The 53,609-nt window shown below is 43.8% G+C and overlaps 5 protein-coding genes across 13 annotated transcripts; 1 reads left to right on the forward strand and 4 right to left on the reverse strand.

Annotated features, from left to right (window-relative positions):
* The first annotated feature begins 11,332 nt into the window (after nt 1–11,332).
* LOC121542814 (serine protease 23-like) lies at nt 11,333–16,785 on the forward strand. Of its 2 annotated transcripts, XM_045207739.1 has the most exons (3): nt 11,333–11,834; nt 12,014–12,312; nt 14,819–16,785. In XM_045207739.1, the coding sequence occupies exon 3, from the start codon at nt 14,830–14,832 to the stop codon at nt 15,973–15,975; it is 1,146 nt and encodes a 381-aa protein (XP_045063674.1). In that variant the 5' UTR covers nt 11,333–11,834; nt 12,014–12,312; nt 14,819–14,829; the 3' UTR covers nt 15,976–16,785. The 2 variants fall into 2 exon arrangements, with proteins under 2 accessions (XP_045063674.1, XP_045063673.1); XM_045207738.1 differs by lacking the exon at nt 12,014–12,312 and having other exon boundaries at nt 11,336–11,834.
* A 664-nt stretch (nt 16,786–17,449) lies between these two features.
* Nucleotides 17,450–23,064, reverse strand: LOC121542824 (cofilin-2). Of its 2 annotated transcripts, XM_041852382.1 has the most exons (5): nt 22,958–23,047; nt 22,521–22,664; nt 18,806–19,116; nt 18,593–18,669; nt 17,450–18,400 (listed from the first exon to the last, which is right to left on the reverse strand). In XM_041852382.1, exons 2-5 carry the CDS (start codon nt 22,608–22,610, stop codon nt 18,288–18,290), a joined length of 591 nt encoding a protein of 196 aa, XP_041708316.1. In that variant the 5' UTR covers nt 22,611–22,664; nt 22,958–23,047; the 3' UTR covers nt 17,450–18,287. The 2 variants fall into 2 exon arrangements, with proteins under 2 accessions (XP_041708316.1, XP_041708324.1); XM_041852390.1 differs by lacking the exon at nt 22,521–22,664 and having other exon boundaries at nt 22,958–23,064.
* A 2,430-nt stretch (nt 23,065–25,494) lies between these two features.
* LOC121542834 (atlastin-3) lies at nt 25,495–35,135 on the reverse strand. 2 transcript variants are annotated; one of them, XM_041852406.1, is made up of 14 exons: nt 35,029–35,135; nt 33,558–33,767; nt 33,244–33,378; nt 32,993–33,097; nt 32,835–32,885; nt 32,142–32,198; nt 31,865–31,957; nt 31,600–31,738; nt 31,375–31,502; nt 31,230–31,286; nt 26,736–26,807; nt 26,427–26,618; nt 26,010–26,249; nt 25,495–25,780 (listed from the first exon to the last, which is right to left on the reverse strand). In XM_041852406.1, the coding sequence occupies exons 2-14, from the start codon at nt 33,759–33,761 to the stop codon at nt 25,721–25,723; spliced, it is 1,533 nt and encodes a 510-aa protein (XP_041708340.1). In that variant the 5' UTR covers nt 33,762–33,767; nt 35,029–35,135; the 3' UTR covers nt 25,495–25,720. The 2 variants fall into 2 exon arrangements, with proteins under 2 accessions (XP_041708340.1, XP_041708331.1); XM_041852397.1 differs by having other exon boundaries at nt 33,244–33,381.
* Nucleotides 35,136–35,660: 525 nt separating this feature from the next.
* On the reverse strand, nt 35,661–40,996 carry LOC121546503 (forkhead box protein N2-like). Its single transcript, XM_041857769.1, has 5 exons — nt 40,856–40,996; nt 39,352–40,039; nt 39,122–39,243; nt 38,837–38,892; nt 35,661–36,614 (listed from the first exon to the last, which is right to left on the reverse strand). The coding sequence occupies exons 2-5, from the start codon at nt 39,991–39,993 to the stop codon at nt 36,265–36,267; spliced, it is 1,170 nt and encodes a 389-aa protein (XP_041713703.1). The 5' UTR covers nt 39,994–40,039; nt 40,856–40,996; the 3' UTR covers nt 35,661–36,264.
* A 164-nt stretch (nt 40,997–41,160) lies between these two features.
* Nucleotides 41,161–47,417, reverse strand: LOC121542850 (protein YIF1A). 6 transcript variants are annotated; one of them, XM_041852424.2, is made up of 9 exons: nt 46,994–47,417; nt 46,616–46,655; nt 45,476–45,745; nt 43,353–43,457; nt 42,829–42,907; nt 42,653–42,710; nt 42,308–42,463; nt 42,085–42,178; nt 41,161–41,928 (listed from the first exon to the last, which is right to left on the reverse strand). In XM_041852424.2, the coding sequence occupies exons 2-9, from the start codon at nt 46,631–46,633 to the stop codon at nt 41,770–41,772; spliced, it is 939 nt and encodes a 312-aa protein (XP_041708358.1). In that variant the 5' UTR covers nt 46,634–46,655; nt 46,994–47,417; the 3' UTR covers nt 41,161–41,769. The 6 variants fall into 6 exon arrangements, with proteins under 6 accessions (XP_041708358.1, XP_041708396.1, XP_041708388.1 ...); XM_041852462.2 differs by having other exon boundaries at nt 45,476–45,720; nt 46,998–47,416; XM_041852454.2 differs by having other exon boundaries at nt 45,476–45,720; nt 46,994–47,414.
* Nucleotides 47,418–53,609: the final 6,192 nt, after the last annotated feature.

The following is a 53,609-nucleotide window of genomic DNA, read 5'->3' on the forward strand; positions in this document are numbered from 1 at the left end:
TCTACTGTACTGTACTGAACTATACTATATTATATTTTACTGTATCCTACTGTGCTCTACTGTACTGTAATGTACTCTACTGTATCGTTCTGTAATCTACTGTACTGTACCGTTCTGTACTCTACTGTACCATTCTGTACTCTACTGTACTGTACTGAACTATACTATATTATATTTTACTGTATCCTACTGTGCTCTACTGTACTGTAATGTACTCTACTGTATCGTTCTGTAATCTACTGTACTGTACCGTTCTGTACTCTACTGTACCATTCTGTACTCTACTGTACCGTTTTGTACTCTACTGTACTCTGCTGTGCTCTACTGTGCTGTACTGTGTTGTCCAAACGTGTAAAACATAGACGTCTATGATTGGTTCAGATTTGGTCTGGTCCGGACCTGAATCACGCGACGCCGACTGAGAGTCAACAACATTCACACAAACACACACATGCACACGCACACACCTGTTCCTGTTTGAAAAAGCATTTCTTCTTTTCAACAAAAATGTAGTTCACCTAAATGTTTACAGCTTTACTTTTTTCACCGTATCAAAATATTACATTTTCATCCAAATATCAGATGGTTACTGTTGTTGGTTTTTATGAACCATTGATATGATGATTTGAATGGAGTAAGAACTACAATGTCAAAGCAAATATTCAACTATGTTTAATTTATTATTTTATTTGTGTATTTATACTAGATATAAATGCTTTTTATTATGTTAGATAGCAATACTGTTCAATAAATAAAGGCTTTACTTTTTTTCAAATAAAGGATTTACTTTTTCTAAAACATTGTAAATTGTTTAAATTGTTTTTGAAAAACAAATGACAAACATCATGACAACCAGCCCCCCATACTGTGTGACAAAAACCCTGGGATGTGTTTAATAACTGTGTTTAATAGCTGTGTTTAATAGCTGTGTTTAATGGCTTATAACTCCATGTTGGAATAAGATATGAGGGCAAAAATTATCCCTATTTCAACCCAATATTTCTCCTAATATTGAAAATATTATTGTACAATATTTAATATATTAGTAAAAAGTGTGACAACCAACACGGTCTACTCTACATGTTGTGATTCAATAACGACTTGTTTTATGATTTTCCAATATGCAGCATGACACATTGGGCAGAGCAGATAGGATAGAAAGGTTAGCACAGGAAATGGAGCTGTCTACTTAGTCATGATACAGAGGTTTCAAGTGCCTGCAGACGACCAACATATCTGAAACTACATCTGCATGTCTCCTTGTGCTATTGAGCTACAGTAGCAGTTCATGTATAAAAGGCACTTCTGGATTATCTTTGGTATCACTCAGCAACTCGTTAAACTCACGTTGAAATAGCACTCCACCATGAACAATCTGGTATTTGTTCATTATCCTTGCTTCCCTGTTGTCCTCCATGGTGGGATTCTAGACATGCCAACTGTGCTTGAACCTCTGTTTGCTGAATGCTTTGGCAGGATTCCTTGAAGACATACCCCAGAATGATGTCTGTCATTATGAATTCAGATCATTCAAACAAAGGAGGAATTGTACTATTCAAAATTGGATGGCGTGGCTTCCTAGGGAGTGACAGTCGCTATACAGAACGATTCAATGACAAGTTGATGTTTTTATACATTTTCCATCTATAACTGCAGCTCATGCCTAAAGCCAGTTTTTAGGAAGAAAAACTATTATGTCACTGAGCAATGCGAGACTGTTGTAGTTTGTTCTTTATCACGGCACTACTGTGACAGGAAAAATACATGTTTATATGGGGAAAGTGCTGTGTTATGCACACAGCTGCTAGCGATGTGGAATGCAGCACCTTTTATTGCCAAGCCATGAAAGATGTCATAGTTTGGCTTAGCTTCATTTAGTTTTATTGGCGTCAAAGCTGCAGATTTTAACATAATGGAATAGAAGTTGTATAAAAAATCACCTCACTCAAAGTAATTAAGCACCATAGCCCTCCCCTCATCTTTTGAAATGTTGAATGGGAGACCCATAAACAAAATATCTTTGTACTTTCCTCCTAATACAAATTCAAGATCTCATCTAGTGACCCTTTGAGACAAATTGATAACAATCTTCCATCTGGTGTTATATGAAAAACAGTGGAAAACTAGATAGATTCTATCCATTTAGACGTCCTGCTGGTTATGGTTTGACCTGACCGGGTTGACCCATATACTTTTTTTATTTATATTTATTTATAGGGGACAATGCACATTAATCAACATAAATATTACAATAATGCAACATCCATGTAAATGTGCCTGGGTTAGCCAAAAGCTAATTTGCACCCATAGTCCCAGGGCAGGTAAGTGCATGTAACGATCCCGGCAGTCTGAGTCGGGTCCTGTCTGGTGACTAGTGTTTTTGTTCGTAGTCTCCAGTTTCCCGAGGGTTCGGGAACGCTCCGGGGAGCTCTCTGGTTTTCCGCACCTGCATCCCATCAGCAATCTGCACACCTGGTCCTCATCATCACCCTTCTTAGGCTCTGGCCAAACATCCAGTTCCTGCCGGATCGTTAGCCATGAACATCACACGTCCGGAACCTTCACCCCACCTCTGCCTGATGGTCGGCGGCTGCCGAGCCATCACTGGACCTAGAACTGCACCCCCAACAACTCATCCACGCCGCCCGCTCTGTCCCTGGATTATTCTGCACCTTTTTGTATCTAAATAAACCCTCACCTTCGTTCAACTCTCCTTGTCCTGGTCTGCTTCTGGGTTCTGGCTGAGGGAACTGTGACAGAACGATCCGGCCAATAATGAACCCAGCGGACCTGGACTCTGTTCGCCATGCCATTACCCAGCAGGAGAAGATGTTGGGCCATCATAGCATGGTACTACAGGAGATCGCGTTGTCAGTTCGGAACCTTTCTACCGGCCTGACGGAGGTCCAGAACCAACGCCAGTGTCCGGTGGAGGACCCACTACCGGTTTCACCCATCTCGCCTGTCGCTTCTGAAGTTGTGTCCCTCCGTGAGCCCAAGGTTCCGACGCCGGATAAATATGAGGGGGAGCTGGGAAGATGCCGTTCCTTCCTTATGCAGTGTGGATTAGTGTTCGATCTACAGCCCTACTCTTATGCCACAGACAAGGCTAGGATAGCCTTTGTGATTGAGTTGCTGCGGGGTCGAGCGCTGGAGTGGGCTTCAGCCGTTTGGGAACGACAGGATCCCTGCATGGCTTCATACCAGGGGTTCACGGCCGAGATGAGGAAGCTCTTCGACCATTCCGTCCGAGGGAGGGACGCAGCTAGGCGCCTGTTTTCTCTTCACCAAGGAACTCGCAGCGTGGCCGACTTCGTGATCGAGTTCAAGACGTTGGCTGTGGAGAGTGGGTGGAACGAGGAGTCTTTGCAAGCGGCCTTTTACCAGGGTCTGTCGGAGCAGCTCAAGGATGAGTTGATCTCCTATCCGGAGCCTAGTGACCTGGACAGCTTGGTAGCCTTGTCTATTCGGGTGGATAATCGAGTCCGAGAGCGAAGGAGGGAGAAGCAATGGGGTCCGTCCAATCGATCAGCTTCTCAGTTCCCAGTCGGGTCGGGTGGTGGACCAGAACACGTCGATCATTCTCCACCACAAAGGATTAGTGGAGAGGACCTCTCTCCCGATTCTGAACCCATGCAAGTGGGGCGGCACGGGTTAACCAAGGAGGAGCGTCAACATAGACGTAAGACCAACTGCTGCCTCTACTGTGGTCGCTCGGGACATTACATCTCCACTTGTTCCCGGCAGTCGTCAAACTGCCCGGCTCGCTAAAGTTGGGAGGACTTTTAGCGAGCCAGTTTCAACCTCTCAGTACCTCTGTCAGACCCCGCTTCCCGGCTACCCTTGTGAACAGGAATCAGAGCTTAGCGCTTAACGCTTTTATCGATTCAGGTGCCGATGGAAGCTTTCTTGATGCCGAAGTTGGTGGAACAGCTGGGGCTTTCCAAGGAGCAATTGCGGAAGCCATTGAAGCGACCACTCTGAACGGCAGTAGTCTGGCACGTATCACGATGAGGACTGAGCCGGTTAAGATGCGGTTGTCGGGGAATCATTCTGAGATGATTTCATTTTTCATTCTGCCGTCTTCCCATGTTCCTCTGGTCCTTGGATACCCCTGGCTGAAGGAACACAATCCCACGTTCGATTGGGTGACGGGCAAGGTAACGAGTTGGAGCCTTGATTGTCATGCTAACTGTCTCAAGACTGCCTGCCCCCATTCGGTTCCCAGTCAGGTGATTGAGGCTAAACCCCCAGATTTGTCCCTGGTTCCCGAGACATATCACGATTTGGGGGAAGTTTTCAGTAAGCAGAAGGCTCTGTCACTTCCTCCCCACCGACCTTATGATTGTGCCATCAACCTGGTCCCTGGAGCTGTCTACCCCAAGGGAAGGTTATACAGTATCTCCCGACCTGAACGTGAGGCGTTGGAGACCTACATCAAGGAGTCCCTAGCTGCGGGTCTCGTTCGTCCTCGTCATCACCCCCTGGGGGCAGGATTCTTCTTTGTGGGTAAGAAGGATGGCTCTCTTCGACCGTGTATTGATTATCGGGGGTTGAATGACATCACGGTCAAGAACAAGTATCCCCTGCCCTTGATGAGTTCTGCCTTCGACTCCTTACAGGGTGCTACGGTGTTCACCAAGCTAGACCCTACGCAATGCGTATCACCTGGTCCGGATCAGAGAGGGGGACGAGTGGTTGACGGGTTTCAATACACCGATGGGTCACTTGAGTATCAGGTGATGCCGTTTGGACTGACCAATGCTCCAGCGGTATTCCAGAGTATGGTGAACGACGTCCTGAGAGATATGATCGGTCTCTTCGTGTTTGTTTACCTGGATGACATTCTGATCTTCTCGAAGGAACCTTCCGACCACGTCCAGCATGTCCGGCAGGTTCTGCAGCGATTGTTGGAGAATCGCCTGTTCGTGAAGGCCGAGAAGTGCGAGTTTCACGCCCACACGACATCCTTTCTCGGGTACATCATCTCCAGGGGTGAGATTAGGATGGATCAGGAGAAGGTTAGAGCGGTTCTGGAATGGGCCCAGCCCGGTACGAGATTGCAGCTCCAGAGATTTTTGGGGTTTGCGAATTTCTACCGCAGATTCATCCGGGATTACAGCCGTGTGGCCGCTCCATTAACTGCCTTGACTTCCAGTATCAGGACCTTCAAGTGGAATCCGGAGGCGGATCGAGCGTTTCTGGATTTGAAGAGGCGATTCACCAACGCACCGATTCTCTCTCAACCGGACACGGCCCGTCAGTTCGTCGTTGAAGTGGACGCATCTGATGTGGGAGTTGGCGCCATCCTGTCGCAGCGATGCTCCACGGACAGTAAACTCCATCCCTGCGCCTACTACTCTCGCCGCCTTTCGCCTGCAGAGAGGAATTACGATGTGGGTAACCGGGAGCTTCTCGCGGTGAAACTTGCCTTGGAGGAGTGGCGCCACTGGTTGGAGGGGGCGGAGCAACCGTTTATTGTCTGGACTGACCACAAGAATCTTGCTTACGTGCAATCGGCTAAACGTCTCAACTCCCCGGCAGGCCAGGTGGGCGTTGTTTTTCGGACGATTCAAGTTTGCCCTGACGTTCCGACCTGGATCTAAGAACGGCAAGGCGGACGCCTTGTCCCGGATGTTCTCCAAGACGGAGGAGAGTGGGTCCAAGACCGAGACAATTCTCCCCCGGAACTGCGTCGTGGGAGCAGTCATGTGGAAGATTGAGGAGGAGGTGCTGGCGGCCCTTCGGACTCAGCCCGGTCCCGTAACGGTCCACCCGGTCGGTTGTTTGTGCCTGAGTCGGTTCGTCCTGCTGTCCTCAAATGGTCCCACGCCAGCAAGATGGCTTGTCACCCTGGCGTGGCTCGGACAATGGCGTTTCTTCGCAGACGTTTTTGGTGGCCTGCCATGGCCGAGGATACTCGGGGTTTTTGTTGCTGCCTGTCCAGTGTGTGCGCAGAATAAGAGTACCAATCGGCCCAGCTCTGGACTACTTCACCCCCTTCCTATTCCCCGGCGTCCATGGTCGCATCTGGCCCTGGACTTCGTCACGGGGTTGCCCGCTTCTGAGGGGAACACGGTCGTTCTGACTATCGTGGACAGATTCAGCAAGTTCGCCCACTTTGTGCCTATTGCCAAGCTTCCCTCTGCCTCGGAGACGTCCGAGATCCTGGTTAGGGGAGGTTTTCAGGGTCCACGGTTTGCCCAGTGATATCGTTTCCGACCGTGGCCCTCAGTTTACCTCTGCTGTCTGGAAGTCCTTCTGTTTGGCCATTGGAGCTACAGTCAGTCTCACATCTGGTTTTCACCCCCAATCCAATGGTCAGGCGGAGAGAGCCAACCAGAAGATGGAATCCACGCTACGCTGTCTGGTCTCTTCCAACCCCACCTCCTGGGTCTCTCAGTTGCCTTGGGTTGAGTATGCCCACAATACTCTCCCTACATCTGCCACTGGGATGTCTCCCTTCCAGTGCCTGTATGGCTACCAACCTCCCCTGTTCCCTTCTCAGGAGAAGGGAGCTCTCAGTGCCTTCTGTTCAGGCCCATATTACGTCGTTGCCACCGGACCTGGCATCGGGCCAGAAAGGCACTCCTTAGAGGTTCGGACCGGTATCAGCTCCAGGCGAATCGTCGCCGGATCCCCGCTCCCACCTATACCATCGGAGATAGGGTTTGGTTGGCCACACGGGATCTTCCGTTACGGACTGAGTCTAGGAAGTTGTTACCGAAGTTCATTGGTCCGTTTGTGGTGGAGAAGGTGATCAATCCGGTGGCAGTTCGACTCAAACTACCGAGGACGCTCAGAGTCCATCCCACCTTTCATGTCTCCTGCCTCAAGCCTGTCTTCCTCAGTCCTCTGTTGCCTCCTCCGCCTCCTCCTCCTCCTCCTCGGATGATCGGAGGTGGTCCTGCCTACACGGTGCGTCGCATCATGGATTCCAGACGGCGGGGCCGGGGTTTCCAGTACCTCGTGGACTGGGAGGGGTATGGTCCTGAAGAGAGGAGTTGGATTCCGCGGCGACAGGTCCCTAGATGCTGACCTCATCAGCGACTTCTACCGTCTCCATCCTGGCGCTCCGGGAGTCCGCCCGGTGGCGTTCGCCGGAGGGGGGGTACTGTAACGATCCCGGCAGTCTGAGTCGGGTCCTGTCTGGTGACTAGTGTTTTTGTTCGTAGTCTCCAGTTTCCCGAGGGTTCGGGAACGCTCCGGGGAGCTCTCTGGTTTTCCGCACCTGCATCCCATCAGCAATCTGCACACCTGGTCCTCATCATCACCCTTCTTAGGCTCTGGCCAAACATCCAGTTCCTGCCGGATCGTTAGCCATGAACATCACACGTCCGGAACCTTCACCCCACCTCTGCCTGATGGTCGGCGGCTGCCGAGCCATCACTGGACCTAGAACTGCACCCCCAACAACTCATCCACGCCGCCCGCTCTGTCCCTGGATTATTCTGCACCTTTTTGTATCTAAATAAACCCTCACCTTCGTTCAACTCTCCTTGTCCTGGTCTGCTTCTGGGTTCTGGCTGAGGGAACTGTGACAGTGCAATTACACAGCCACAATACAAATACTCACTAAAACAATACAAAATACAAATACATTACATCCAATAATATATCATTCTAACAACAACAACAACACTATTATCAACTGTCGTCTGACATATGAGGAACCACAGATAACTCATATGTACAGGTTTGGATAGATTTAAGCCAGTTTTTCAATTTCAATTTAAAAGTACAATAATCAGTGCAGTTTACTTGGGTTGACCTCACTGGATTAGACCACCAGATCACCCTCTAGTTTCCATGGTTGCAGCCCAAACACAAAGATTAGGCTTGTTAGGGCTAGAGATTGGTGTGGAGTGACAGGATACAGTGTTAGGACAGTTTCTAAGTCTAACAAACTCTCGCCTCCCACACCCTTCACCATGCCTGAGCTGGTTAAGGACTCATCTCCTATCCTTAAAATTGATTCTAGCTTGCATTCTCTATTGCTGTTTTGCTAACTGTGTTTTCCCATTACTTCCTGCTCGCTCTGCTTGTGCTGCCAAACGGAGGATGACCTCATGCAGAGGGGGAAGTGGGGCTGGAGACGTACCCTCTAGGTCCTGCAGGAGGACTGGGAACCAGCGGGAGGAGAGGTACAGGACCAGTGGAGGCTGATGAGGGGAGGACGGCTCATCATAATGGGTGGAACAGAGCAAATGGAATGGCATCAAACACATAGAAACCATGTGTTTGATACCACTCCATTTATTCCACTCCAGCCATTACCGCGAGCCCATCCTCCCCAATGAAGGTGCCACCAACCTCCTGTGAGGGAGAGACAAGGAGAAAGGCACAGAAAGAGAGTGGGGAGAAAGGGAGAGAGGGATCAAGTGATTTATTCGAGGCTGTACATTAAAGCGTCACATGAGAGGTTAATTGTATGATGTGGAAAAGACATAGGCCTACATCAAAACGAATGAGAATCCAAATAAAAGTTTAGAAAACTAATTTCATTGTGGACTTTATGATAATGGATGAAACGAAGACCGAGGGAGTGAGGTAGAATTTTACAAGGGCAGAGAAACTGAGAAACGAAGAGAGAGTACAACTATATAGACAGATGGGGAGGACTTTGACAAGAAAAGGACGGAGGGGGAGTAATACATATAACTGAATGATAAAAGACAACCATAAAATACTGGAGTGCTGGAGAGTGAGCGCAGAAAGGGGACATTGCTTGTGATCACAGCTTACCACTCTAAAAGAATTACACACTGGAGGCTCTGAATTCCAAGGAGTACATTGAGAATTGTGAATGACAGCGGGCTCAGGCAGCCATTGTTATGAAAGGTTCATTCTACTGTTGTGAGGCCCAGATCACTGGCTTGAATCTGAAGCCAATTATCGGATTAAAGAGTACAGAGAAACCCCTGTGATCTTCTTAATAATCCCTGTTTGCTTGGAGAACTGTCGTGGGGCCGGGCTGAGCGATTACACAAGCTCTGATCCCCTGGGCCTACCACGGTGGCACTACATGGGCAAAGAGAGAGAGTGTGTGTGTGTGTGTGTTTGTTTGTCCTGCTGCACACTGACCATGCCAGAGGTAGCTAATAACCTACCTATGACAGACATGATGTGTAGATTTACAATGCTCTTTGTATGAGAGCTCTACCGTTACCATAAAAGGCTCTTGTGATACTGTAATCTCTGTCAAATCTTATAGAACTCACCTCTGTTTGCCCATAAGGAAAAGCGTATAGGGTATGAGCAGGGTGTGTGTACAGTATGGATGTGCAGGCTTTGTCTTGTGCCTACCACGGCAGACCATTTCCATGGAAATGTGAGGTATGCCTACTCACACATACCCAGCGTGAACTCACTCATCTGGAATCTTTACTGTTTCCTCCTGGCTGAATCCGCTTTGCCTCAAACTCTGACTGCCATAAGTAATAAAACATATTAGCAAAACCTAAACAAACACTAAACAGTCAAGTTAGGCAAACACCAACGTAATCGCTTGTTAGCGATGACTTATAACATAATAGTAAATGCTTTCTAAAATATAATTCACATTTCTCCTCTATCCCAGTTTAGGGGAAGAGAGAGGAGCCACAAGGCCACTGACCCCCAGGACCTGTGTGTGGAGACAGGGTTCTTTAAAGGGAGATGTTTTCAACATTTTACAAGACCAAAACGTTTTTACAAAGCGCCCTCCTCTGCGTGAGTCTCTCTCTCCTGGGTGAGGCGTGAATCCCAGGTCGGGGCAGGAACAACCGCTCCACTGTACTCCTGGTGGGAGTCAGTCCGGAGACCGGATTCCTGCAGAATTCCTGACCAGGAGCCTGTTTTTACAGCATCTCATTAGGGCCTCCTAATTACACACGCTGAAAGAGAGGTGGAACCTGAGGAAAGTGGGAAAGTAGACAATGCTCAGAAAAATCCCAAATCTCATTGGAATATGATTAATGGTTCAAATTGGCCTGTTGATGCTCAATGTTGTATAAAATGTATGACTGTAGAGACAATCCCAGAGAGGCAGGCATGTGTGAGAGGGAAAACTGGCCTGAAGAACAAAAAAAAGGAGACGAGGGAAACAGAGGAATCTTAGTAGTTTTGATGCCAAACACACACAGAGGAAATCTCTCTCTCCCTTGCTCTCTCCTGCTGTGACACAGTTCATGTTTGCCCAAAGTCAGAGTGATACCATCAGTGGAGACAGCTTGGCTGCAGCCTGACACATTTACACCTACAGGACTGTTTCTACCAACAAGATATAAGACCCCTTCATCATCATTCCCAGTTTAATGTGGCTTCTATTACCAAGCAAACTCCTGTAATTGACCATAACTTTGGCCTCAATGCCCTGTTATCTCAACATATCCCTGGAGCTCTAGGAGAGAAGATGGATGCATCAGAAAAACCATATATCACCAACACAGACTGCTGGTCGCTTGTTAATGTGAAAAACTCATGAATCTATCATCTCATATTCCTACTCCTTGAGGCGTAAGCCAAGCTGTGATGAGCCATGCCAAAATAGTTCAAGGATGGGTGATAAGAGGCCAAAGTGTAAACCTTTGCTAGGTATGTGTGACATTCACAGTGAGGACGCATACAGACCCACTTGGGGACAACAGCAGACACATTGTTTTGAGAGAGCTCGAGTTGTGTCCTTGCTGGTAGATTCCACAGCTTTCCAGAAAGTGTCTGTGAGTGTCTCTGTTTCAGTGCCAGTGGAGGGGCACTGGGAGAATGATCTGGGACGTGGGTTTAAACAATCCACACGTCCACATAGGGCCTAAGGATACCCCCCAAAAACATAAAGTCAGGAGGTAAATCTGACTGGGATGTGGGCAGGGAATGGATGAACACCGCCATCACTACCACAACATGTCCAAACATCTCTGGAATTCCTCTGCCTGCCTGTGGGCTATAACCACTCCACTAATAAGGATAAATATGTCTCCGTTCAGGTGAGTTTCATCTAATCATATGATGGAAAACGGTGCAGATGGAGAAGTTGGATGGCAGCCATTGCAACCCATACCTTAATTACTGTGTTTTGTTGAGTTAGGGATAATCCATGTGGACTACTGGAAACTGCTTGCATTAGATATACAATAGCCTACATTGTAGCCTGCTTAGTAAGTCCATGGCTGTTGCTTTTTTTAGAACTGTATCAGGAACTAAGAATTTTAAGAGCCTTTTGCAATTTGTATTTTTCAGCATCTCTTTGGCTCTAAATGGCAGGTGGCATTTGATATAGCCTCAGGCTATTCACGTTTGATTCACTCCCAATCCCAGTGCCAAGGTCTACTCCTGACAGGATAAAAAAGTTAACAGTTTCACTTGGACACAAGGATCTTGACCTGAGGGCATCAGAATGTTTCTGCCAGTACCCATCTTCACTCTCACCATCCTAAACGCAGATTTGTCCAGCTGAGACATGTTACGATTTTTGTGTACGGCAGGGGCGCTAGGACCGTGAGGGAGAGCGTCTCTAAACGTATTTTCAGTAACATTTTCAGAAAGTTATTTGTAAGCGCCTTTGAGCCGAACAGCGGTTGAAGCTACTCACACGGACGGACAGTGACATTGAGTAGGAATGAATACAACCCTATAGTTGACTCTCATCAATAAACTTTGCTTGGACCGAATTGATTTCGACACGTTATCAAAGTGGCGCCTTGCTCTCTGCGGGACTGTGAAGAGAGAGAGAGATAACGTTACCTGTCACACTGAAGCGATGGGAGAAATCTGGAGAATTGAGATGCCCGGTAGTTTTGAAGGGGGCGAAAACGTGAATTGGATTTAAACACAGATTCTAACTGTTTAACAAAAAGGTACAGTATGACAATCTAAGTAGCCTAATAATTTTTTAATCATTATTTTGAATATAGTTATAACTGGTTTGTTACCAGGAGGCTACATTGTAACATCACTTTTTTTGTCCTGGGAAATCTGTAATGTTGTTTTCCACTACTGTAATTGTTAAACATTAACTTTTGCCCCCCTCCCTCAGCCCAGCCCCACTGCATTTTTCAGTATGTTCAGTATACTGCCTCCCAGCACTATTCTGCAGTATTGGTGAATCGCAATAGTGACAGGGCAAGGTAAACATCATCTGTTGTCTTTGGGGTCTAACAACAACCCAAGGAGTGGACACGGGACAATACTACATTCACTCATGAATGACAAAAGACCCAGTGAGGGGGTTTTCAGGACAAAGCTCTGGCCCTGGGAAGCAGGTTGTTCTCAGAATTCCAGAGCCTTCACTCAAGGGTCAAAGATGAGATGAAGAATGCCGATGACAGCATTCAGGTGTACAGAGATCCATTATTCAAATGTTTATGTGCCTTAGTAGCTTATATAGGTGCATTGGTGCTTGTTAGCCTCTTAGGATCCCTCAGAGGGCTATTTGTATTTATAATGGATCCCCATTAGCTGCTGCCACTCTTCCTGGGGTTCAGCAGGCAGTTATACAATTTTAAAAGCATTACAATACATTCACAACAGATTTCACAACACATTAAGTGTGTGCCCTCAGGCCACTACTCTACTACCACATATCTACAACACAAAATCCATGTGTACGTGTGTGTATAGTGCGTATGTTATCATGTGTGTGTATGCATGTGTCTGTGCCTGTGTTTGTACCTCTTCACAGTCCCCGCTGTTCCATAAGGTAAATCTAATTTTACTGCTTGCATGAGTTACTTGATGTGGAATAGAGTTCCGTTTAGTCATGGCTCTATGTAGTTCTGGTATTGTACCCTCTCAGAGGGCTATAATCATCAGCTTTGCTTGTCAGAAATGGGATCTATGTAGAAATGGGGAAGATTGTTTCATTCAAATTGCCATGCCAAAGGAAATTGACTGGAATTGAAGTGCATTTGAAATGACTCTGATGCAAGGTGTTGACAGAGTTAGTGGAGGTCCAGTGCCTTAGAGAGGATTCAAAAAGGCTTTAAGGCTGTTTGGCTCTATAATGTGTTAGAGCTGGAGGATCTTTTTAATGTGGGGATCAGTTTACTGTTGTGTACTTTGGGACTTACAGTGGAGGGTCAACCAAACCAAACTCACCCCTCCGCAGACTATTGGAAAATGGAATAAAGATTCACCATGATATTTCTTGACATATATTATTCATTATTTTGGGTCCCTCATCAAATGCTTGCTGATTATAGGTTAGTGTGGTTAGATGTGTGATTATTTTTGATACTCTATCCGTTTTCCCCAATTAAAGCTAATCTGTCTCAGACCTTGGAAACTATCAATGTTACAGTCTATACAGACTTTAATAGCCTTAGAATTGGACAATCGTGTTAAGTCCTCTCTGACATTGTGTTTGTAATAATGTCCTTGCAAATTGAAAGGAAGCCAATAAAAGATGGCTAAATGTAGATGTTTAATGTGGAGGGGATCAGAGACCAGGGTGTGGTGACTGCTGTTTTTAACAGCATAGCAGTGTAGGTCAGAGTAACCCCTAAAATGGAGTCCCTAGGCTACATCTATTCAAGACATGAGCACCTTTGAGTAACTGTATCTTCTTTGTCTATGATGATAGACTAGGATGATACAGTTGTGTGGCGGGAATCGCCTGTTTCCGCCCTCGCCCTTCCCCTGCCTCGCTTTGTGTAGAAATGCCTGTCCGTACACCAATGCCTCTTGTTCCACTTTAAACTCCATGTATACCTGGCGCTAACATGGGTCATGTGTCCTGATCTTGTCTTGATCTTGTCCGTTTTACACTTATAAGATCTGATCAAAATCAGTTCATAATGCGTCTTTTAATCGTTTACGCCTATCTGAAAATGTGTGCACAATAAGAATGTGGACATTATCTGGACACAGGATGCATGTTAGCACCAGGTATAAACAGGTCTTTAGACACCTGCTCTCTTCTACGCCACTAGAGCCTGAGTCCATAGTTTTCAGACCTATCGAGTTCGCCCTGGACCCTGAGCCTGCCTAGCACACTCATACATACGAAGGTAGTTAATGTTTGACAGCAGACACCACCTTGCCCCAGAGCCTTATCATAAATATAATTTGAGAAGCCCTTTTCTTTCTGCAGAGCAAACTGGAATACACGTCCCGTCCCCTTCAGTCTGACCTATCCTCCCACACATACACAACACAGTAGCCAAGATTCAAAACTTTATGATACAAGTTCATTTGCAGAAAAATAGGCTGTGTAACCATACGCAGTGTCATATTTTCCACAACGACTGATATCCAATGTGTGCCCCAACACCTACTTTCCTTCTGTACTCTTGTCTTGTGTACATAACCAGATGGCTTTCTCCTGGGGCTTGTATAGCAAACCTCTCTTTGAGCACTAAGACCACCAGCAGAACTGACATTTTAATGCTTGTCAGACCCTTGTAGCGTGGTTTAAAATGACAGGAACAAGAGCTGCATTGTAACCTCTTCAAAGAAATGAAAATTCAGACCTGCATTGCAACATGAGCCTGCGTTAGCTGATCCCGCGTGTATGGGCTCTGAGCTAGGGGATTTGGAATCCACGTGTCAGACTGAGAGTGGACTGATTTTATGGGGGATTATGGGTTGTGAGTGTTTGTGAATGATTTACTTCAATCGGGTAGACAAGCCAGTAAAGCCAGTGTTCTCCACAACGTTGTGTTTCATCAGTGATTATCTGTTTTTAAGCATCATTAATCAAACAAGGTTTCTGCAAAGTCCATGAAGTTCCTAGTTCATCTATACCCTTCCATTCCTCAAGGATAAGTAGATTCCTTTTTTTTTGTCTTTTGTGTATTGTTGTGGAATGTACTTTAAATGTTTTATGTGTTTTTCATTTCAGTGTTTTGCTCAATGACCATGTCTCCACATCCAAACTCTGGCCTGGCTCATCTCTCCATCTTAGCCCTGCTCCTCCCCTTCACTCTATCATCCCGAGCTCCCCCTCACCACCTCCCCTCACTGGTGCCCCATGCACCCCTGCCCCTCTCCCGCTCTCGCTTCAGTTCCCAGACTCAACTGGACTTCACCACTCACTGCAATGCCAGCTGCTACAAGGGAGAGCAAGAGAGCAGGCGAGAGCACTTGACTGAGCAGCTGGCCTTCGAGACGCTCTACGCAGACGGTTCTCGTACCCTCACCACTGTGGATGTGGAGGATGATTATGAGGGCACCATCAGTCCTGCCATTCAACCTCCACCAACGAGAGGACGTAGAGTTACAAGTAGGCACAGGCGTCAGAAACGACAGATCTACGGGGCTGATGGGCGCTTCAACATCCGCGGTGACCACTTCCTGTTGGACTACCCATTCTCCACAGCTGTGAGGATCTCCACCGGCTGCACCGGGGTCCTAGTATCTCGACGCCATGTCCTGACCGCCGCCCACTGTGTGCATGATGGGAAGGATTACGTCAAGGGAGCCCGTAAGCTGAGGGTAGGTTTCCTGACTCCTCCGTACATCAACGGCACCAAGCCCAGCCAGACCCCCACCAAGAAGCCCCTGGTGCGCTGGGTCCGGGTCAAACGCACCCGTGTCCCCAAGGGCTGGATCCAGGGCCCCCAGGAGGTCAGTATGGACTTTGACTACGCCCTCCTGGAGCTGCGCTGGCCTCACCGCCGGCCCTTCATGCGTCTGTCTGTGGCTCCCTCCTCTGACGACCTGGCAGGGAAACGCATCCACTTCTCTGGGTTTGACAGTGACAGGCCTGGGGAGCTGGTCTACCGCTTCTGTCCTGTAGAGGACGAGTCTAACGACCTGATCTACCAGCACTGTGACGCCCGGCCGGGGGCCAGCGGCTCGGGGGTGTACGGCCGCGTGTGGGACACGACTCTGGAACGCTGGGAGAGGAAAGTCATCGGCATCTTCTCTGGACACCAGTGGCTGGAGATTGATGGGGAGAACCGCGACTACAATGTGGCTGTGAGATTCACCCCGCTGAAGTTTGCCCAGATCTGTTACTGGGTGCATGGGAACCGAGTGGACTGTAGTCAGGACTGAGAGAAAGGGAGGGGAGGGGGGGCCTAAAAGGAGGCTATGAAGCCCATGACTGATAACTAATTAAAGTAAGCACAAAATCCCTTAAAGGCGATGTGGAGAGAAAATGACTCCCCAACTCATTCTATAAAGGGTAAGCGTGAAACTGGATTTAATCCTAATAAAGATAAAAAAAATCTACAATACCATCGAAGAAAACAGGACTGCTAAACCTTCACGGGCTGTAACAGGTTTTCCTCAGAGGTGTCAACCACTGTGACTAGGAGCCTTGCTGTTTTATAACTATGGTAGGAGCCATTAACTTTCTACTATGGAAGAGTATTGAACAGCTTTAGCCAATGGAGCAAGTACTGGACTTATTTTCTTTAGATATACTCACCCATTGTTCTCTATAATACTGTGGCTGCATGCTATTCAACATTTAGGATCAAATGTGTGGGTGTGGAGTTGATTTTACAAAGAGATGTGGGGAGGGGACGGTTTATTTGTTTAGGTAATGTCACTTAAGGATGTGAATGATTTGAGTACAGGAACTTCTCATTCTGGGTTAGAAAGACATACTCATTCCCAATGATCCACAGAGGCATACCTAGCCACACTGACAAGATACAGAGCCTCAATACACCAAACATGTCAAAAAGGGTCAAAGGTATCGATGGTGAAATCAATGAAAGTCCAATTCTGAAAACCTAAGGGAGTGTCTTACTCTGAAAGCTTGCAGCATAAACAACTTGCGTTCAAGCGGGTTAGGGGAGAAAATGTTGGTGATATTTTTTTATGCCTATTTTAATAAATGAAGAGATTTATCATAAATGCTTGTGTCAGTTATGGAAAGCAACAGCTATTCAAATAATGAGTTGCTACTTGCTACTGTAAAATTGAATCCACTTTTCAGAAGAGTTAGAGTTCCCTCTTGTGGTCAGTATATAAATATATTTAGGTTACATGATGCCAGTGGTCATTTTTAAAACCACTAATTAAATTTGGTTGTTTCAATTTTACAATTTCTGACAAAGAACGAAATTCAAACAAGCGGATGTTAAGATATGCATGGCACAGAATACTAAGAAGAAAAGAGTTCACCAATTACAAATATAAGAAGCATCACTAACTGCCCTGTGTAAGCAGGTTCCTGGACCAAACAATCAATCATTTTCAATAGATCAACTTAAGTGACAATTTATTCAGATATTACCCAGACACTTGTGACATTCAATGGCTGCATTTACACAGGCAGCCCATTCCGATCTTTTGACCAATTATTGGCAAAATATCTGATCTCATTGGTCAAAAGACCAATCATTGGTCAAAAGATCAGAATTGGGCTGCCTGTGTAAACGCAGCCAATAGGACGTCAACATTTTAGCCTAAAACACTCAGACATCCACATCCTCCATTTGGACAGGCTAAATTATCAACCTTATTGGCTTCTCATTCCTCAATAACACAAGCCAGACGAAAAAGGCGCAGTACAAAGTTCGTTTAGTGCCTTTTTATTAGAGATAAGGAGACGATACAAACGTCCACCATTCAATACCAGTCTAAATTCTGAACACAGGCTGTTCAAATACATCGGCCCCGTCTTACCTTCACACTTCTAAACCCACCGGATCCTGTTGTATAAGGAATGTGTTAAATTATTACATCAATGCAATGTTTATTTTAAACTCAGAACTGGAAAAAATACATAACTGGAATCACTTAAGTTTTGTAATTTGCATGTTCAACCCTCCCAAAAAAATGCTACCGTGCTCCCCCGGAGAAGGTTGATGCATCTCGTGCAATCGATAAAGAGTAAATTGCCTTGTACTACACCTAGTCTCAACTACACACACTTAGAAAACTTAACTAGAAGTTTGGCCAAAAGGTAGTTGTATAATTAAGAACAGTATCTTGCAGGAGTCAACAGTTGGAATTGTAACAGTTGTTGCCCTGTCCTTTTCTCTGCGATCATCATTCTAGTGGAATCCAGAAAGAACAAAACCCTGTCGTCAAACATTTACATTTTATGTATTTAGTCTTCATAATCATCGTCCTTCATCATCATTTTTTTATTTATTTTTTTAGCTTTTGCTTAGTGTGCGTTTTGTTCATGTTCATTATGTCGTGTGAACTGGAATGACAGGCTGCATTTGTGGAATTTGAAAACTGTCACTGTCTCACCCCCACCCCCTCCTCCTCCCCTCACACAATACCCCTCCCCCCAACAGTCCCACAAATGATCCTGGTCCTGCTTTGCCCCTCCTCCCAACCATATTGGAATGAACAGCCAACCCCCTCAGATGTCTGGCTTCAGTTGAAGCCTGGGGCTAAATTTATAGAGGGCTTCCTTCCAGGGTGACTACTGATGAGCCTCCGAGCTTGTCGGCAAGGGTGCGCCGGTCCTTGATGTCTTCCAAACCGTTCACTTGCCACTCGTGCTTGATACCTGAAATAACAGAGGGAAAATTTAGCTTCACATAGGACACAAAGCATATTAACCCCCCAAAAAAAAAAAAAATGTATAATGCATTTCAATTACACAGAGCTATACCATTGAGCAAGGAGATGCCATTTAATTTGAAGAGAACCCACAGAGCCCAAAAGGTCTCTTCCATCTGCAACTGTCAGTGCCTCTCACCTGTGAACTTCTTCTTGATGGCATCCTTTGAGCTGGCGTAGATCATCTTGCTCTTCAAGGGAGCACCATCTGGGGCCCTATGAGGGAGGGGTAATGGTTTAACCATTGTCCCGAGTATAGAAGCCAAGTGATTGAACAGTCAAGCGACACCATACCAGAAAATGTAGGATGATGCCCCCCTCAGTCTAGCCGAGCCCCCCCCTCTTTCCTCACCAGAAGATGAAGACCAGGTCCTCTTTCTTGGTCTCCTTGGTCTCGTAGGTGGCATCGTAGAGGGCGTAGCGGCAGTCGTCTGGGGGCAGCATCTTGACGAAGTGCAGGTAGGGGTCCTGGACCGTGACGCCCACATCTCCTGTCAGGATCTCTTGGCCCTCCTCCAGGATGATGTGCTTCTTGTCCTCGCTCAGGCAGAACAGCACAGCCTTCTTCCTCTTCTTCTTCTCATCCTCGTTCGCCTGTGCCTTACGCACCTTCATCTCGTTGAAGACTGTGATAACGTCATCTGTCACGGTCACCCCGGAAGCCTGCGCAGAGAGGGACAGAGAGAGGTCAGTGAGATTACAGTCATATGCATCTGAGGGATGAGTGAGAAAAAAAGATTAACCATAGTCTCCAGCAACCCAGGCTTCATGAACCATTCAACCAAATTCAAATCAATACCGACTGATCACAAAACTAAAACTCTAGCGCCATTTCTCACAGGGGGTGGTTTGTTTATGCAGCAAGAGAGGCTATCCAGTCCTAATGGCCAGCAGAGGAGAGTGACAGGACAGAAAACACTGACATGGAAGAAATTGGAGGGCCTGAGACGACCTGGGACTTATCACACTGCAGGAATGCACCCTTCAAGGACAGCTGATAAAGGCAATCGATAGGGATGTAGCTGCACAATGACTAGCAGTTATGAACAAACGCCCATTAGTCCTATGGGTGGGGGGCACCATAAGCCAGACCGCAATCCTATGGTTTCTATGACCTCTACCCACATGATCAGTGAAGCTGATGGACTATACGAGTCCCCATCCATGGCATTGACCAGAAAAATAATGATGTACAGCATGGCATGCATGACTCAGCAGGAGTGGCATTTAGAAAAAGGCAGAGGGTTTAACCCTTTTTCCAAACTTGGACACAATCTGGAGTGAGAACCCACACTAACATCCCTGATGAGTAAGGGGTAGCTGTGAGGGGGACGGATGAATTATTGACCTTCGTAAATAACATAACATGCCAAAGATGCATTGATTGATTGCTACTGCCTGATAAGGGCCAGTAACAGGTGTCTCTGAAGTGTCTGAAAAGGGCAGATAAAACCAAGTTACACAAGTAGGAGGGTTTTTCCTCCTACTATAACTGTAAACGTGTACAGTATGTGAGATCGCCAGCCATGCCATGTAAGTAACTGCTTTAAAATAGCCATGGGAGTGAAGGTGGGGACAGGAATTAAGCCTTAGAATGTGTGGGTCGGTCACAGACAATGGATCCTCTGTGGGAAATAAAAACAGGCCACATCCTTGAGTCACAACAGCCCTATAAACCTCAACCAGGTCTTCTGATTTCCATTAGGACATTTTACCCAACAGGCATCACATCAACCCATGCAGGAGCCGGCCAGAGGATGTTACCAAGTGTCAAAACACCCCTCCGTCTGGCAGGTTTTGGCCAATCCTTTCATCAACCTTCTGCTAAATCAGGTAGACTAGACACTCTTTTCACCAAGTAAAGCCACATCCATACAACAGAGGAGGCCTTCATTAAAAATGCACTCCTGGCCTGAGAGTGGCTTCATACCTTCCAGAGCCCTGCCACTGTAGTGACCCACTGAGGTAATTTGTGTGTGAAGGGTGTGGGCGTGTTTGCTCTGGGCGTGAGGATGGCCAGGGCCTGTGAGAGACCACACTGGGCTCAGGACCTAATCATCTAGTGGTGAGCCTGGAGAGTTTAGATACAAACATCTGGATTAGTGACATCCAGAACATGAGGGAGGGAAAATACTTTACCAAAGTATTAAAAGTGCTGCCGGGGAAGGGTTCCATTTCCAGGGCAATCATTTATTCTAGGAAGAGCAAGGCCCTCCTACCGAGGGTGAAGAGCCCAGAGTGATTGCAAACAGCAGCCAACTGCCATGCAGCTCCACTTAATCCTGCAGATCTTCCAAAACAATGAGCACTCCTGTTACTATTCTGAGAGCTCTTCAGACAATGCATGTTTCTTCACACTGCAGCAAGCCACACCACAGACTAAAGCGCTGACTGGGGATACCTGTGTGAAAAGAAAAATACCCAGAAGCCTGTGAAGATTATACCCTTTTAGTCCCTCCATGCAGAAAGCATATTCTTCTCGGAGCAACAGAGATCCCTTTCTTCCTGCCATAAAATACCACAGAATGTTGCCAAAAGTCAAGGTTCAAATAACAGCACATGATAAGACAGCCATGTCAGGTTCATGACTGTAAACCTAAAAAGGTTGTTCTCCAGACTAACCATCAGTTAGTGAGTTGGTGAAAAAGGACATCAATACTTTTTATTCAAATTCACCTGAAATTTAGTGTAAAAAATAAAAATTCCTTCACCAAGTAGCTGTAATCAACAAGAAATGATTTCACCCAATCATTTTGGTTAGCTATTCCCGCATCTGTCCAACTGCACCCATAATAGGGCACTAAAGACTACTGTGGGCCCCTCCGGATACATAGCTGGTCCTTTTCACAACAGAACCGGCACTTCCTTCAGCCAAGCCCTTGCACCCAGCCAGCTCACTACTCGGCAGGAACAGAGACCAATCGTGTCCAACACAGTGACTATTCATTCATCATATACAATAGAACCAAAGCATTGATGTCATGTAGTAATACATTATTCATATGATCAAGAATGGTACATAAAAGGCCTCACAAATGAACAGCAAGTGGGAAAATAGGATCTCTAATCTTCGAGTAAATTGAATGTAATCGAGATTCCCCCCCTCCCCGATCGGTCATAGATACACCAAGAACATAATGTGGAAAGCATGACAATAGAAACCAGAATTTGCTCTTTTGGACAAACATGTTGATAATTCGGCAAGTTTATTCATGGTTAAGCCTAGGTACATTGAGTGAGACCTAGGTGTGAGCCACACATGAACAACATTTATGACGAATTGTTTCTTGAGTATGCTACAGTAGATTTGGTCGTTCGCAAGCATCTCGTGAACTTCGTTCCGAGGCACCACTTGCCAAAAGTTGATACTTAGAAACCAGGAAGAACGTCGTGGGAAACGCTTGTTAACGACAAAAGGACCACTTGCAAAAAGCTAGTGATAGCACGCGGAATAACGGTTCCACCCCCGACAATTTTTCGACCTTCGCCTGACTTTGTTATACTCATCACTAAATAAAACTACTGCGGACAGACATTTAATACCTAGCTGGCTACTGTTTACAGTAGAGAAAACGTTCAAAAATGCTCTTTGCACCAAAAACCAGGGTGGGGCCATGAACGCAGTGGTCTCACATGTGCACTATATAAGGCAAAACGATGTCGACAAAATACCAGACCGCGAACGCGATTATTTTCACATGTTGCAAACATAAGTGCTATCTATAATTAAAGCTAACTTTAGTCAATTGCCATGGCACCTGCGCACGTTAGTTTGCTAGTTAATAAAAACCAAGGGGCTCGTGCGACTGGCGGAGACAAAGGAGGTGGAAATCAAATTAGCTAGTTAGCTTGCTAAATGGCTAGTTAGCTATGTGCAGGCACAGTAAGTGTATTCCGTTAGCCATGTGAAATTAGCCGTTAGTACCGGCAAATACAAAGCCAGATAGTGATAGATAGCTGGCAAATTCAAGGGGGATGAGTAGTACTGGGCAGTAGCTAGCTAATTTCACTTGATAGCGTATTAATTCGGCGATAAGAATGACTGCTACTTGCGACTCGGTACTTACAGTTCTAGACTGGGCATTAGGCCTTAGTGACGGGGAGATTGTGTGATGGAGGAAATGGCGCCAGTTGTTTTTGGGTCGTTTTCCTTCCATCCAAACACGTCCTATGCTAGGCGATTATAACGTCATGAGGAGACGAGCAAACATCTGTATAATACAAGCTTTTGTGAGTTAGGGACAGTCACCTGAATGAGTCAAAACATTTTGCTACCATCCAAGATTTAATATTCAACTAGGAAACGTTCCAGAACACAGCATAGCAGTCACAGCTGACCCGAGACAATCTGATGCTGTCGGTTTCATCTCAAAATGAACTCGCTGTTCACTAGCTAAAATACATTGCATCAACAAAGACAAAACACACTCTAATGACACGTGTATACATATATTCCCCCCCCCCAATGATATGCCACATAGCTAGTTGTTAAATGTAAACGTACCATGGCTGTCTGAATTGGTCGGCGTCTGGTTAGAAATTGAATGAGCTGTGATGCAGTGTCGATCTCGCACACATTTGATACACCACGTGGACGCGCTTAGCTGCGCGTGCTTGATGGTGGGGTGAGAAGCGCGAGCATCTCCAGGAAAGAGTGGTCATGAGCTTTAACATAGTGGTATTAGAAGTTCTAAACTTTTGACAAAAGTTTATTGTTTATTCAAATAAAACATAACATGTGAACAAATAAACAACATTGATATAAGATAGAAGGCTACTTTCATTTTTTAATAAAATTAGAATTTCACGGATGCGAGGATGAGTATCCATCCCTTCATTCTCAAAAGATGCTGCAGTGCTGTTGCTTGTATGCCTTAGGCCGGCCACTGACATTCACTTAAAAAAACTGTTGGGGAAAACACGCGCCCTACATCAAAGTGATTATGTGTGTACAATATAGGACTACGGACACTTACACTATTCAGATACGAGAATAATTATTTATCATAGTGTAGGATCCATAATATCTCAGTATTCGGTCTCACTTGCGCTTTCTCGCCTCACCACACCCCCTCTACAAGGTTTGTTGAACTCACTTCCAAATATGGAAGCGAATGGTGGCGGCGGCAGTGCACGCGCCTCGGTTCAACAAGGCAGCCCGCGACGCCGATCACCATATAAGGAAACAAGGACATGATTTTCACTATAGCAAATTTCACTACGCAGTACGCACTGGTAGAAGCAGCATTGTGGAGCATAGAAAGGAGTGACAGCAAGAGGGGGAAAGTAGGCGGGACAAAGAAGACAAACTAAAAAGAGGGAACGGCTCTGCCACTGGAGTATGAATGGATAATAACCCCTTTTCATTCATTTACAACTAAGCAGTGTACAACACAAAAACCTGTCCGTTGGCACGCCCACGGCGCGCACCCAATGAATTAATTCAATAACCCTGTTTGATGCCAACTAACAGTAATGGGTGATTGATTCATCATCATTAACATTAGAAGAGTGCAATAAGATTGCCATCTTCATAATATCAATAATGTCATTAATCTTCTGTTGGCCTATATCCATTCAATACTGACCCTTTCAGTAAAAGGAACACCAGAATCAATGAATGAAAAACGTTTTTGGCATGACATAGGTATATATATATCCAATTTATAGTCAAGAACTGAACCAAGCTTACAGGTCTTTTGCATTTTATTTGGCTTAAGCAATACTTATTCTTAAAAATGTAAATAAAAACATAGTTACCAAGGCCACAAAACAATATTGCAAAAGAATTTCATGCATCTACTGTAATGTATATTTGTATTTGTTGAATGAGTTCAAATGTAACAGTACAGAGGAGGGAGAGTGCAATAGTACATTCGGAAAACACCTCCAATAGTTTGCCTCAAGAATGGAATGGAACATATACATGGAATGTGCAAAAAGAATGTCAGAGACAATGGAACTTTTAGAACTATGTATATTTATCTGGATTCTGAGGACAAGGTCTCTTGCCTTTCATTGTAACCCTATGCTTATGGGTAATTCTTTGGCTGACAGGTGACCAAGCGCCTCACATTACCCATCACTTGTTTACACACAAACCAGTAAACCTAATCCAGATAAGAAAACAGTTCTCAAATTCAAATGATCACAATCTAATTTCAAGTGATCCTCTGTATTGCGAAATCTTACATATAACATCTTTGGAGCATACATTCATCAAGCAAGTGCCACTAAACTAACGTTTCTCAACCAACCATTCAATTTCAGAAGTAACTTAGACATTTTTGGTCAAGTTACAAGCAGTCAACAAATTACATGGGAGAACAGTGGTGTCTCTAACGTGGGCTTGTAAAAACATAAAATAAGAGACATTATAGTAAGATTCCAAGCCTGGAATCAAAAATGAAGCGAAAACAGAACAACAACAAGGAATCCCTGACATGGATAAGGTGAAGCAAATAAGGAGCATGCTGCAAAACTGGGAATGGGATGGAATGTGCACAAGGCCACAGAGCGGTATAAAGAGACCGGCATAAAGTCAAGAAGATCTGGCTACATGTATACCCCATTACAGCACAGCATAGTTAAATTGCATCAGGAGGATACACCAAGTCTTACATGACTTAAAAGCCTCCTCGCAAGCCTCCTAGTAATAAGCATTGGTCACAAAGGATACATAGATTATGATGCATTGAAATCCATGGCATGTCCAATAATAATGCATTACTTGGGTCTAAGGTTTCTAAGTAAACATCACTGGGTTGTCTTTACGGACAAGGAGGAGTGTGCAAATGGCAGTGTCAGTCAGTGTTAAAAACAGGTCCTGAGGATTAAACATCCCCATGGGTATGAGATAATGCACCTTGCCCCAGATACTCTGGAAGACTATGATCTCATCTTTATGTAGATAGAGTGATGTAGTGTAAAATTGTGCGATTGAAAAGGCCCCGTGTAGCTCAGTTGGTAGAGCACGGTGCTTGCAACGCCAGGGTTGTGGGTTCGTTTCCCACGGGGGGCAGTATGAAAATGTATGCACTCACTAACTGTAAGTCGCTCTGGATAAGAACGTCTGCTAAATGACTAAAATGTAACAAAAAATAATAATAATAAAGATGCTGGTGAATGTGCATCGTGTTGACCTCCCACTGCCGTTGTAATCATGTGTTGGTGTTGGAGTGCTATATGTTGGTTCCATGTGATAGCATTGTAAGGCTTTAGTGCTGGGATGTGTGCATGTTGTATTGCAATGAGATAAAGAGGCCATCTAGCTGGATTTCTTCATCTTAGCCACTGCTGGCCTTGACTTATTCAACACCACAGTGGCCTGAAAGAAAAGAAGGACATGATTAAATTGCATTGAATGAAAACTTTAAATAAGGGTACTTGAATGACTTCTAATGAGGGACATTTTGATTCTTACCAAAAGTTTACAAACAATAACTATGCTTAGCTATTTTTTTTTTTAACAGTCCAACTGCATACTCTGTGCGCCAAATGTAAATGGGCCTTGTCTTATGTCCCACCTACACCTACAATTCAAAAGCTGTTCTCACCTGCTGCAGTATGACGCCTGCCGTCTGGTCGATGGCTCCCCCCAGCCCCCGGTATTTTCCCGAATAGCGTATGAAGGCCCAGGTGAGCATGGCGACCATGGCCAGGCCCAAGACACAGTCACATGCAAAAGCAATGGTAGCCAGGCCGATGAAGAGCAACAGCCCTGACAGTACGTACAGGAAGCACACAAGGACAAACAGCACTGCAGGCGTCCGGAATGCAGTGAAGACATTCTTTGACTTTCAAAGAGAAATAAAAATAATATTAATCATAATGTTTATCTGTAAACTTAACTTCAATAATTCTACCTTATATGTATCCACAGTAAATTTAAAATGGAAAATAAAATGTTTTTACTGACAAAAATTGATCTGGTGCCAAGTGATACCACTAGGTTGTGAGTCAGTCTCTCTCACCTCATTGTGCTTTCTGAAAGACTGCCACAGCTCTACCAACTCAGCCTCCAGCTGGTCTTGGTAGCGGTCACAGAACTCCTGCCCTCCCATCTTTTTGGTGGAGGAGAAGACATGGAGGGACTCCCGGAGGAAGAAGTGGTGCTTCTCCTCCAGAGAGGCAGGAGCCACATAGGGAAGGTCTCCCCCGCAGACCTTCAGGACAATAGAGAGATTAATACAGAATGCAAGGCCTTAAGGGTTAAGAGAACATTTTTATTCCAGATATTTAAAAAATGCACGTAGCTCTCTTTGCCAAGAACACAACCCCACCTTCTCCATGTTCTTGTAATACTGGTCTTTGGCTGCTGCCACGGCTGCCAGGTTGTTGGCCTCTGCTGTGGCCTTGTGAGAGAAATGCAATGTACATTTAGTGGCAGTGGACTAATAACATTCAACAAAAACTCCAGACTTATGAACATGCTCAAATCTCCAAAAAGAACATTTGCCTGTTGAAGAGCAATACAGTAGAGCAGGGGTGTCAAACTCATTTTAGCTCAGGGGCCACATGGAGGAAAATCTATTCCCAAGTGGGCCGGACTGGAAAAATCATGGTATATATAACTTAAAAACAACAACTTCAGATTGTTTTCTTTGTTTTAATACGATCAACATACAACATAAAGCTGGAGCCTGAGGACAGTGTGTCCAAAATAGTACAAGCACAACATCACTATTAATCATAAAACACGTCAAGTTTATTTGAAAATTCTAAACAAAAATAACACAAACACACAATGCCTCAGTGATTAACAGAACTGTTTCACAGATCACAGAACTATATCAGGGTGTCATTTCTCAGGCAGAAATGTAGATAAAAATAATGAAATCCTGTTCCCCAAACAAGTGCAAGAACCACAGAGTCAAGAATAGGTTAAATATACAAATCAAATAAAATCAATTAAAAACAATAGCACATCAACATAAAAACATATAAACATAAAGCTGGAGCCTGAGGACAGTGTCCAAAAGCACAACATCACTATTAATCATAAAACACCTCAAGTTATTTGAAAGTTCTGAGGACAAAGAACACACAAACACACAATGCCTCAGTGATTCACAGAAGTATATCACAGAACTATATCAGGGTGTCATTTCTCAGGCAGAAATGTAGATAAAAATAATGAAATCCTGTTCCCCAAACAAGTGCAAGAACCACAGAGTCAAGAATAGGTTAAATATACAAATAAAATTAAATCAATTAAAAACAATAGCACATCAACATAAAAACATATAAACATAAATCTGAAAGCGTTGCTCAAACTCCGTAACAGTCCCGTTATTTTATCTTTGAACCGCTTCATGTCTGCCACATGTTGGGTCGCGCACATTTTTCAGACAGGGGAAGTGAGCTGCATCACCACCGGCAAGTTACGTCTCCCACAATGACAGCTTCAACTTGAAAGAACGTATGCTGTCATAATACTGCGTGACAACTTTGTTGCGCCCTTGCAGCTGTTTGTTCAAGTTATTCAGGTGCTCTGTAACATCCACCATAAATGCAAGGTCCTGCATCCATTCTGCGGAATGAAATTCTAACACTGGTTTGCCCTTTTCTTCCATGAACTGTTCAATTTCTTCTCGTAAATCAAAGAAACGCCTCAGCACAGCACCTCGGCTTAACCATCTTACCTCAGTGTGGTATGGCAGGCCATAGATGTGGTCTTTCTCTCTGAGAAGGCTGTCAAACTGACGGTGATTCAGGCTTCTGGATCGGATGAAATTAACAGTTTGGATGACCACCTTCATGACGTTATCCATCTTTAATGACTTGCAACACAAAGCCTCCTGGTGCAAAATACAGTGAAAAGTCAAAAAATCACATCCTCCATTTGCAGATTGCACTTTCTCTCTGAACTTTGTCACAACGCCTGCTTTTTTCCCGATCATTGAGGGCGCATCTGTAGCCAGGCTGACAGCGCGGGACCAGTCCACTCCAACCCTGTCCAGCGCGCCGACGAGTGCGGTAAAAATATCAGCTGCTGTCGTTGTATCTGTCATCGGCACCAACTCCACGAACTCCTCGGTGACGGTCAATGTGTCATCAACTCCGCGGATGAAAATGGCCAGTTGTGCAACATCTGTAATGTCCGTGCTTTCATCAATTGCAACCGAAAACGCAATAAATGACTTTACTTTTTGCTTCAACTGGCTGTCCAAATCCACTGAAAGATCGGAAATCCTGTCTGCAACTGTGTTTCTTGTCAGGCTGATATTTGCAAAAAGCCTGCCGCTTTTCAGGGCACACAATCTCCGCTGCCTTCATCATGCATGTTTTTACAAATTCATCCTCACTAAATGGTTTTGAAGCCACTGCGATTTCATTAGCAATGAGGTAGCTAGCTTTCACTGCAGCGTCACTGATGTCTCGGCTGTGAGTAAACACAGACTGCTGTTTCTTCAGACCCGCCAACAGTTCATTCACCTTCTCTCTTCTCCGCTGTCCTTGAAAGTTGTCACATTTGTCGGCATGAAGACTCACATAGTGGCGGCGAAGGTTATATTCTTTCAGCACTGCAACATGCTCTGAACACACCAAACATACAGCTTTCCCATTCAATTCCGTGAATAAATAGGATGACCATTTTTCTTGGAACACTCTGCACTCTGCGTCCACTTTTCTCTTTTTTGACAGAGACATATTGGGGCAATGAGGGTGCCAAAGCACATAATGTTAAAAGTAGAAGCCGTAATAAATATCGCGGGCAAAACAAAGTAGCTCATTGGCTGCACGTGCTTGACCTACTTGCTCTGCCCCGGTATAAACAGTTTGCTTGCTTAACACAATTGCTATTGCGCCATCCAGTGGACGCAATTGGAACAGCAGTTAATTTAATAGAAAAATTGCAGCGCATTTTTATACTTTACAACGTTTTTTTATTTTTTATTTTATTTTAAATCATCTCGCGGGCCGGATTAAACCCGTTTGCGGGCCTGATCCGGCCCGCGGGCCGGACGTTTGATACCCCTGCAGTAGAGCATTACACTACCGGTCAAACATTTTAGAACACCTACTCAAGGGGTTCTCTTTATTTTTACTATTTTCTACATTGTAGAATAATAGTGAAGACATCAAAACTATGAAATAACATATGGAATCATGTAGTAACATAAAAAAGTATTAAACAAATCAAAATATATTTTATATTTGAGATTCTTCAAATAGCCACCCTTTGCCTTGATGACAGCTTTGCACACGCTTGGCATTCTCTCAACCAGCTTCATGAGGTAGTCACTTGGAATGCATTTCAATTAACAGGTGTGCCTTCTTAAAAGTTAATTTGTGGAATTTATTTCCTTCTTAATGCGTTTGAGCCAATCAGTTGTGTTGTGACAAGGTATACAGAAGATAGCCCTATTTGGTAAAAGACCAAGTCCATATTATGGCAAGAACAGCTCAAATAAGCAAAGAGAAACGACAGTCCATCATTACTTTAAGACATGAAGGTCAGTCAATATGGAACATTTCAAGAACTTAGAACGTTTCTTCAAGTGCAGTCGCAAAAACCATCAAGTGCTATTATGAAACTGGCTCTCATGAGGACCGCCACAGGAATGGAAGACCCAGAGTTACCTCTGCTGCAGAGGATAAGTTCATTAGAGTTACCAGCCTCAGAAATTGCAGCCCAAATAAATGCTTCACAGAGTTCAAGTAACAGACACATATCAACAGCAACTGTTCAGAAGAGACTGTGTGAATCAGGCCTTCATTGTCGAATTGCTGCCAAGAAACCACTACTAAAGGACACCAATAAGAAGAAGACACTTGCTTGGGCCAAGAAACACGCGCAATGGACATTAGACCGGTGGAAATGTGTCCTTTGGTATGGAGTCCAAATTGTGGATATTTTTGGTTCCAACCACTGTGTCTTTGTGAGACGCGGTGTGGGTGAATCTCCGCATGTGTATTTTCCACCGTAAAGCATTGAGGAGGAGGTGTTATGGTGTGGGGGTGCTTTGCTGGTGACACTGTCTGTGATTTATTTAGAATTCAAGGCACACTTAATTCTGCAGCAATACGCCATCCCATCTGGTTTGGGCTTTGTGGGACTATCATTTGTTTTTCAACAGGACAGTGACCCAACACACCTCTAGGCTGTGTAAGGGCTATTTTACTAAGAAGTAGAGTGATGGAGTGCTGCATCAGAAGACCTGGCCTCCACAATCTCCCGACCTCAACCAAATTGAGATGGTTTGGGATGAGTCGGACCGCAGAGTGAAGGCCCCGTGTAGCTCAGTTGGTAGAGCATGGCGCTTGCCAAACGCCAGGGTTGTGGGTTCGATTCCCACAGGGGGCCAGTATGATTTTTTTTTTTATGCACTCACTAACTGTAAGTCGCTCTGGATAAGAGCATCTGCTAAATGACTAAAAATGTAAAAAATGTGTGCATGAAAAGCAGCCAACAAGTGCTCAGCATATGTGGGAACTCCTTCAAGACTGTTGGAATAGCATTCCAGGTGAAGCTGGTTGAGAGAATGCCAAGAGTGTGCAAAGCTGTCATCAAGGCAAAGGGTGGCTATTTGAAGAATCTCAAATATATAATATATTTTGATTTGTTTAACACTATTTTGGGTTACTACATGATTCCATGTGTGTTATTTGATAGTTTTGATGTCTTCACTATTATTCTACAATGTAGAAAATAGTAAAAATAAAGAAAAACCCTTGAATGAGTAGGTGTTCTAAAACTTTTGACTGGTAGTGTACATTACAGCTCTCAAAGAGGTGTAAAGCTGAAATCTAAGTGATAAATGGGTGCGTACCAGCAGCATGGACTTTGGGTGTGGCAGGTCTTCACCCTGGTAGATCTTGATGTACGCCTGAAATCAAACATTACACTGTCAAACACAACATAATGATACAAACCCGGCAGTCAGGAACTTCAGAGGGCTAAACACACAGTCTCACCTTGAAGAACTCCAGCAGGCCCCTGCAGGTGACTTTGTTGCCATTGATCTCTTTCTCAGCCAGGCTGTCCGGATGCAGCAGTGTGGGGATGAGATTGCGTAGCTCCTCTTTAAACTCTGGAGCCACATCTGACACACAGGTTTGAAACAGATTAAGTTCATTCCTCAGACACTCAGTTGGTTATCATTAGATGGATTAACAAGATGGACAAGGGGGCAGCCATACCACTAAGCTGGCCCTTGAAAGCGGGGCTGGTGGCCACCTTCAACCCAGGATGTGGTAGCAGGAAACAGTTGATGGAGGTGAAGCAGGAATGAATGTGTTCTCTCACTGTCTGTAGTTCCTCATGCTGGGTCTCCTTCACCTGCACAACATCACAATTACTGGTTACTATCACCAATGACCACTTTAACCTGGCAAAATGTACTCTCTCATCTTACACAGTGCAGCACCAACAACATCAAATTGTACCCTAAAAAGGGTCTAGTACCTGTAGACGTTTATCAAGGAACTCACTGCCTCCCTTCAGACCATATTTATATTCATAGGGAAAGCTCCAGTCCCTGATTAGGAACATCAGAGACTGAGAAAATGGGAGAATGGAGAGACCAAGATATATTAAAAGCAAGGCACATATAATAAAGCACTTTTAGTTAGCAAATATTATACCCTAAGCAGCGAGCAAGGTCAAAAGGCACTTAAAGATGATTGGTCTAGATTCTAAATGACCAATTGCTTTGTATTTATAAGACTTTTGGTTCTCATACCTGAAATGGCTTCAGGAAGATTTCATCCATGGCGAGGCGTCCATACTCTGTGAACAGCTGGAAGAAGACATAACATTAAGGATGTCATTCATTATGCAGAGGAAATCACATAAAAAAATGACAAAATGTACTTAAGGTACTGCAATTACTATTTCAAATACTGTAAATAATTTGCACTTCGGGTATGTTTTGAAATTCCCTGACTTTAAATGAGCACATTGATATCCAAAATCCCTGGCTGGTTTTTAAATTCCCTGATATTTCCATGCCCTTCGGGAGCCATGCTCTCAGGTTGTGGAACAGGTAGAACATGTTGCTAGTCTGTCTGACACCAGACCACGTGGCACAATGCGAGCTGTGTACACACTGTTGGTCTGAATACCCTGTTTTTAAACTCTCATTGAGTCCAATGTTTACAGTAGTTTTAGAGCTCAGTTTTGAGCAATCAAGCTGATTGAGTCCTCTTGCTGTTTGGATTTGAAAAACGAATAGTTGCAATGCAAGGGGGTGGTGCTGGAGGGCTGTGTGTGGTGTTTCAGTGAGAGAGACACAGAGAACCAACCACTGTAAAAGCACAGCCCCTTTCATTATCGGAACATGGTGCCGACAACATTACAGAGCCTCCCGAGACTCGACTCAACAAGAGTCTGTCGTTTCAGCCAGGCAAACATGTTACTGCTGAGGGAAACGGACCTGCAGCTGCTGCAGATCATCTTCCTGAATGTTCTGTGAAAGGTTGTAGATCTGCAAGAGAGACACAAACAATCACAACCATATTACACAAACATTTTTAAAAAAGTCAGATTAATGACATCAATTATAACAAATGACATGAGTGCATAGCAGACCACCTGTATTGAGCTGGTCATGGTACTGAGGGCAAAGATTGTGGCACAATCCTTTACGGTGGACTGGTTGTCAAATGCGCCCTGGGTGTCCATCAATAATACTGCCACCTACAGAGGGCAGAAATCAATCAAATGCATAATACCAACACAAACATTACAATTTGCACACTTTTGCGTTCCAGTGCCCATATAACTTTTTTGCACAATGGCACAATTATTCCAAGGAGCATAGTTTTGAATGTTGGAGTCAGTACCTCCGTCCCATTGCTCTTCTCCACCAGGAAGACCTCACTCCACAGCTGGATGCCGGTAGTCTCTGGCTCTGAGCCCCCCCTCCATTTGAACCCAGTCAGGGGCTCATCCTCCTGACCCAGCCACTCCTCACCATGCTTCTGGAGGAATACAGACGCCGCTACACATTACTGACTGGTCAGCAGCCCTGGGAATAAGTCTGATATCAGGAAACATTTCACGTCACAGGGAGAGATGGTATGTGATATAAAACGAATGACATACTGAACTTTGAACCAAGTGTGGGTGTATATGTTCCAATTTCAGAAACACTAACCTTCCTGTACATGTAGCGGAGCATGAAGTCCAGAATGAAGCTCTTGCCTTTCCGGAAGGCCCCGGCCACTGAGAGCACCACCACATGTTTGTCCCGGACCTCCGGTGCAAGCAGAACCCGTCCTAAAGCCTCTGTGTCCAAGGCAAAGGAGTGATCCTCCTTGCACACTGTCACAATCTGGACTGGACCTGGCTCACTCCCCATCGCTCCCTGTGGGTGACGGGACACACATGAGATTTAGACTTAAATGGGCCAATTGTGCGCCGCCCTATTGAGGCGTTATTTCATGTTAGTGTCGGTTAGATTTTTACATTTTTAGTCATTTAGCAGACGCTCTTATCCAGAGCGACTTACAGTTAGTGAGTGCATACATTTTCATACTGGCCCCCCGTGGGAATCGAACCCACAACCCTGGCATTGCAAATGCCATGCTCTACCAACTGAGCTACACAGGTTAGATGTAGGCCTGTCTCACATCAAGCTGATATCAACGCTGATGATACTGTATAACTAATGGGTGTTACAACTCTGGTAACTTGTTATGCCATTATATCTGGACATGTCATCGCACTCCTTGTATAAACAATTCAAGCTCAAACTGAGGCCATGAAAGACAAGAGTAAAATATAATTTGTATTCATTTTTCTTTCATGAGGAAAACCCAGTGAGAAACAACTCATACACAGATAAGCTTTAATCATTAGACAATGTTGGTCTCTGCGCAGGACTGTGTCTAAGTAATGTGTGATACATCAACCCAGCTGCGGGCTAATGCATGCTCCACATCCACGCTGAGATTCCTCTAGCCCTCTCAATGAGGCTCTTTGTTGCAGTGCTAGTAGCCACCCTTGCTGAAAGGGTGGAAAAGGCAAACACGGCTATATAAATCAACACAATATTACAATTCCTTACCTGGCTGGAAGCTACATCAATATCCAACCTTACTAGACATTCTTAGATCAGAATAAAATGAATGTGCTCACACACACTATTACATTACTCCTGTCACAGACAAGATAGCCAATTAGCAATTATGACCGGTAATCTGAAGGTGTGGTGCCGAAAGATCAAGAAGTGACATTCCATGAATTTCTCTCCCATGACTGTCTGACACAGGTTTCTCTCATCTGTGTAGCTAGCTACCTAGAATAGAATGGCCCAAACAATCACACTCCTTTTATACTACTACTAAAGTCTAGAGAACAGTTTATGCCTACTCTAAACCAATAGCAATTTGATACATTGAGGGCATTAGTTGGCAAGTTAAATTATTTAGCAATCTAGGTAGTTGACACGGCACAGTACAATATTTTAGCAATGTAGCTAACGTTACTGATGGCACGCTCAAATTATCGAGGCTTGTTTTCAGCTAGTTAAAAGGAACTAACAGAAAGATTACTTTCTCGCAATTGTTAACGACGGTTTACTGTTCATGAACAATCGTGATTTATTAACTGAAACACAGTTTTACCTTTGGTATCCCGAATAAGCAGATTTCACAGGAACAAGCTAGATAGCTATGAGTCAGAAAAATAACAACACTGCTAGCACGAAAACTTTTCAACCACGAATTGTCACTTCCGTGTCCGATCGCCTTGTAGTTTTAGTGTCGATCAATGGCGTTATCCCGGGAAGTAGTTAAACTACATTTACAAAGATCCTCCAGGCGATAATTGTTACCCTAACAATGATGGCAAATGTAGTTTTATCGGAGTGCTACGAACGCGGAATATGAAGTGTGGTTATGCCATCAACACCACACCCAAAAGCGACTTTCCTAAATAGCTATGATTTTTTCAACATGTTAATCTTGCGCTTTGGCTCTTGACATAATCCCTAGACGGGCACAAATACAAATGTGCATTTATTTTGGTTACTTGTTATTTCCAGTCAAATTTCTCCCCACAAATTAGGGTGTGTCAGTCTGCACATTGAATCCAAGGAATGTAAAGATCTTTAGAAATATAAAATAAAATATAAATATTTGATTCCTTGATTGATTCCCATAAAGTATTTGAAAAAGGTGTACATAAATAAAATGGTTTGGACACTGCATTCGTGGAAAAAAATATAAACAGTTCCTATAAGAGTTTGGTGCTTTATTGTTAATACAGTTAAGATGTGAAAAAGAGATGAATGACAAATGTCTAAAGTTTCTTTCTAAACAAATGACATAGGCTATCAAATTAATTCTGCACAATAATAAAGTGTTCAATAAAAGATGCACCTGGTAAAGAGATTATTATAAAATCAGATTCAGGATTCAGAATTGAACATAACTTTCTTTGTCCCCTGAATCTGAGAGTGGATTCATTGGCAGTAGATTTCTCATGTTATCATTCATCTGTAGTATTCCATCAAAATATAGATGTATTGATTCTTATCAGTACAGCGTCAATCTATTTTCTCCTTAATTTATACCAAAAGCATATGCCAATGTTTGGTACATGTCAATTCATGTGGCGAGTTGCTTAAATGTGTTCACATGCATCAGGTAAAGTGGCTTGGATGTGCAATCATAGTAGCTACAGTATATCACTTCATGACAGCAAATCTAATCTCAGGCAGTGTCAAAATGTCAGCACACAGCAACGTATTGCCAATTTCTATCACTCAGGTTGCACATAATCTCCTTGCATCACAGTGTAGTTCAGTCTATTGATCAATTTGTTTAGACCCCACTGCATGTTATTATCTGTAGATCAGTCTAATGTCCACCCCCTGCCAGGTCCAGAAGTGACCCAGCAGCCTCTTGGGCCTCAGCATCCAGCTGCAGGATCTCTACGGTCTCCAGATCCAGTTCAGTGTCCCCGGGCAGGACCAGATACTGGTACTGATGATACTGGTAGTAGTGTAACTCTATGTAGCCGCTGTCTGACAGGGGGTCTTTCTCCATCTCCTCACCAACCTCTTCCTTATATTCCACTGCCTCCATGCTGACCATCTCCTCATGGTCAGGGGTCAGAGGGGAAGGTGGATTTGAGGAGAGAGGTGGGTTGTCTAAGGTCAAGGCTTGGGGAGCGGAGGAGGAGAGGAGGAGAGTTTGAGAAAGGGAATCTGTGTGACAGAGACCCAAATTAGTTTTGTACTGTACATTGAAAAATGTGGCACATTAACATCCATTATTGGTATCCGCATACATTGTTGATGTGCAATGTGCAAATGTTTTATAATAGTGTCGTATACAGTAGAGCAATTGAACACTTAGATAGAAAAGCCATGCATTACAGTAGGTCTGGGAATTGCTAGGGACCTCACGATACAATATTATCATGATACTTAGGTAATGATACGATATGTATTGCGATTATCACGATTCTAAATATATATACAGTGGGGGAAAAAAGTATTTAGTCAGCCACCAATTGTGCAAGTTCTCCCACTTAAAAAGATGAGAGAGGCCTGTAATTTTCATCATAGGTACACGTCAACTATGACAGACAAATTGAGAAGAAAAAAAATCCAGAAAATCACATTGTAGGATTTTTAATGAATTTATTTGCAAATTATGGTGGAAAATAAGTATTTGGTCACCTACAAACAAGCAAGATTTCTGGCTCTCACAGACCTGTAACTTCTTCTTTAAGAGGCTCCTCTGTCCTCCACTCGTTACCTGTATTAATGGCACCTGTTTGAACTTGTTATCAGTATAAAAGACACCTGTCCACAACCTCAAACAGTAACACTCCAAACTCCACTATGGCCAAGACCAAAGAGCTGTCAAAGGACACCAGAAACAAAATTGTAGACCTGCACCAGGCTGGGAAGACTGAATCTGCAATAGGTAAGCAGCTTGGTTTGAAGAAATCAACTGTGGGAGCAATTATTAGGAAATGGAAGACATACAAGACCACTGATAATCTCCCTCGATCTGGGGCTCCACGCAAGATCTCACCCCGTGGGGTCAAAATGATCACAAGAACAGTGAGCAAAAATCCCAGAACCACACGGGGGGACCTAGTGAATGACCTGCAGAGAGCTGGGACCAAAGTAACAAAGCCTACCATCAGTAACACACTACGCCGCCAGGGACTCAAATCCTGCAGTGCAAGACGTGTCCCCCCTGCTTAAGCCAGTACATGTCCAGGCCTGTCTGAAGTTTGCTAGAGTGCATGTGGATGATCCAGAAGAGGATTGGGAGAATGTCATATGGTCAGATGAAACCAAAATATAACTTTTTGGTAAAAACTCAACTCGTCGTGTTTGGAGGACAAAGAATGCTGAGTTGCATCCAAAGAACACCATACCTACTGTGAAGCATGGGGGTGGAAACATCATGCTTTGGGGCTGTTTTTCTGCAAAGGGACCAGGACGACTGATCCGTGTAAAGGAAAGAATGAATGGGGCCATGTATCGTGAGATTTTGAGTGAAAACCTCCTTCTATCAGCAAGGGCATTGAAGATGAAATGTGGCTGGGTCTTTCAGCATGACAATGATCCCAAACACACCGCCCGGGCAACGAAGGAGTGGCTTTTGTTATTGACCAAATACTTATTTTCCACCATAATTTGCAAATAAATTCATTAAAAATCCTACAATGTGATGTTCTGGATTTTTTTTTCTCATTTTGTCTGTCATAGTTGACGTGTACCTATGATGAAAATTACAGGCCTCTCTCATCTTTTTAAGTGGGAGAACTTGCACAATTGGTGGCTGACTAAATACTTTTTTTCCCCCACTGTATATATATATATATATATATATATATATATATATATATATATATTTGTTTTTTTACAAATCAATACTTGGAGTCAAGGTATCGATATAATATCGTCCAAAATAACATCGCGATATGTAACTATCCATTTTTTCCAACCATCACTACATTACAGTGTATACCCTGTAGACAATCTATCTCTGAGTGGAATGTAGGAAGTTACTGGCCTTGGCCAAAACCAGTTTTACATAAGCACTGCACTAAAAGAGAGTGACATAAAGAGCTGAGCCAGCGTGTTGCTATGGCTATAGGTTGCCAAGGTAATATATGGCTGTTGCCATGACAACAGCAAACTCACCAACCATGCAACATGCGGAGAAAGGGGTAAAAAAAAAAATCAGCAGGCGAATTAAGGCATAATAGATAGATCAATTGTTCCTCAATTGAAAATAACTATTTAGATTAAACTATGAATTAAACATTAAGAGGAAATTGACATCTTCAAAAATACATTTGTAATAGGCACTACAATACTGTCAGGGGCTGTAGTTTGCACCAAAGCAACATGGGTATCAAGGTATATGAGGCTGACATTCTTAGTGATGGAGGAGGGCTAACCTGAGATCTCCACAGTGTCACACACCATAGATACTCCGTAATCAGCTCCCTCCAACCTGCTCCACGGACACACAGGACAGAGGGAAGATAAATACAGTTAGTTGGACAACTGGTAAGGGTCTGACTGGGCTGTAATAAATCTACTACTGTAAGACAAATCATTAACTGACATTCATTAACCAACAAGTCTTTGGGCAAAAATATGTCGGTGTTAAGTCACGGTTAGAAGGCTTTTTGATATTTAACACTGTGAACTAAACTACAGATGTGTTTGTTCATACTCACAATGCAGGGTTGTTTAGTAAGTTACTGTTGGTGCCGTGGTAATAATGCGTCTTCCTAAGCACCTCCAGAAGAGCATGTCGATATTCTGGACACACGCACCACAGTGAGCCCTTCCCCACCAACTGAAAATTAAATCATACACAATCTTCAATATTACAAAATACCATTATTTCAAACAAAAAGCTAGACCATGCAAACTGACACATTGAAGACCAGTGAACACATCTCACCTGGCACTTGTCCCTGTGAATCCGACGGAAGCTCTTACTCAGAGACAGGTTGTGTCGAACAGAGTTTCTCCATCCCCCAGGTGTTGCTCTGTAGTAGGGGAAGCTGTTCACTATCCATTCATAGATACCCTTTACTGGGAGCCTCTTGTCTGGCGAGTCTTCTATCGCCATGAAGATTAGACTGCTGAAGGAGTAGGGGGGCTTGGATGGGGAGGGAGGAAGGTGTGGGGTAGGTATGAGATCCTGGGGCTCCAGCTGAGGCAGTGGTGTTGTTTTGGGCAGGGGCTGCAGGGGAAGCAAGTTTCCTCTTTCATGCAACCAGCTGAGGCAGGTCAAGTCATCTTGGTCAGATGTGGTTGGAAAGTTGAGGCAGTGTGAGTTTTGTCCATCAAGGAACAGAGGGGGGGACAGGGGGTGTAAAAGAGGGGAGAGAGGTTCAGTCTTGAGGTGAATGGAAGCTGTAGCTGTGGGAGAAAGTGAAGTAGGGGATGGTGGGATCGACAGAGGAGACAGAGGCAGTGAAACATGAACAGTGGAAGAAGTTTGCAGAAGAGAGGAAGAGAAAGGCAGGCACTGGTAGAGAGTGGCGGGATAAGGAAGAGATGTAGGGAGGAGTGGCAGTGTGTGAGTGTCACTCTCCATCTCTCTCCCTGCAGCAGACTTCTTATGCACTCATTCAATAGTTGGTCTGTTGGGCAAAGCAGAGCAGATAAACATTATTTCAATGGCATGGGAAAAAAGTCAGTTAAAGTTGATGGCAATGCATTTCCACAGTTAGAAAAACGTAGACAAACCCAATAGCCTTTGTAGACCAGATCAGACGGTCTTACAACATTTAGCCATTAATTCAGTGAGTAACAGTCTACTGGTTCCCAACCTGGGGTACTCGGGCTATCCATTGCGGGTACTTGGAAAGACTCATAAGACCATAGGCCTACTGGTAAAATGCACATGAGGGAGTACTTTGTGGGTTCTCCGGACTGAGCAAAATGTGATTCGGAGTACAGTAACCAACAAAGGTTGGGAATCACCTTTTGGAGAAAAAAAATCGCTCTTCAAAAGCTTCACTGTGCACCCCCTGCTCCAGGAACATTCAGTTGGTAAGAATAAAAATTAAAAAAAATACAAGCTAAAGATTAAGACAAAAGTCTGAACAAAGTCCTCCCCTATGTTTTTTTCTCTCCATTTCACTTCTATAATGGATAAATGATTTAGCTATAGCTACTCGCATTCAGACAGCTAACGTTAGCAAATAGGCATTGGACAGGTGCATGCATAAAATCCTTTTGATTGGAAAACAACTTATTTTCAAAAGGGTAATTAGAGCATTCTGCTCATGAAGCCACACGGTGCTCAACAAAGCTGCTCAATGTGCTCATACTTCGGAAAATGGCGGTAGAATATAAAGTTACATTTAGCACAATCAGTCAAGCAGTCTTTTGTCAAATACCCCTCTGGTGCTGACAGAAATACTTAAGAGTATAAAAAAGAATGCATTTCTTACCTATAAAGCAACGTAAATAGTTGTCAGTGGATATAAGTGAAAGTCTTGAGTTAGGCTAAATATACCATTCGGTTTAAAATATTGTCCGATTTCCATACAAAGAATCGAAGTCTAATTCCCGACTGTCCACGATCTCTTCCAGCGTTCCCTTGGAAACCAAAAGGACGCTTTGCAGAATGCGCGCCACCTACGCGTTCCCGCCTTAAAGATACAGTTCAGGCTTTTCCCAACAAATTCAGGATGATCCAACTGAGCAAGACATTTTTCCATTTAAACTTAACATTCAGTTAACAAAATGACAAAGGCATGGTTAAAATTCTATTTTATTTTTAAAAAATGCTAACAATGTTGTTCATGCTCCACAAAGTTTAGATAAATAATAAAAGGAGGGATTAACAGGGAAGGCTAAAATGGAGAGGGCACTGGTAGCACATCCTCCAAGTAGCTCAATCATTTTCCATTTAACCACATTGCAACATTTCTGGTAAACCCAAATGGACAACATAAACAGGACACTTTAGAGGAAGAACTGGAGTGTGGCGTGAAACATTTATCATAACTTCCAATTTCATGAATACAAAGCCCTTCTTTCTCTATAAATAAGGTGGCCAAAAATGACTGTCTGTAAAACACTCATGGTGGGAAAACATAAAAGCCTTCCATTGTGACAAGTGATGTCTTGCATACAAAAGTCTCACACCTACAAAAGTCAAAAATAAAATGTTCATTTAAAGCTTTAACCCACAAGCTGAACACAAGATAAAGCTCAATATCTATTATCCCGTTTTCCCTGGCAGATGAGCTGAAAGGCAGGTAACAGTGACACTCACAAGAAGGAAGTTTGTAGAAAGCATCAACATGTGTTTTTTAAAAGCTTGATACCAATGGACCTCAGGGTCAGACCCCATACCAGGTCACCTGACCAGATGTGAGGTGAGCCAGTAGATAATGATTGGCTGAAAAACTGCGGTGGCCACGGTGATGTACAGGCGGAGTCTTGGTTTGGCACTCGCCCCAGCCCCCATGGAGTCATGGGAGAGAGACGACAGAATCTTCATTTTGAGAGAGTGGACCTGATGGGATGATCAAAATTATGTTTACTCTTGGAAATAAAGTTTAAAGTAAGAAAAACTAATTAAACCATGTCAATTTGCTTCCTATCGTGCATTAAGCATGCATTACTAGTTAAGAGAATATCTGAAACATTTCCAGAGTTCTCAAGTACTTACAATGAAAAACATAAGGGCACACGATGACCAGGTGAGAGCCACGAAGTACCCATCACTGCCAAACAGCAGACCACCCAGCACTGTGAAAATCATCCTAAAACATAGAATAATCATGCTAAAAAAACAGGGGTATCATAGTAATGTGTGAACAAATGTAACAACGTGAAGTTAAAACAAATCTTACAGAGTCTAGATAACAACACAGATCTATTGGAGCCCTTACCCCACATATTTGTATCCACTGTAGGCAACGAGGTCAAAGATGGATAGGTCAGAGTGAACAGAGAGAAGGTAGAGACTCAGCAACATAACCAAGACCTCTATGACAACCCACACCAAAGCAGTGCTGGCACACAGACCAAGGACCTCTGGACTGAACCTGCCATTGAAGAAGAGACAATAATAATTATGAGGGAAGAACTTTAGTTTGTTGATTAAGTTACAAGTACTGTGTTAATGAAATGAATAAATTGTATCTGTAACATTACAGAAATCATATATTTGCTTGACCGTGTTTGTACAGTTCTAAAGAAAACGTAGTTATAATTATAATAATAGTTGAAGTAACCTCTTCTGAATGCCAAGGGCCATCCCAGCTAGCAAAATGTAGGTGATGAAAGCCATTGCTGAAAAACAATACAGTAATAAACAAAACAATTCAAAGTGTGTATTCCAATTCAAAAGATTCCATCATGAAAGATGAATGATATTAAACATCTTTCTGATATCATAAAATTAACTTACACGGTATGTAAAGGTCGGGCGCATTCACATCATGCCTGGGTGTGAGAGGAGTGTCTCTGTGGTAACGAACTTCCCAGTCCTATTGAAATAACAACATGTGAAATGTATTTACACATCATAGAGAAGTTATTGCTGAAAATAACATTTATCAGGTCACAGAATGTCTGTTTAACAATGTATCCTAATCTGAGTATGGAAATTGTGTGGAAACTGATCAGGCTTGTTAATATAAAAATTTATGAAACACAAATGCAGCGGTCCTTTTTACATCTGTAACAGAGGCAATGTTAATCTTCTGTGTGACCTCAACATCAAAACACACAAGTGCTAGCAGAGTGATTATCTTGTTTGGAGGCCTGACTATTAGATAGGTGCAAGAGAACATGAGACGAGACGAAGGAGGAATGCCAAGACTATCTCCATGACTTTGACACACCAGTGTGTGCTACAGTGCTGTTGGGTATCATACTCTGTGGAACATCATGTGTAAGGATGTGATATGACGTAATAAATGACTTGATTACCTGGTGTGTGTATGGAAACATGAGGAGCAGTAGTTTCTTCATTACATATTTGGAATCAACGGCAAAGAAATACTTCAGTTTGTTCACAGACACGTACCTGCTGATCTGAAGAGACAGAGATTGCACAAGTGAATTTCTCTGTCATCATAAGCACAGTCAAAGATGGTTGGCGCAGTCTCATCCAGCATCAAGAGTCGGACAGAGTAATGTGTCACAATGCTTCTAAGGAACAAACTATGGAAGAGGTCAACAGTAGGCTCCATCAGGCACAAACTAAGCCAAGTAACAGATGCAGACCAGCTCTAGAGCTCATGTGGCTACCTCATACACAGCTAACCCTAACCATCCAATCTTTATCCATATCTGGCTGAAGCCCTTTGATAAAATCTCATCCCCGAGTTGATCTGAAAGGATCCACACTTGAACGCAATGCCTTCGGAAAGTATTCAGACCCCTTGACTTTTTCCACATTTTGTTAGGTTACAGCCTTATTCTGAAATTGTTAAAATTGTTTTCTCCCCTCAATCTACACACAATACCCCATAATGACAAAGGAAAAACAGGTTTTTAGAAATGTTTGCTAATTTATTCAAAATAAAAAACTGAAATATAACATTTACATAAGTATTCATACCCTTTACTCAGTACTTTGTTGAAGCACCTTTGGCAGCAATTACAGCTTCGAGTCCTCTTGGGTATGATGCTACAAGCTTGGCACACCTGTATTTGGAGAGTTTCTCCCATTCTTCGCTGCAAATCCTCTCAAGCTCTGTCAGGTTGGATGGGGAGCGTTGCTGCACAGCTATTTTCAGGTCTCTCCAGATATGTTAGATCGGGTTTAAGTCCGGACTCTGGCTGGGCCACTCAAGGACATTCAGAGACTTGACCTGAAGCCACTCCTGCACTGTCTTGGCTGTGTGCTTAGGGTCATTGTCCTGTTGGAAGGTGAACCTTCGCCCCAGTCTGAGGTCCTGAGTGCTGTGGAGCAGGTTTTCGTCAAGGATCTCTGTACTTTCCTCCGTTCATCTTTGCCTCGATCCTGACTAGTTTCCCAGTCCCTGCCGCTGAAAAACATCCCCACAGCATGATGCTGCCACCACCATGCTTCACCGTAGGGATGGTGCCAGGTTTCCTCCAGACGTGACGCTTGGCATTCAGGCCAAAGAGTTCAATCTTGGTTTCATCAGACCAGAGAACCTTGTGTCTCAAGGTCTGAGAGTCTTTAGGTGCCTTTTGGCAAACTCCAAGCGGGCTGTCATGTGCCTTTTACTGAGGAGTGGCTTCCGTCTGGCCACACTACCACAAAGGCCTGATTGGTGGAGTGCTGCAGAGATGGTTATCCTTCTGGAAAGTTCTCCCATCTCCACAGAGGAACTCTAGAGCTCTATCAGAGTAACCATCGGGTTCTTGGTCACCTCCCTGACCAAGGCCCTTCTCCCCCGATTGCTCAGTTTGGCCGGGCGGACAGCTCAAGGAAGAGTCTTGGTGGTTCCAAACTTCTTCCATTTAAGAATGATTGAGGCCACTGTGTTCTTGGGGACCTTCAATCCTGCAGAAATGTTTTGGTACCCTTCACCAGATCTTTGCCTCGACACAATCCTGTCTCGGAGCTCTACGGACAATTCCTTCAACCTCATGGCTTGGTTTTTGCTTTGACATGCACTGTCAACTGTGGGACCTTACATAGACAGGTGTGTGCCTTTCCAAATCATGTCCAATCAATTGAATTTACCACAGGTGGACACCAATCAAGTTGTAGAAACAGCTCAAGGATTATCAATGGAAACTGGATGCACCTGAGCTCAATTTCGAGTCTCATAGCAAAGAGTCTGAATACTTATGTAAATAAGGTTTCCGTTTTTTATTTATTTATACATTTGCAAAAAATTCTAAAAATCTGTTTTCAATTTTGTCATTATGGGGTATTGTGTGTAGATTGCTATTTTATTTTATCCATTTTAGAATAAGGCTAATGTACCAAAATGTGGAAAAAGTCAAGGGGTCTGAATACCTTCCGAAGGCACTGTACCTGCTGCAACTCTAGTGCATTCAGCTGTTAGTTTTTTGGAACGTAGCCATCGTCCCAATGAAAATGAGACCAGCCTCTAGTGTGATTCTCTCACCTCCTTGCTGACAATATCCTTTCCCTGGTTGGCCAGGGAAGAGCCATACATCATGGCTGTACTGGCCATTGGGTCAGCAAACAGGTTGTTGACCCCAGCATCCCCTGGTCCTCCAGCTGGAGCCCCTCCCATGTTGTATCCAGTAGTGTAGTAACCCTGATTGTTCATTGGTGGCGCTGCAGAACTGGTATCTTCAAAGAGGAGAGGGTCCCCAGCGTGGGGAGCTGCACGAGCTCTTGGCTTTGCTACAGATGGAGATGAGAACTGGGACTTGTGAGATAGGTGTGTTAGTCAGTAGTAGTATTGTATGACGTCATATCAGACATATTTTGTATTGATAATAAATGTGATGTGAAAAATGACTTCATATATTATTGTAATAATATTTGTGTATTTAAGGCAGGTGTGGAGCTAGCTGGGGAACCTTCAACTCCGTTCTCTTATATCGAGGCTGAGTTGAGTTTTGATGACTGGTCTCGGTATCCGTTAGCAACAACATTGTCACCAAAAGTCGATTATTGTAAAAATATACATTCTGAAAACGTTTACCCGTACCTATGTTTGTCCTGTACAACTGCGGTCCTTCCACGGGGTGCTGAAAATACTTCTAATAAACTTTATGCGAATACAACCACCGACTTTTTCCTCGTTGCTCATACTGCGTAAACTGAGATTCAATTGGTTCCGAGCACTCCGGCATCATTGGGACTTCAACGAGAAGAAAAAAAAAAGTTGGTGGTTGTATTCGCTAAAAGTTTTTATTTAAAGTATGAATTTCAGCACCCCACAGAAGGACCGCACTTCTACCAGACAAACATAGGTACAGTCATGCGTTTTTCAGAATCGACTGATGGTGACTCAATGTTGTTGCTAGCAAATTCCGCGACCCAGTCATCAAATCTCAACTCAGCAGCCATATAAGAAAACGGAGTTGAGCCGGGGTTCCTCAGCTAGACTGTGGACCATGGCAATATTGAGTTACAAGGCAATTATGAGATTCAAAGAGTGACAATAATGAGTATTCAACCTGTAACTACCTTGACAACAACAATTCATGCATGATGCAATGACAGCCTTGCCTAAGCGAGCTAGTTAAATTTGCTAGCGTAGAGAACCTTTTAGCTAGCTAACGTTACTTACCACTTGCTCGGTAGCCATGTGGAAGGTCCATTGTAAACAGCTGTTCAAAAATAGAAATGTTCGGGTTTGATAATGGTTTGCAACGCTCCTTCATATGTTGCTAGATCTTCACATCCAGTAGTTAGCTAGCCATTTTCAATCCTGGCTAGTACACTACTAGCTAGCAAGCTATAGCTGTTTTCTGTCGCTATACTCTTGCTAGTTCGCTAATGTGCTAGCTAACTGAAGCGCTGGTTCGTTTTTGCCACCATTTCTGTGAGAACAATTCACAGTTAATTAAAGTAGAATAACATATTTCAACGTACACAATTATTTAAAACCATAACACTATGACCTAGTTAAATATTAACTATTTAAAAAGCCAAAACTTACACCTACCTACGTGTATGCTGGTGCTTCCTAGAACCCGCCCCTTTTACTTTACCTTAACCTATTATTGGTCTTCTTCTCTGTGCCTGCGTGGCAGCGTGGATAAGCAAAGGTCATTGCTATCGGGGATCCTTGGGACGTCCCAACTCTGAAGTTACCCCCATTGAAGTTGAAATTTTAAATGGTTAAGTTAAGGATCCATGGTAGGGACGTCCCAATGATTCCAGATAGCACTAACTATAAGCAAAATACTTATATCAAAGAGTTGTATTGTTCTATTTGCACGTATATTGGCCCAAATAAAGATTGGTTCTGACTAGAGGGAGTACAGCTACGACCGGAATTAACTTTTTCTTAACAGGTTTGGAGAATTTAAAGGGCGTTATATGGTCATCTGCATTGGCCGTGCAGCATATATGGTGAAACAGCCTCTGCAGAAGTCAGAGCATTTTCAGTCTCCAGTATCTATGCTGCAATAGTCTATGTGCCGGGGGGCTAGTCTGTTATATCTGGTGTAATTCTCCTGTCTTATCTGGTGTCCTGTGTGAATTTAAGTATGCTCCCTCTAATTCTCCCTCTCTCCCTCCCCTCCCGGAGGACCTGAGCCCTAGGATCATGCCTCAGGACTACCTGGCCTGATGACTCCTGGCTAGCCTGATGACTCCTGTCTGTCCCCAGTCCACCTGGTCATGTTGCTGCTCCAGTTTAAACTGTTCTGCCTGCGGCTAGGGAACCCTGACCTGTTCACCAGACGTGCTACCTTGTCCCGGACCTACTATTTTCGACTCTCTCTCTCTCTCTACCGCACCTGCTGTCTCGACCTCTGAATGCTCGGCTATGAAAAGCCAACTGACATTTACTCCTGAGGTACTGAACTGTTGCACCCTCTACAACCCGTGATTATTATTTGACCCTGCTGGTCAACTATGAACGTTTGAACATCTTGAAGAACAATCTGGCATTAAATGGCCATGTACTCTTATAATCTCCACCCGGCACAGCCAGAAGAGGACTGGCCACCCCTCAGAGCCTGGTTCCTCTCTAGGTTTCTTCCTAGGTTCCTGCCTTTCTAGGGAGTTTTTCCTAGCCACATCTGCATTGCTTGCTGTTTGGGGTTTTAGGCTGGGTTTCTGCTGATGTAAAAAGGGCTTTATAAATACATTTGATTGATTGATTGATTCATACTTCTTGCGCTTTGCGGCACAGCGCAGAGCTGTTGTGGAGGAAATTGTCAAGGAAGTGAGTTTGTGTTTATACAGGACCTCCCGCCCCCACCTACCATCAACCAATCATGTCAATGCGGAGCTATACAGAGCCCTCTGCATTGTTACAACATTTGGGAGGCCCACAGCGATGTGGGACTGAGCTCAATTTGGCCTCCGGAGGCCCCGCGATTGCGTCACCTCCTCCATACAGAGTCTCCGACCACATTTTCGGATCAAGCATAAATTGGCTCTCCTAACCTGCTACGAAAAGTATCTTCCGGTTGTAGCTGTACTCCCTCTAGGCACAACCATAAAGATGCTTGTCAGTAGTTACCACAGCCACAAAGTCCAAATTAGCTATATCTTAAAATGTCATAAAAACAAAAATTAGCTTTTTGTCTTAATTTAAGGTTAGGGTTAGGCATAAGATTAGCAGTGTGGTTAAGGTTAAGGTTAGGTTTAAAATCAGATTTTAAGAAGATCAAATGTAGAAATAGGTAGGGTTTAGCCATAAATATGACTTTGTGGCTGTGGTAACTAGTGACGACCAATGAAGATTCAGCCTATGCAATGATTGGTTTTCATGAAATGTTGATATTCATCAGCTTCTTCAACCTTGGCCTATGTAAACAAGGATAGGCTCTATGCACGCATCACTTCCGCATTGGCGTAAGGATGCTTGGTCATTTCCGGTTACCGGAAAAAAACATTACAGTGACAGTAGACCGTTATGATGGCAGAGATGAAGTTTACAAGGTGTTTGCTGGAGTTGCCTAAAGTATCTGTTAATGATATACGGATGGTCGTCCGGACATCCAGTACGACACCACGTAGCAAACTGGATAAAGGCTTCAAATTTTACGTTTCTTCTTTTCTTTGCAACTTTGAAGGTAATATGCTAACGCTAGCTAGCCTGAGTTAGAAGCCTTGCTTTGGTGTTTTAAGTCATGACTCCGTCCTTCTTCAGGTTAATCATGCTTTAAATAAAGTTTAATCATGTGTATATACCTCTCACTTCATGTGTTTGTACTTTTATGAAAGTATCAGGTAAAAACAGGGCTACAAATGAGATCTCTGTGAGAGCCCACTGCTACCGCTCAATCAAGAAACTAAAGCCACCACACCAGCTGAGAGTAGGACTAGATTAAGTGACACGTTCAAAGTCTGTTGAACTTGTTCAAGGTTCCGTTCAACACATGTTTTACTCGTTTAATGTTACCACAGCTTTGATTGCCATTGCTAAGAGAACACTTTAGAACTTTAGTGGTTTTCACGATAGCTGAACAGTGGTAGCCTAATACAGACCAGGGTAGCTGAGTGGGAATTGCCATGCTTTGTTGTTGGGTCTGTTGTAAACAAATTGGAGTTTGGTTTGAAATGTAAACAATAATGAGATGACTACTTTTTCCTGACTTGATGACTGCAATGACAGTAACATATTCCACTCAGCTATTCTTCAAACTGCTGATGGTCTACTCAAAACTGTCCTGTCATCTTTACTTCTTTCTTTATAAACATATGGCCCAACTTCCTTGCTTTTGTACTTGATGTTTCTACTTTTCAAGAGGAATTAGGAGCAAAACCTTCACTCTACTGTTGTTATTGGTACTAGGCTACAATGTTGCACCACTCACCTACTGCTCTGCCAATACTGTTTGAAGGTAGGTAAATGGCACAAGACAATAGGTAAGTGGTGGGAGACAGTATAGCCAAGTGGTAAAAATAAATAAATATATAGTAAAAAAACTAACAGAAGAATTGCATCTGGCAGACACTGTACATTGCGGCACACAGCAGTGATGGCTGGAAGAGCTGTCATCCCGTTTTTGAAAGGACACTTTCGTACGTTTACACGTCATCGTGTTATAAGTCAAGACGAAGTATTACAAGTAAAAACATTAACATAAACATTAAGATAAACAACAACAACAACGAAAATTAACCGTTTCGGATGTTTTTGACGACAAGCATTCAATGCTAGCATACGGTAGCACAGCATTCTACGATAACCGGAAGTTTACATCCATCCTGAGATTTAACCGGAAATACGTCATGCTCGCCTGTGCATATCGCCTATTGTTGTAGTCTTTACCATGTCAAACATTTAGAATATCATGACATGAATACACATATTCTAATGTGTATATATATGCTACACAGAAAGCGGCATAGGTCCTAATCCAGGCACTTGTCATCTCCCGTCTGGATTACTGCAACTCTCTGTTGGCTGGGCTCCCTGCCTGTGCCATTAAACCCCTACAATTTATCCAAGTTCTCTCATGTCACCCTGCTCCTCCGCACACTCCACTGGCTTCCAGTTGAGGCTCGCATCTACTACAAGACCATGGTGCTTGCCTACGGAGCTGTGAGGGGAATGGCACCTCCTTACCTTCAGGCTCTGATCAGACCCTACACCCAAACGAGGGCACTATGTTCATCCACCTCTGGCCTGCTAGCCCCCCTACCTCTACGGAAGCACAGTTCCCGCTCAACCCTGTCAAAGCTATTCGCTGCTCTGGCACCCCAATGGTGGAACAAGCTCCACCACGACGCCAGGACAGCGGAGTCACTGACCACCTTCCGGAGACACTTGAAACCCTACCTCTTTAAGAATACCTGGAATAGTATAAAAATAATCCTTCTACCCCCCCTCCCCCATATTTTTCAGAGATTATCTGATTAGTCAAAATACCAATTAGGGGAAAAAAAGGATCAGATTTGGGCTGCCTGTGTAAACGCAGCCATATAGAGATATTTATATAACTATGGCCAAGATCCATCAGAACAGAACCAGCTACATCCTGAGTGTCTAATTAGGCAGCCCAAATCTGATCCTTTTTTTTCACTAATTAGGGCGGCAGGTAGCTTAGTGGTTAAGAGCGTTGTGCCAGTAACCGAAAGGTCGCTGGTTCTAATCCCCGAGCCGACTAGGTGAAAAATCTGTTGATGTGCCCTTGAGCAAGGCACTTAACCCTAATTGCTCCTGTAAGTCGCTCTGGATAAGAGCGTCTGCTAAATGACAAATGTAATGTAATGTAATGTCTATGGTAGTAGCAGAACCCTATGTCCTTGAAGAGGTGGATTGTCATCTTGAGCTTGGATACAGAAACAAGTATGCTCATTTATCAAGAATTGTTGAGCAGAGGAACATTACTTCAGTTTGACACTGCTTGATTCAATTAGTAGGCTATTTGCTGCTTCTAGGCTTATTTGTCACCTAAGAAATAGAACAAATATATATAACAAAACCCCATTGTAAACACAGTGTTGGTTTACATAAAACCAAATTACAGTGTACTATTCCTCTGGCTAACTTTAGTTTTATAGAAGGTAGCCCATGTTGTCTTTTGGAAGAAACAGTGACTCATGGTGACTAATTAAATACATTTGTTAATTGTGAAAAATAAAAAATAAAATAGGGAAAGTTATTACTTGTAATCTGATACATAATCAAATGAACAACATATCAACAAAACATTATTTTTCGAAGATACACCAAAAAGACAGGGAAATGAATCATCCTTATTAGATGTGTGTATGGTAGGAGATTGCGTGTGTGTTATGGGGGAGTGGATGAGTAGGTGTGTGTGATGTGGCCTACGAAAAAAACATGAAGACTTATAAAATGCATCTGCATGTGTAAGTGGTGGGTTGTGGGTGTGCATGGTTGTACGATGTGTAGCTACCTCTGCATGTACATGTAGTCTACGTTTGTGATGCATCAATGATGCATGTCTGAGTCAATTGGTGGCATGTCATTTAGAGACAGAAAGGGTGTGTCATCACGGCATTCCAGAGGCATTAAGTCATCTTCACCTCCCCCTATATTCTCATTCAACACTCCGATGAGGTGTCATTCATATAGTATGCCACAGAGAGAGAAGTGCACGTGTCTCCCCATTAACAAAAGGAAATAATACAGGCAAAGCAAACCCGAAAAGAAGGAAGTGGTAGTAGTATTAGGTCACAGTATACATATGACAAAAACGCGATGCGGAAGTGAAAATCTTTCACTTTCACGCATTGTGATAGTGCTGGTGGTGGCAAGTGACAAAAACAACACTAAGAGCAAAATGGCTCAAATTATAATGATGATGCAACAGTCATTATTCACTGTATCTTACATTTTTGTAAATTTATCCTAATGCATGCTGCTAATAGTTTTAGCCTTATTTTGAGCACAGTGAAATCCGATTTTACTCTATACCCTAAAATACAACCTGGTACAAATAGCAACTGAATCCTACAGTAGGCTATGTATTGGCTTCGATAATGCTTAGTAGTTATTCACAACAGATGAGTCAACCATGTCGGGAACTCAACCCCAATAGAACCATAACGGAGAGCAGGGACTGCAGCGGTTCAGTGATATCGCAGCCACTACTAGATTTAGGATTTAAGCATTTTTATGGAAGCTTTTGACAGTAGGCTCCATAGAAAACCGCCAGCTACTGGCACTGCCAAAAACAGTTGAAACAGATGGAGAAATAATTCAGCAACAGGCTGCATTCACACAGGCAACCCACTAATTGGTATTTTGACCAATCACATCACAGCTTTTTCAGAGCTGATCGAAAAAAAAATCCGAATTGGGCTGCCTGTCTAAACGCAGCCATAGTGTCATTCAGATGACTCACATTTTACATTTTAGTCATTCAGCAGACGCTCTTATCCAGAGCGACTTACAGTTAGTGAGTGCATACAACTTTCATACTGGCCCCCGTGGGAATCGAACCCACAACCCTGGCGTTGCAAGCGCCATGCTCTACCAACTGAGCTACACGGGGTCAGGCAGCATTGTCTAGATTGATGTGGTCTGGAAAAGAAAGTGTATGCAAAGCATGGGGCAGAAACGCGTAGAATTCAAAGAGAGCATGCTTTCTGCCCCTGTCATGGGTTAGCTGACAACATCACGAAAACGATGCACATGCTTCAGTGGGGTAGATGTCCGTTAGTTGTTGTGATTCTGGATGGCCAGATAGCTACCAAACAATGACAAGAAACTGCCATGTGGGGAATCGTAAGTGAGTCATTGAAGCTAGTGTCATCATGTTCTTGATACCATGTTGTGTTTTGACTGATTTAATGCTAATATGGCTCAACTTTGCTAGCTAGCTAACAATAAACTGTAACGATGTATTTGAGACAAGTGCTCATTGTGCAAATGTATTTATGTTTTCAATTAACATTGGAGACGAAATATAGTTTACATGTTGTCAAAAATCTAAGCCAACCCCATCTGTTTGCCCTATAGTTGCGCACGCGTCGGTTTTGTTGGTTCAGGAGCTGAAGAAATTCGGCTTGGCCCCTAAGACCCTCAAACTTTTACAGATGCACAATTGAGAGCATCCTGTCGGGCTGTATCACCGCATGGTACGGTAACTGCACCTTCCGCAACCGCAGGGCTCTCCAGATGGTGC

Source organism: Coregonus clupeaformis, chromosome 3 (genome assembly GCF_020615455.1).
Source record: "Coregonus clupeaformis isolate EN_2021a chromosome 3, ASM2061545v1, whole genome shotgun sequence".
Taxonomy (NCBI): domain Eukaryota; kingdom Metazoa; phylum Chordata; class Actinopteri; order Salmoniformes; family Salmonidae; genus Coregonus; species Coregonus clupeaformis.

Excerpts from the sequence above, each read along its gene's own strand:
- LOC121542834 (XM_041852397.1), bottom strand. The coding sequence starts at position 33,761 with ATGGGGAGTGAGCCAGGTCCAGTCCAGATTGTGACAGTGTGCAAGGAG. Across the intron at positions 32,886-32,992 it reads CCATGACCAGCTCAATACAG|ATCTACAACCTTTCACAGAA; the intron begins GTGGTCTGCTAT and ends TCTCTCTTGCAG. Across the intron at positions 31,287-31,374 it reads GCCTGCTGGAGTTCTTCAAG|GCGTACATCAAGATCTACCA; the intron begins GTGAGACTGTGT and ends GTTTGATTTCAG.
- LOC121542850 (XM_041852416.2), bottom strand. The coding sequence starts at position 46,709 with ATGAAGGAGCGTTGCAAACCATTATCAAACCCGAACATTTCTATTTTT. Across the intron at positions 42,711-42,828 it reads GCCCGACCTTTACATACCGT|CAATGGCTTTCATCACCTAC; the intron begins GTAAGTTAATTT and ends ATTGTTTTTCAG. Across the intron at positions 42,179-42,307 it reads AGTGGATACAAATATGTGGG|GATGATTTTCACAGTGCTGG; the intron begins GTAAGGGCTCCA and ends TCTATGTTTTAG.
- LOC121546503 (XM_041857769.1), bottom strand. The coding sequence starts at position 39,993 with ATGGAGAGTGACACTCACACACTGCCACTCCTCCCTACATCTCTTCCT. Across the intron at positions 38,893-39,121 it reads TTACTAAACAACCCTGCATT|GTTGGAGGGAGCTGATTACG; the intron begins GTGAGTATGAAC and ends TCCGTGGAGCAG. Across the intron at positions 36,615-38,836 it reads TGACACTGTGGAGATCTCAG|ATTCCCTTTCTCAAACTCTC; the intron begins GTTAGCCCTCCT and ends TCTGTCACACAG.
- LOC121542824 (XM_041852382.1), bottom strand. The coding sequence starts at position 22,610 with ATGGAAGGAAAACGACCCAAAAACAACTGGCGCCATTTCCTCCATCAC. Across the intron at positions 18,670-18,805 it reads GACCTGGTCTTCATCTTCTG|GGCCCCAGATGGTGCTCCCT; the intron begins GTGAGGAAAGAG and ends CCTCCCTCATAG. Across the intron at positions 18,401-18,592 it reads CATCAAGAAGAAGTTCACAG|GTATCAAGCACGAGTGGCAA; the intron begins GTGAGAGGCACT and ends CTGTTATTTCAG.
- LOC121542814 (XM_045207739.1), top strand. The coding sequence starts at position 14,830 with ATGACCATGTCTCCACATCCAAACTCTGGCCTGGCTCATCTCTCCATC.